The sequence below is a fragment of the Oryctolagus cuniculus genome, chromosome 17, assembly GCF_964237555.1.
Source record: "Oryctolagus cuniculus chromosome 17, mOryCun1.1, whole genome shotgun sequence".
NCBI classification, from domain to species: Eukaryota; Metazoa; Chordata; class Mammalia; order Lagomorpha; family Leporidae; genus Oryctolagus; species Oryctolagus cuniculus.
This window is the reverse complement of record NC_091448.1, coordinates 32,467,292-32,528,239: the sequence shown is the minus strand read 5'-3', so window position 1 is coordinate 32,528,239 and position 60,948 is coordinate 32,467,292. Positions and strand designations below refer to the sequence as shown.

Here is a 60,948-nt window from a genome sequence, read left to right as displayed (position 1 = left end):
GAAGGCTGCAAGCTTTTCTTCCAAGGTCAAGAATAAGACAGGGATGTTTGCTGTTGCCATTTACATTCGGCATTGTGCTGGATTTTTTGAGAGATCAATTGCATTTGTGTACAACAGAAATGAAAAATTGTTAATCTTTTAAAAAATTTATTTAGGGGGCACTTTTGTGGTGCAGTGGGTTAATGTGCTGCCTGTGCTGCTGGCATCCCGAATGAGTGCTGGATTGTGTCCTGGCTGCTCCGCTTCCTATCCAGTTCTCTACTAACGTGCCTGGGAAAGCAGCAACAGATGACCCAAGTTCTTGGGTCCCTGCCACCCATGTGGGAGAATAGACCAGAATGGAGTTCCTGGCTCCTGGCTTTGACCTGGCCCAGCCATTTCAGTTTGAAAGGCAGGTTGCAGAGAGAAATTTTCCATCTGCTAGTTCACTACCCAAATAGCCACAGTGGCCTGAAGCTAGGCCAGGCAGAAGTCAGGAGCCTGGAATTCCATATGGATCCCTCACATGGGTGGCAGGGGCCTAAGCACTTGTGCCATCTTCCGCTGCTTTCCCAGGCTGTTAGCAAGGAGCTGGATCAGACATGGAGCAGCTGGGACTTGAAATGGAACTCATTGGATACCAGTGTTGCAGGTGTTGGCTTAACCTGCTAGTCACAATTTTAGCCCCTTGAAATGAAAGATCTAAAAAAGAAGAAACAATTCCATTATAACAGCACCAAAAAGAATGTAATTCTTAGGAAAAAGCCAACAAAATAAATGTAAGAAATATATGTTGTAAATTTTTAAAAATTGTAATACTGTTAAAATGAAAATATTCCTGAAATTGACCCATATATTCAACATCATCCCTATCAAAATCTGAGCTAGAATTTTTGGAGAAATTGATGAGTTGATGCTAAAATTCATATGGAAATACAGGGACTCAGAATAAATAGTTAAAATATATAATTAAAATATAATTAAGTTAAAATAATTTTGAAAAAAGTTGGGAGGCTCACACTTTATGATTCGCAAAAAAAAAAAAAAAAATAAGATTTATTTATTTGAAAGAGTTACACAGAGAAAGAGAGGTCTTCCATCCACTGGTTCACTCTCCAATTGGCCGCAACAGCTGGAGCTGTGCCGATCTGAAGACAGGACCTGGAGGGGTCCAGGTCTCCCACATGGTGCAGGAGCCCAAGGACTTGGGCCATCTTCCACTGCTTTCCCAGGCCATAGCAGAGAGAGCTGGATCGGAAGTGGAGCAGCCAGGACTCAAACTGGTGCCCATATGTGATGCCGGCACTGCAGGCAGCGGCTTTACCCACTATGCCACAGCGCCAGCCCCCACTTTGGGATTTTAAAACATCATATAGATATGGTAAGAAAGACTGGTACTGGCATAAGGATATAGATAAATGGAATAGAGATGAGAGTCCAGGGGCTGGCACTGTGGCGTGGTGGGTAAAGCCACCACCTGTGATGCCAGCATCCCATATGGGCACCGGTTTGAGTCCCAGCTGCTCTACTTTTGATCCAGTTCCCTGCTGGTAGCCTGGGAAAGCGATGGAAGATGGCCCAAATTCTAAGGCCTCTTCGCCCATGAAGGAGATCAAAAGAAGCTCCTGGCTCCTGGTTTTGGACCAGCCCACCTCCGGCAGTTGCAGCCATTTGAATGAACCAGTGGTTGAAAGATCTTTCTTCTGTCCCTCTCTGTAACACTGCCTTTCTTTTTCCTTTTTAAATATTTATTTATTTATTTGAAAGAGTTACACAGAGAGAGGAGAGGCAGAGAGAGAGAGAAGTCTTCCATCTGATGGTTTACTCCCCAGTTGGCTGCAACAGCCAGAACTGCACTGATCCAAAGCCAGGAGCCAGGATCTTCCTCTGGGTCTCCCACGTGGGTGCAGGGGCCCAAGCACTTGGGCCATGTATGCACTGCTTTCCCAGGGCATAGCAGAGAGCTGGATCAGAAGTGGAGCAGCTGGGTCTCAAACCGGCACCTATATGGGATGCCGACACTTCAGGCCAGGGCATTAATCCGTTGAGCCACAGTGCCAGCCCCAAACACTGCCTTTCAAATGAGGAAATAAATCTTTTTAAAAAGAAAAATAAATAACAAAACTATGAGCAGTAATAATGTTCTCCATTACAAAAAAAAAAAGTTACAACGTGGAGGAACCTTGGAAACATGCTCAGCAAAGTAAGCCAGAGGCAGATGAACATATTGACAGAGGTGGTTTACTCATTTCCAGGGGCTGGGACCCAGGGGGAATGGGGAGTGGTTGCCTGTAGGTAGTTTCTTTGGGGTGATGTAAATGTTCTGGACTTAGTGATGATGGTTGTACAACCTTCTGAATATACTGAAACATGCTGAGTTGTCCACTCTCCCTAAGGGGTGAGTTTATGGGATATGAATTACTTTTCAACTTAAAAAATTAAAAAGGGCAACTGATAATGTGGTCTGATTTACAAACACCTTTCTGGCAATAAACTCACTAATTTAGAGGAAATGGGACAAATTCCTTGAAAAACACAACTTACCAAAAACTGACACAAGAAGGCATAAAAATTCTGAATATTTCTTTAAGAGTTAAAGAAATTGAGTTAATAATTTTAAACCTCCACATGAAAAAACTCCTGTCATCAGTTTTTTAACAGTGCATTTTATCAAACATTTAAGGAGGAAATAGGATCAAAATTCACACACGCCCTGAGACAATAAATGAAAGAACAGTTCCCAAATGATTTCTCTGAAGGCTGCATGACCTTGATGGCAAAACCTGAGAAAGGCAAGAAAACGAGAGACCCCTGCCCCTCATGAGCAGCTGAAACCGCCCTTAACTAAAGAGCAGCAGATGAAATCCAGCAGTGCGGGAAATGGTGACACACCGGGACCAGGGGTTATTCCAGGAATGCACGGTTGGTTTGATGTTCTACCTGCTTATTCATCACATTATCCAAATATAGAAGAAACAGGATCACTTGCTAGAAAGAAACATGATTAAATAATCAAGAGTACCTCAATAAAATATCATAGCAGTTATGGAGAAAGTAAGAACTCTTAGACTCTACACTTAGGGTTAAGAGTAGCCTCATGGTGTGGGAGGTGGACACCATGGTCTTTCCCACACTGGAGCATCTGAGGTCAGGAGGCCTCCATCCCGGGCCCTTCCCCATCTCTGGACAGTGGACGTCCTCTGTCACTTAGACTTCCCAGGCCGTCCTTCAAACAGGAGCGAGAACCGATGACCTTCCCACGGGGCTGAGGACTCGAAGCTGGATGCTAGAGCCATGGCCACAGTCTGAATTTCAATTCCATGAGGGTGGCACTGGTGGGAATAAAAGGCAGATTGTATCTGCAGGCAAAGGAAGTTTATCACTGCTCTCCCAAGCTCCAACACAGTGGGAATCTGCCTAACACTGCCAGCCATGGGCTAGTCTGGGCCACATACTCCCTTGTGACCAACGGGGTCACCTTTGGCTTGAGGACATTGTTCTACTGGGTTCCTGATCATCGCACAGCTTCCAGCCCAGGGGCAGTCCCTGGCCCTCTGGAAGCCCGTGGCAAGGGCTAACATGCGTGGTGCCCATTCCTGCCGACGTCAGCGTGCTTTGCGTGTGCTTTATTCATGCCCACAGTGCCCCCACCCAAAAGGTATTCCTGGTACGGCATGAGAAGGCAGGCCTGTGGCCGACTCCCATGCCCTCCTTCAGCACTGGTCTGCTGCATGGTAGGTGTCCATAAACACTGCATGGATGCATGAGCGCAAGGTGTGGCCCTCTGGTCATCTTCATTTTCTAAGCAGCCCTTCTAGCCCTCTCCCCCGGGAAAGTGCATTCCACATTCCGGCCACCTCCCTCATGATAACTAGTTAAAGGGCTTTGCATGGCTTTCTTTTCCTGGACCCTCTCCATTCTTCCCTTCCTGCCTCCCCCCTCCTTCTGTCTTTCTCCTTTGCATTCAAACAACAACAAAACAGAAAAGAGAACAAAGGGGGGATTTCGGGGAAGCCAGGGGTTGGAATGCTGAGTTCAGCAGTCCTGAGCTGGAGTCCCAGGCCTGGGATGGTCATGGGGTCCTCATCTGTAGGCTGGACATACTGACACTGACCTGGAGGGTTGGTCTGGATTATAAGATGGTAAAGCAAGACTGGTGTAGCTCATGGCAGGAACCCCCTAAGTAGCAGTCATGATGGCGATGACAGCTCCAACCTGGCTCCAGGGCAAACTCCGGCTATCTCCTCCCCCTGTCCTATCCCCTCTAGAACACTTCCGGGTTCCTGTGCACCCACATTTCCTGCGCCCAGTCCAGGGAGGTAGGAAACAGAGCTAAAATAAGGAAAGAAGTCTAACAAAGCGATTTTCAGGAAGAAAGAGCTTAGGTTCCGATGTTCTGTGTGTGTGAGACAAAACACTTGTTAAGTTTGGGTTTCCCCAAGCCCCAGGCATGTAGGAATGGGAATTCCAAATAAAGCATGCTGTATTCTACACTAGAGGGAAGTCATCCCGTTCCAGTCTGAAGCTGTGACCACTGGCACCAGCCTCCAGGGACTGCATGTTCATAGGGGGAGAGTTGGGTGAGGGTAACAGGTGGAATAATAGGGAAGAAAATAAGGCAGTCTCATTTAAACAGTTCTACTGTTGTTCTTACTTGCGCTTTCTAACTCTTGTTTGCACAGAGAAAAGAGCTCCCTTGTGCTGATTAACTGCTGAATGACCCACAGGGGCTGGAACCAGGAGCTGGGAACCCCAGCCAGGTCTTCCACGTGGGTGGCAGGGACCATCACTCGCTGCCTACCAGGGCCTGCACTGGCAGGAAGCTGGAGTCAGGAGCCAGAGCCAGAGCCAGGAGCGGAGCCCAGGGTCGCCAACGTGGGACACGGTTGTCTTCACCACTCGGCTAAACGGCCCCTATCTCTCAGAAGGAAAAGAAGGAAAGGGGGCAAGAAAGCTGAAGACAGGAGAGAAAGGAGGTGAGAGACAGAAAGGGAGACAGACACAGGCAGGAAAAAACAGTGAGACCCCACCCTGATGGTGGAGGCAAGGCTGTGCGGGAGGCCGACGGGCCCTGCTGGGAGTGCACGGCACGAGGATCCCCAGCCTGCGTGCACTCACCGTAGAGTGACCCAGAGGTGGGCGTAAGGGCGCGCGGGAAGTCCCAGTGCTGGGCGCCTGACCCCACCCCACGCCTTCGCGCCGCTCTCCGACCCTCCCGCTAGGGGGCGACTGGGACTTCGGCGAGCTCGGGCTTCCCGGGGCCGCTACGGCCCGCCCCGTGCACGCCCCCAAGCGACTTCCTGGTAGGCGCGGGTACCGCCTTCCCCGGCTAGGTTTCGTTTCCCCGGGAGCCTCTGGGCAGTCGCTCGCCGCTCTGGGTCCCGTGCCATCCCCAGGACCGCCATGGCGGAGCTGCTGCCCTTAACCGAAGAGCTGTCGTGCTCCATCTGCCTGGAGCCCTTCAAGGAGCCGGTCACCACCCCGTGCGGCCACAACTTCTGCCGCTCGTGCCTGGACGAGACATGGGCCGTCCAGGGCCCGCCGTTCCGCTGTCCTCAGTGCCGCACCAGCTACCAGGTGCGCCCGCAGCTGCACAAGAACACGGTGCTGTGCTCCGTGGTCGAGCGGCTCGCGATAGTGGAGCAGGCCCGGGCGCCCGGCGACGGCTGGACGCCGCCCGTGCGCGCCGCGGCCCCCAGCACGGTCGCCCAGGTGGCCTGCGACCACTGCCTGAAGGAGCCCGCCGTGAAGACGTGCTTCGTGTGCACGGCCTCCTTCTGCCAGGAGCACCTGCGGCCGCACCTCGACAGCCCCGCCTTCCGGGACCACCCGCTGCAGCCGCCCGTGCGCGATCTGCAGCGCCGCAAGTGTCCCCAGCACAACCGCCTGCGGGACTTTTTCTGCCCGGAGCACGGCGAGTGCATCTGTCACGTCTGCGTGATAGAACACAAGACCTGCTCGCCCATGTCCCTGAGTCAGGCCAGCGCTGACCTGGAGGTAGGCTGTGGGGGGGCTGGGCGTGGGTAGCGTGGGCCCGCTGGGCGCTGCAGAGAGGCCGCCCTGCCCCAGATCCCCTGGGGAGGGAGGCCTCGCTGGGCCTGAGTTGGAGTAGGGGCATCCCCAGCGACAGAGCAGGAAAGAGCTGCGAGGTTGTGCAGCCCTCCCCGCTCATGGCCCATGCCCCAGCCATAAACCCATTTAACAGAGGGAGTACTTGGGGGGAGAGCTGGCTTGCTTGAAACCTGCTTAGGTCTTTGGGAGAGGGTTTTGAGCTGTCATATAGGAACCCTGGAGCTCACCTCTCTGCCCTCATGGATTTCTGGCGGCACCTGGGAGGTGATTATTCTCAGTTCCGTTTCCTAGTTGAGTGAACCGAGGTCCGTGGATGTTAATTTAGCTGGGGCGTAGGCATTGTGGCCCAGCAGGTGTAGGTCTGACACAGTTTGCAGTTTCTCCCCATGGACCAGTTTCCTATCCAAGTCTGTGGAGTCCAGAGCGGGGGACATCCTCAAGTAGCCCAAGCCTCCATCTAGTGACCTGGGAGGGTGGGCAGAGTCCCTGGAGATGACCCACGCTGTGCTGGTGTGACTGAGGCGGGCTTTGGCCCTGCTCCTGGGTCCCCCTGGGTGGTAGGAGGAGGGACTAGGTGAGTCACTCAGGGCCTCCTAGACCTGTGCTGGTTTTGGTTTCGGTAGTTTGGGGAAACCATACCTGCCCCCTGTGGACTCACAGCAGAGCGGGGGGGGGGGGGGGGGGGGGGAGGGTAAGGTATCACCCGCCCACTTTGCTTATGCAGTCCCAGCTCCCCGGCGGGGTCTGACTGCATTTTGTATCCAGGAGGACAAAGAACAAGGCCTGGCCTCACACTGCCAAAGGAGACCTGAGCCTGGAGGGTGGGATGGCAAGGCTGCCGGGCCCAGGGTAAAGGCCTGGCTCCCATCTGGCCACAGCCCTTCTTTGCTTCCCTGGGTCTGAGCTGGGCTCCTCTGGTCTTTTCCCCTGAGTTTAGAAGCTGGCTTTGAGGCATGTGATCTGGCTGGGTGTGGCCTGTGGCCCTCACGTTATCTCAGCCTCTGTTCCGAGCCAGGAGGAGGGCCGGTGTCACAGAGGTTGAGTCTGACACGTCATCGGTCCTAGATTTAAGATGAGGGTGGGTCCCAAATATCTCAGGTAGAGTGGGAGAGGGAGGCAGCAAGGAGGGAGGGAGGGCCAGGGAATGTTGATACAGCTTGCGAAGGGAAGGAAATGTGTTTTTCCTAGAAATTTCTGGCATGCTCAGATTGGGTTGTGTGTGTTCATTTTAATCCCAGGGTTTGAGCTGTGCCAGTTAATAGCAGTGTGGCCTCTGGCAAGTCGCTTAATTGCCCCGTGGCTCAGTGCCTGCCTCTGTGGAGGCTGGGTTGTTCCAACCGCATGGCGTTGTTCTGAGCTGTAAATACATGAACGTGTGGAAAGCGGTGCGGAAGTCGCAGCAGGTGGGAAACGCCGTGACTTCCCTCCCCACGTCTGTGCCGCAGACGTCTGAGCAGAGGTGTGACAGTCTGGGAGACTGGTGATGCATAACGTGCCTTTGTTTCCGGAGGCAGCTGGGGCCAGGCAGTTCTGAATGAGCTTAACTGAGTTTCGGGGGCTGCACTGTTGACGCCTGGACTTCAGCCTCTGTGGGCTGTGTCGGCCTTATTCCTAACATTGGTGGTCCCAGCCCGCAGGGGGGCCAGGTGAGCCTTGGAATGTTGTCCTCTGTCGCCCTGAAGCTGACAAAGGCTCGCCCAGCTCTGCTCCAGGATTGTGGTTCCACAATCTCTTCTCCTTTAGCAGTGCCCCCCCCCCCCCCACCTCCCTCTTCGGTTTTCTGTCTGCTTTTCTGGTTGTTGGCTGTGGGAGGATTGAGCTAAACTACCTCTGCCATCACCCTGACAGCAGCTGGTCCCGGGTGGCTCTGTCTCCATGCCGGCGTGGCCACCTTTTTATTCTCCTCTCCTTGATGTTGTCAGCTGTAAAATGGGTAGGCCTGAAGATGCTAGCAGTAATGAGTGGAATAAAAGTTTGTACAAGAAAGAGTTTAGACGTGAGACAGAGTAGTGGTGAGTAAGGTAGTAGCAAGGTAGGGCATTTGTCAGAGCGGATGGGCCCCTCTCCAGATGGAATCCGAGAATGTCCAGTTTACATGAAGACTGGGGTTTGTAAGGGAGTGGGGTCCAGTTCTTCCCATCTGTCTCCTTCCGCTCGTCCATCTTCTCCTGGAAAGAGTTTTCTGGGTGAAATAGGTACAGTTCCTCCCAGGGTTTTATTCCCCAGTGTCATCAGGCAGGGCGGCCCACTTGGCGCTGGCAGGAGGGCAGGCGGGGATCACGTGCAGAGTTCTCAGGGCTATGGACAGGACTTTGCAGTGTGGAGACCCACGCTGCTGGAGGCTGCCCCCTTCCCTCCTCTGGTGCTTTGTTGACTTTAGGCTCCACACACACACACACACACACACACACACGGGCTGATCTCTAACTTCCTACCTGGCGAAGTCCCAGGTATGGGCAGGTGTGTTGTTCCAGGTAATCCTCCTTGATAGCCCTATGGGGTGGGAGCAGTTGTTTCTCTTTTATGGCCAATGAAACTGAGGTGGTGGGAGCTGTACAGCTGCAAACTGGGACTTGAGCTGGGTCCGTCTGACCCCACATCTGGTTCTCTGAACTTCCTTACTGTGCAGCCCCCCTAAAGGATGATGGACTGCTTCAGAAAGCTCTACACAGGCGAGACACGGGGTGGCCGAGCCCCTGTGGGATGGACTCAGGGGATGGCCCCTGGTGTTGGGGGTGAGGCTGACGAGGAGCTGTCTCACCCTTGTTTGTTTTCTCTGCAGAACAAGCTGAGGTACAAACTCACCATCATGTACAGTCAGATCAATGGGGCGTCGAAAGCGCTAGAGGATGTGCAAGCCAGGCAGCAGGGTGTGCAGGTGAGTGGCCAGGCCCTTGTCCACCACCAGGCGGGATGGGGGCAGCCCTGACCTTGACAAGGCTGGTGTTGGGTGCACTCACAAGCATCAGAATTCAGCACCAGCCTTGCAGAGCAAGCAAAAGCACTGTGTGCTCAGGAGAGACCCTTTGCAAACCCAAGTTGAAAACCACCCACAGGCCCAACCGTGGGGGAACCTTCAGAACTTGAGCTGGGGGTGGCTGCTGTGGTACAGTGGTTAAACCACTGCTTGGGATACCCGCGTCCCATGTCAGAGTGCTGGTTCGAGTCCCGGCTCCCCTGCTTCTGATCCAGTTTCTGCTAGTGTGCACCCTGGGAGGCAGCAGGTATTGGCTGAAGTGCTTGGGTCCCTGCTGTCCTCATGGAAGACCCAGAGTTCTGGGCTCCTGGTGTCAGCCTGGCCCAGCCTTGGCTGTTGCAGGCACTTGGGGAGTAAACCAGTGGATGGAAGCTTGCTTGCTCTCTTTCTCTTTCCCTCTCTGTGTGTTATTATGCCTTTCAAATAAATAAGCATAAAAAAAAAGAACTAAAATGTAGGAATATAAAGAAATGATTATGATCTGAAATGGGAGAAAAACAGGAAGCCAATATCCACTAGAGTTGCATCTTCCCTAAAAAGAGTGTTGTTTCCTGGGGCGCTGTAACAAATTGCCACAACCTTGGCGACTGAAACAAATGAAACTCATTCTTTCCCGGTTTTGGAGGCTGGAAGTCCAAAATCACAACGTGGGCGGGATCAGTTGCAGCATGGGTGGGGTCACACTGCTCTGACAGCTGTGACCGAGAGGCCATTTTTGCCTCTCCCAGCTCCAGCCCCTCAGGCTGATGGCTTTGTGGCTGTGTGGCTCCAGTCTCCCCCTCCTTCCCCTCTGTGTTTCCAAACACCTGTCAAATAAAAACAAAACACCTGTCTTTAGATTTAGGGCCCACCAGCATAATACAGGGTGATCTCATGTTGAGATCCTCAATTTAATTACATCTGCAAATACCCTTTACTGGGAGGCAGGTGTCGGGGGATAGGGAGGGAAGGCAGCATTGGATCCATTGCAGGGAGTATAGGAGAAAAGATAGGAAGGGAGAATTTTTTTAAAAAAGATTTTTTATTTATTTGAGAGGTAGAGTTACAGACAGAGAGAGGGAGAGACAGAGAGGTCTGTCATCTGCTGGTTCACTCCCCAAATAGCTACAGTGGCCAGGGCTGGGCCAGGCTGGAGCCAGGAGCTGAGAAATTCATCACAGTCTCCCACAGGCCCAGGTGCCTAAGCACTCAGGCCATCTTCCGCTGCCTTCCCAGGTGCATTAGCAGGGAGCTGGGACTCGAACCGGCGCCCACATGGATGTCTGTGTCTCAGGCTGCAGGTTGACCTGCTGCACCACAACGCTGGCCTCTGCTAACACATCTTGATTTGGACTAGCCACGTCTCAAGGGCTGGGAATGGAGCACAGGCACTCTGGTGTGGGATGCGGGCATCTTGACTGGCACTTCAGCTGCGAGGCTCAGTACTCAGCCGCTCCATGCATTTCTTTACGTGCTATCTCATACACGTATGCATTCTGTAGCAATCGATTCTGCCCTTCTGTTTGTTTCTCAGCTTTACATAAACAGCTGCTTCTCCAAGTCTGTGTCTTCTTCAAGTTGTTTTTCTCTCTTGGAGCTTTATCCCTGCATGGCTCCAGTTTATTAATCCTCATAACCATTTGGCTTTCCGTCCTGTGAACAGCTCTGTCTCAAGTCTTCTGCTGACAGATTTCCGGGTTGTTCCCAGGTTCTCGCTGTTTCAAAGCGTGTCACTTATGAACATTCTTGTGTGTGTCGCTGAGGCAGGTGTCAGGGCATTTTCCCAGAGTGCTTTCCTAGGATCGCAGCCACCGAGTCATTGGGCACAAATGCCTCCGAATTTCCTAGACTGCCTGGTTGCTGCCCAGGGTGGCTGTGCTGGCTCCTACTGCTACAGGGCACAAGTCAGAGTTTCTGGTGCTCTGCCTCTCACCCACCTTGGGATGGCAGCTGTAGCAATTTTTTTTTTTTTTTTTTTGCCCATCTCACGGTTCTTCTCTTGCCTCGGCCCTCTTAGGAGGCTACAAACAGGAAGATAGAGCAGCTGCGACAAGAATACCTGGAAATCAAGGCTCTCATCGATGCCTCGGAGGCCAGCTCGACTCGAAAGATAAAGGAAGAGGAGAAGAGAGTGCACAGCAAGTTGGACACCATTCACCAGGTGCTCCTCAAGAAGAAGAGCGAGATCCAGGCCCTGAAGGAGAAGATCGAGGACGGCCTCAAGGAGGGGGACGAGTTTGAGTTTCTGGAGGTGGGTGGCAGGGCCCGGGACTGCCGGGTCTCTTAGCGATACGGTGGGGCCTGGTGCCGTCGGGCTGCAAGAGGTCAACAGAAGTATCTCTGAGTTTGCTGGGTTGCGACAGGACTTCAAGAACGTACCGCAGCCCCAGGGCTTAGAGCTGCTCAGCGGCTCCCTGGCCCTGGAGTATGGGCATGGCTCCGTCTGCGCAGGAGCTCACGACGCCAGCATCTGGGGGCTGGCTGGGCTGCGTTCCTTTTGGAGCGCACATGGCGTGGCCGTTGTTGGTAGAATTCATTTCCTTAGGGTTGAAGGAATGAGGTCGCCCCCTCCTTGCTGGCTGTCAGCCAAGGCCTCTCCCAGCTTGGTAGCTTCCTTCCTCAAAGCTAGCAGGAGAGCTGCTCCCTCGAGGAAGGCCTGGTCCTCCTTTTACCTGATTGTCTGGCTCACCCGAAAAAATCCCCCTCTGGATGAACTCCAGGTCAACTGATTCGGGGTCTTCTTGTTGTTTGTTTCTTTTTTTTTTTTTACTTTTTAATTTTTATTTTATTTATTTATTTTTACTTTTTTTATTTTTTTGACAGGCAGAGTGGACAGTGAGAGAGAGAGACAGAGAGAAAGGTCTTCTTTTTGCCGTTGGTTCACCCTCCAATGGCCACCGCGGCTGGCGCACTGCGGCCGGCGCACCGTGCTGATCTGATGGCAGGAGCCAGGAGCCAGGTACTTATCCTGGTCTCCCATGGGGTGCAGGGCCCAAGCACCTGGGCCATCCTCCACTGCACTCCCTGGCCACAGCAGAGAGCTGGCCTGGAAGAAGGGCAACTGGGACAGAATCCGGTGCCCCGACCGGGACTAGAACCCGGTGTGCCAGCGCCACAAGGTGGAGGATTAGCCTATTGAGCCACAGCGCCAGCCCTGTTTGTTTCTTTTTAAAGATTTATTTATTTGAAAGGCAGAGTGATAGAGAGAGAAGAAGACACACATACACACACACATACACAGAGAAAGAGAGAGAGAGAGAGAACTTCCATCTGTTGTTTCTCTCCCCAAATGGCCACAACAGCCAGGTGTAGGCCGGGTCAAAGGCAGGAGCCAGGAACTCCCTCCAGGCCTCCCGCATGGGTAGCAGGGGCGCACACACTCGGGCCAGCCTCTGTTGCCCAGGTAACCCCTCTGAAAGCTGGATGGAAGCAGAAGACCCAGGACTTGAACCAGCACTCCATTATGGGAGGCTGGCCTCACAATCAGTGATTAACCCACTTTGCCACAATGCTGGCCCCTGAGTGGGGGTCTCAATTACACCTGTAACATTCCTGCCTCTGCTTGTAACCCAATCATGGGAGTGATATCCTGCCGCATCCCCCACGCCTCCCCCTCAAAGACCAAGGATTATATGGGGTGTGCTCCCCAGAGGGAATGGGGATCTTGGGGGCTGTCTCAGAATCCTGCCTTCTTCACACCCCATCCTCTTCCTCTTTCCTGCCTTTCTTTTCACTGCCCCCAGACCCCTGCCCTTCATGGCTCCATCCCTCTTCATGTGGCCCACAAGGTTCTTGGCGACCAGATCTTGCCTCGTGTCTTGCCACCTGCTCTCCCAGCCCATGTCCTGTGCCATGACCATGGTGGGGAATCACCATTCCCAGATGGAGTGGGCACTGGGCGAAAGGCCACACTTGACCTCCTCGTCCCTGGACGCCGCGCCCTCCTTCCAAGGCCAGCTCCGGTTTCCCCGTCTTCTTGGGATCCGTTTTTCTTACCTTGATGGATATTGCGGAGCACGTCCCCCTGCCTCTCCTGGAGCACTGGTGGCATTGTAGCATGTCTGTTGCCATGGTAACCCATCCTGTTCCCTCGCTCCTTGCGTCTCTAATGTCCAGCACAGTGGGCCTGGTGGGGCATCTGGGTTCCCTGCCACCGCCCTTGAAAGGCGTAGGTCCTGGGAGAGTACAGGAGCGGTGGGAGCTTCTCCCTGTGCATGAAGCCCAGGCTGGCGGGCGTTCGATTTCATCCCAAGTGCTCACACCTGTAGTCGAGGACGCTGCCTCGACCTCTGAGACGGTTTCTGAGTTGACAGCCAGGGCTCTTGATGCTGCGTGGCTGTGTTTGGTCTAAAAGTTTGTGACCTTCCATCAGACGCTGCCTTCCCCCAGGACATGTCCTGTCCCAACTCTGCACCTGCTGGATGATGGCGCTGTCCATTCTCAGAGGTTGCAGGATAGACCTGGCCCTGGCCGCCACTGCCTCTTCTCCATACCCAGCAGGAGGAGTGGGAAGAGCTTTGTCCTGAGGCCCAGGCAGCCTCACTCCCAGTCGTGTCAGTGCCGGGAAATGGTGGATTTCCCAGGAGACCGCTTATCGTGCCTAGAGCTCAGCTTCCCCACCTGTAAGATGAGAAACCTCTGAGGTTCCTGGATCTTAAAGTGGCGCCTCAGCTCTGGGTGACTTCCGGCCTGTGCTGGAGTAGGCTGCCTGAAGTTAGCACCGTAGGCCCAGGGGAGCTCCTCCCGAGGCACTGGCCTCCCTGGAGCTGCCTGCACTAATCCCCTGGCTTCTTCCAGAAAGCCTCAAAACTGCAAGGAATCGTGACGAAGCCAGTGTACGTCCCCAAGGTGGAGCTGGATCATGAGCTGATACATTGCGTCTACCAGGGCACCTTGGACTTAAAAAATGAGCTGAAGCGGGCTACCAGGCAGCTCCAGGAGAGGAAGCCCAAGGAGGCCCCAGGCCCAGGTAACCCCTAGCAGCCCTGATGCTGTCCCCTGCTGAACTCTGAGCCCGGGGTGAGCTGCTCGGTGTTTTGGCAGGGGCGGGGGTAGGGGTGGGGGCACGTGATCCAGAGCTTTGGGGTTGGCATTCCAGGGGTCGCCTTCCATTTGCCAGGTGAAGTCCCTGCTTTATCTTGACATTGATGTTGCCGTGAAACATGGTATGAGGCTTGATGTTATAATAGGACTTCCAGGACAGGCTCTGTCTGTGACCCCGAAGCCAACTTGCACGGGTTCTGAATAGACTCAGGGTTGTCAGTGCGTTTGGTGAGGGAATGATGAGTTTGAGAACCCATAAAACCTGGACTTCCTCCCCAGCAGCCCCCCTCATTCTGTCCCCCATGTCCACCCATTGCAGGCTTCACCTCTAATGTTTCCCAAGTTAGTCCACTGGTCCCAGTGCCCCTCTCACTTGCCTGCTCTCTGCTGCCGTCACCTGCACCCCATGGCTGTGGCAGCTTCCTTAATGGTCTCTGTGCGTCTACTGCTATAGCCAGAGGGAGCTTGTTGGGATTCAGGTCTCACCTCCTGGGACCTATCTCTTCCCCTTTCAAAGGCTTTCCATTCCTGTTGGTTGTCAGACCCTTGACCTTGGCCCACAAGCCAGGTCAGGCCTTGTCTGTCTCTCCAATGCTACGGTGCCCCGATCCTCTCCCCATGCATTGCTCTGCATTCAGTTCTTCCACTATGTGGAGCTTCCTGCCATAGGGCCTTGGTACGTGCTCTCTTCCCACTTCTCAGAAGCCTGACACGCTGCCACCCTCACCGTTAACTCCTCACCCTTTGAAGCGTGGCTCAGACATCACATTTCTCAGCTGACGTCCCTTCCACCGCTGCCACGCCTTACGCTTGGTCCTGCAGTCTTACCATGCTTTCCGGCACACGCGTCCTTTTACTCTTCCTTGGATTGCTGTCTATCTGCCCTGCCAGCTTGCAGTCTCTGAGGGCAGGGGCTATGTCTGTTTCTCATTCAACACTGTCCCACGGCGCCTCACACAGAACCTCATGTGTCATCCAGGGCCTAGGCTTGAACTTCAACTTGGCCACTTGAGTGTCCCTGCAGAAGGGCTTCTGAGACAAGTGGTGGTGCAGCTCTACTGGGGGAGTGACTTGTAGGGGTTCCAGCTGCTGTGGGGGGAACCAGAAGTGACCCTACCTCCCTGCCACCCCAGGCACCTTCATCTCACGTGGGTGTCATCCCCAAAGTTAGAGAGGTCTCGAGGTCACAGAGCTGGATGCTGGCGGCAGTAATACTTGACCCCAGCTGCACCTTAAGCCAGAGAAAAGAAGGAACACGCTGATCTGGTCATGCTGTTCCTTTGTTTCTGTTCCTTGTTGGTGACTGGATGGGGAAAGTCAGTGGAAGCAGCTGCCTGCAAACCCTCTGCCTGCCTGCCCTGGCACACCAGGCTGCGAGGGCGGGTGGGGAAGAGCCGTGTGTACTGAGCCTTCTTCTCTGGCACAGGTGACTCTACAGACCATACAAAAAAGGAAAGGAGCAAACCCTCACACCCTGGGAAGAAGGTGTCATGTAAGTAGCCCTGCTGTGTCCCCATAGCTACAGCAAGGCCGTGGCTGGCCTGTGCCCTGGCTCAGACACTCACGGGGTCTGCTGCTTCCAGATGGGCACAGTTCCTTCCATCACCACGGGGAGCCCAACCTTGACTGGAGAAAGCTTTGGCTTTAGAGTGGAGGGGCATCCACTTCTGCCCCCCACCGGCAGGGCAGGCGCTGGGGTGGGAAGATGGTCCTCAGGCTCTGTCTGTCAAACTTGGGCAACAATGATCTGGAGCCCCCTGGCTTACTGGAAGTGCAGCTTCCATGAACCTGTGAGCATGGCGGGGGGGGGGTGGTTTTTTTTTTTTTTTAAGATTCATCTTTTTTGAAAGGCACAGTGCCAAAGAGGGAGGGAGAGAGAGTGAGATGTTCTATCTGCTGGTTCACCCCAAATGGCCATGGCAGCCAGTGCTGGGCCAGGCTGAAGCCAGGAGCCAGGAAATCCATCCATATCTCCTATGCGGGTACAGGAGCCCAAGCACTTGGGCCATCATCTTGCGCTGCTTTCCCAGGCGCATTAGTGGGGGGCTGGTTTGGAAGTGGAGCAGCCGGGACTTGAACCTGTGCCCATATGGGATGCTGGTGCCACATGCTGTGGCTTAACCTGCTGCGCCACAGCTCTGGCCCCACCTAGCTTTATTAATATGAGTCAAATTCATGCAAAGGAATGTTATTATGATTTTTTGAAAGTGTCATTGGGTTGTACTTAAACTTCTTAATTCTAAAACTTTCTTTTTCAGATGACAAGAAACCCAAGAACCCTTGTAAGTTGTGCATGTCTGCATCTTTTTCTTTCTTTTTTAATATTGATTTATTTATTTGAGACACAGAATGAGAGAGGGAAACACAGACAGACAGAGATCTTCCATTCACTGGTTCACTCCCCAAATGCTGCAATAGCCAGGCCGGGCCGGGCCAGGAACTCCATCTGGTTCTACCACATGGGTAGCAGGAACTCAAGTATTTAAGCTATCATCCACTGCCTTCCCAGACGCATTAGTAGGAAGCTGGATTAGAAGCAGAGCAGCTTGGACTTGAACTGGCACTCTGATATGGGATGCCGGTGTCGCAAGCGGTGGCTTAACCCGCCAGCCCCTTTGTCTTTTCTGTCTTACCTTAAGAGGATTTGGGTTTTATGATTCTGTTCTGTAACACAGGCAGGCCTGAGGTTGGAGGTGAGGACAAGCAAAACTGAGTAAGGACAATCAGATGACTGTAGTCCTGCGTGGCCCTGGCCGTGCAGGTGTGTGTGTGGCAGGGCTCACGATAGTTGGCTTGGAAGGGAGTCGAGGCCACCTGGCTGCTGTGCGGCACATCCCCCACTCATGAGTCTCCTCCCTCTCCCTCAGCAGCTGACACTGTCCCTCCGTCTCCTGCCCCTTGCCCACCTGCCAAGATTCCCATCTTCGGAGCCCTGGGACACGTTGTGAGTTTGAACCCAGCTGACGCAGAGGGTGAGTGACTGGGGGCCAGGGGCGAGGGGCCAGGAGCCAGGGGTATCCCTTTGGACTTTGTCTTGAACGCAGCCCTCTGTGTCCTCTGCAGCTACAGCCAAAGTTGCCCTCTCAGCAGCGAGCTCAGCAGCTGTCAAGGCCACCGAGCTGAAGGCCTTCTTGGACAAGTCCAGACCCGAGCTCCTGGAGTGTGAGTGGTGTGGGGGAGGGGCGTGGCTCCTTGCCCTTGGCTCTGTCCCAGTCCCAGTGGCCTGCGTGGTCAGTGACTGCCCTCCCCAATCCCCTGCCTCTCTATGTGCCTCCCTCCTTCCCCCCTCCCTCCCTAGGCAGCTGTGAGTCCGTGGTCAGTCCTTGTGGTCTCCCTCTTGCTGCCCAGCCTGGCTGAACCCTGCCGGCCCCTCTTTGAGTCCGAGACATGCACTGCCGAGCAGGAGCAGGAGGGCAATTCGTGGTCCCAGGGCCAGCAGCCCTGCCCTGGGAGTCCCGTTGCCTCCCGCATCACCCACCCCAGCCTCCATTCCAAAGCCTTTCAGCCGCCGTGTCCCCTCCCCCCCCCCCCCCCCCCCGCACAGTGCTGCACGCTCAGATGCCCAGAGGGCACCCTTCACCACTCACTGTCCTCCCACTGCCCTCCTCGCCTCATCCCAAGGCCCCCACCCTGGAGCTCCGCTCTTGTTCTCTGCACAGTCACACTCTCCGTGGGGCCCCTCCCTCTGTCCTCCCCTCCCCCAGCGGAGCCTGCCTATGCATGGCACATTTCCATCTCCCTCTCTTCGCAGAAACACACCCCACAAACCTTTCTTGGCTGTATCTCTGTATTTCACCCGAATACTCATTACAAATACAGATCCCATCAGGCCGGTCCTCCGAGGCCAGGGGCCCGGGGCCAGCGCAGAAGGCTGGGTGTTCGGCTCATTGCCCCGGAGCCCCTTCTTGCGAGGGAAGTTGGGGCACTTGCGGCTCACTCCCATGCCTGTTTGCACCCCCACCCCCACCCCTGGGAGCTTTTCCGAATCCCTGCCCCGGGCCGCAGCCCGGCTCTAACTCAGCCTCAAGTGCTCTTCAGGGCTGCCCAAGGGTGGCTGAGGTGACAGCCCCAAGTCACGTCCTCGTCCTGCTGCAGGCTTTGTCCCTGCCGCTTCATCAATGGTCTCTGTGCCCCGATCCCAAACTTTGGTCTCCCTTGACCTCCCAGTGGCATTCCTCCTGCTTGTCACAGTCTCTCCCCGGAGCCCCCGAGCCACCACACTCCCTCAGGGTTCCAATGACCCCTCCAGTCGCCGCCTCCTGGGGCTCCTTTGCACACTCGTCTTCCTGTCCCATTTGGAAGTGGTTGGAGTTCCTTCTTCAGGGCCAGGATGAGCTCCCTTCCCATGGGAGGCCAGAGCCGGTGCTAGGCTGGAACTGCCACCGCATCAGTGGTTCAGAGCCTCAGGTGCTCCGTGGCAGGGCCACGTAAACAGGGAAAGTAGAAGTCTAGCAGCTTAGGACCTCAGCAAACATTTGCCCAGCCCATTCACTTCTCCCCTGGGGAAACTCGGGCCCCATCGAAAAGTACTGCGTCCAGCCAGCCAGCCAGCAGCAGGGGCTCCTAGTTCCCAGGTTCCTGAGATTGACCCTGTCTGCCTTGCCCTGCAGCCTGGCTCCCCTGGGTTCTGTACTGCCTGTGAGAGGAGGGGCTGAGACAGGGAGTCCCAGGAGGCAGCAGAGTGTGGGGACGACACTGGAACTTGTTGAAAGTGGCAGGAAGGGTAGGGGGGGCAGGCTCGTGTCCCAGCCAAGGACATGTTTAGGCCATTTGTGTGCTTTCAAATCGTGGTTGGCTCCTTGCTCCCACCGGTTAAGTCCAGGCCTCTCTCCCTTCCCCGTTTCTCTTCCCCTACCCCTGTGTCTGTGTTTCCCACTGCACAACCCTCCCTGACCCAGCAGCAGGTGCCCACCATCCTCTGACTCTGTGGCTCTACGCTCCCTGTACCATAGGTTGCAATAGCTTTTCTCCCTCCTCTACCTGGTTCTTCTCACTTTCTTTGGCGTGGTTCAGATCCCAGCCTGCCTGTCCCCATACTCTCCCACCCTTCAAGTGGAATCAGTTGTGAATGGGTCTCTGTGACCCTACTGCTGTGTGCCCACCATTCAGCACAGATGGATCTTACGGTGCTGCTGTTATTGATGGATTTGCCTTGCTTGTTGGAATGTCCACTCCGTGAGGCCAGGCATCTTGTCTCTGGTTCCTGGTTGTGCATGTTATGTGGAATCAGGTGCTCAGTCAATAGATTTGGGTAGAACGATGGGCGGGTGACTGGCTGGTTGGACAGAATGGGTGAGTGGGAGGGATGGATGAATGGATGGGTAGACAGGCAGGTGAAATGGATGGATGGTTTGTTGGATGGATGGATGGTGGGTAGGTGGACATGTGGATGAACGGACAGATAGATGGATGAGTGGGTGAAACGAATGGATGATTGATTGGTTGGATGGATGGTAGGTAGGTGGACATGTGGATGAACAGACAGATAGATGGATGAATGGGTGAAATGGATGGATGGTTGGTTGGATGGATGGATGGTAGGTAGGTAGACATGTGGATGAACAGACAGATAGATGGATGAATGGGTGAAATGAATGGATGGATGGTTGGTTGGATGGATGGATGGTAGGTAGGTGGACATGTGGATGAATAGACAGATAGATGGATGAATGGGTGAAATGAATGGATGGATGGTTGGTTGGATGGATGGATGGTAGGTAGGTGGACATGTGGATGAACAGATAGATGGATGAATGGGTGAAATGAATGGGCTGATAAAAATGAACGAATAAATCGTAGGAGTCAGGGAAAGGTCTAAAGTTGAGCACCTTGGGCCCCTTGTGACTGACTCCTTGGGGCGCTGTTTCCTCAGATTCTACGAAAGTCATCCTGGACTACAACACTGCCCACAACAAGGTGGCTCTGTCAGAGAAGTATACCGTGGCTTCCGTGGCTGAGGAGTCTCAGAATTACCGGCCACATCCCCAGAGGTTCACTTACTGCTCTCAGGTGCTGGGCCTGCACTGCTACAAGAAAGGGGTGCACTACTGGGAGGTGAAGCTGCAGAAGAACAACTTCTGCGGGGTAGGCATCTGCTACGGCAGCATGGGACGGCAGGGCCCCCAGAGCCGGCTTGGTCGCAACAGTGCCTCCTGGTGTGTGGAGTGGTTCAACACCAAGATCTCAGCCTGGCATGACAACGTGGAGAAAACTCTGCCCTCCACCAAGGCCACGCAGGTCGGCGTGCTTCTCAACTGTGACCACGGCTTTGTCATCTTCTTTGCCATTGCCGAGAAGGTCCACCTGTTGTATAAGTTCAAGGTGGACTTTACCGAAGCCGTGTACCCAGCCTTCTGGGTGTTCTCTGCTGGTGCCACGCTCTCTCTCTGCTTCTAGTGGGCAGCCCGGGGACATTCGGGCGTCCAGGACTCAGATGAACATGCTGCATGGGGGATGCTCCTCAGAGAACTTTCCAGAGTCCCCAAGGCTGGAAGGACCGGAGGAGCTGGAGGGTGGGAGGGGAGATGGGATGTGGAGGGATTTGGCCAGGGAAGGAGGTGGGGGTCCCTGTGTTGTGAAGAGAGATTTCTTCCTCCTATGCCCCCTGGGGCACGGTGACCTCTTTCCTACTGCTCCTACTGTTCTCCAGGCTCTGGGCTGAGCTCTGGGGAGGAGTCATAGTGCCCCTGTCTTCTTAGAAGTCTGTGTCCGTTGCAGGCTCTTTCTCAGGCTCCTTGGTCTGTGGCTCTTGGATCTCTGGGGCAGGGTTCAGATCTTGGTGTTCTGATGACTGTTCAGAGTTTCAGTTCCAGACTCGTTGATTCCCGATGTGCTGTACCCCCTGCAGCTCCTGTTGGTGCCCGGTCTCCTGGTTATTGTCTGTGTTCTAGGGACACCGTCCACAGCAGGTCTCCTCCCAGACCAGAGTTGCCCAGAGAAGTGTAGCCTCTTCCTTCACTGGAAAATGGCCCTGCTTCTGTCCTCACCCTGTTGCCCCCAGGACCCCACTGACGGTTTTGAGATGTCCAGTTGAACCAACAGCTTTTTAATGAAGACTTCAAACTAAGATCTGAGTCAGGCCTGTCTGGAATTCATGGTTCAAGGTCAAGATGACCCACTCCTAAATGTTACAAGAGGCGTCTTGCTGCTGCCCTGCAACCTTCACTGAGCCTTGCTTCTTGTAACCTAGGGCGAGGCGCTCTGCCCAGTAAGAGTGGCCCTGGCCTGGGTCAGCACAGGACAGGCAGCCTTGCTCTTGGCACGGTGTCTCCCCTTCTCACTGATGCCTCTCCCAAGCAGCAGAACCCCCGACCCCTGACCGTGAGATACTGGACTGACTGGTGTCGATCCCACTTTGGCTAGTACCCAGCTGCCACAGATAACTGAAGCCTGCTGTTGTGCAGGCTGGCTGTGGGTGGCTGCCACAGGGACCGTACTAGGACAGCCACTGCGGTGACTTGCCTGTGGTGGCCCAAAGGGCCTCGCTGCAGGCGCCGTGGGAAACAGCAACATTCCTGCTCCTCCCTGGTGACAGACTGCAAACCCAGCGCTGGCCTTTGCGTGAGTCAGAGGCCTGTTGCGGCCCTGGCCCCTTCTGTCTTCCTCCTTTGAGCAGGCTAGAGGTCTGGAAGACACGGGCCAGGGAGGGAATGAGCCGAATAGGGTCGAACTGATGGCTGTGTTCCCTGCAGAGTTTCTGTGCGGTGAAAATGACCCAGTCTGTCAAGGGATAGGAGTGAATGGACTGCTGCAATTTTCTCAAGCTCCTTAAGCCTGCCATTGTCAGGATGCAAGTTCCCATCCTGACAAGTGTGAGAAACTGAATCTCTGGGGACGTGAGTCCAGTTCTGGGCTTTCCTAAGAGGAGAGCACTGGTCGGGCTTCTTAGGATATGCAAATAGGTCACCACTGGGGAAGAAGATACCCCAGACCTTTTCTTGAGGATATTTGAAAATGTGACACATCTCTGGCCTCTTGTTGGAATCCCAGGGCTCAGAGCACGTGGTATTCCTGACAGATGTCTGGTCTGTGTCATCTCCCCGACAAGGACTTTGAGTTCCTTGGAAGAGAGAATCTTTGTAGGGAACACATCCCTACAATGGCTGAAAGTTTTTTTCTTCTGTTGCTTCTTAGAAGAAAAGATCTTTGCTGATCCTTGTCTGCATTTGAAAAGGGTCCATCCTTATGGATGGCCTGAAACAAAAGCCCTGCCTGATGCCCATTCATGCTTGGGTAGCAGCCCGGCTTCGAGGAGTAGAAAGCCAGAGCTCTCATCCACGGCTGCTGCTGTGGCTGTCTCGTGGAGAAACGGAGGCAACAGGGCCGACTCTCCCCTGGCCAGCGTGCAGCTCAGATTAGGAAAGCCGGGGTCCTTCTGCAGACCAAAGCTGAGCCCAGGGCACAATGCTTTGGAGCTGTAAGTTCTGCCTGCAACGGGGAGACCTTACCTCGGCCAGCCTTGCGGGGCCCCTGCATGGCCCTCAGCTCCTAGAGCTGGAGGACCGAATCCACCCGGGTCCTCATCTCACAGAGTAAGACACGCGAGAGTCACTGTTCCACTCTCGCCATTTCGACAGGGAGCGGACGCTTTCTAGCACAAGGCAAAACCCTGGTACCAGAAGTATCTAGAAACACAAGATACTGTCCTGGGACTGGGGACTGATCCAGTAAAGCAGGTCCAATTCGAGACTGATTGGTCGATTATTCCTGCCGTAATTACTCTGAAGTTGATCTGTGATCTGTGACTATAATGCTAATATATTCTCTTTTGCCTCATTTCCCTTCTCACTATGGATTTTAATGAAGCAGGAGTATTTGAGCTATAATTTCTAGAACTTATTTTATTTAGAGTTGATTTTCTTAAGGAAATAATCACAGTTAGAGACAGGGCCGAGGTTGGCTGATGGGCCTTAGAAGACCTGAGTGCAACCAAGCAGTGTGTGACACCCGTTCTGGCATCACAGTGCAGGTGGAAAGTGGTACCTGTCCATCATGCTGGAGACAACAGGTGAGCATCAGAAGGCCCAGGGCCCCACCCAGCCACTCCCTGGGCTGCAGATTGGTCCACGTGAGGCAGGCCATGGATGCAGCACCCCTAGGGAGCTTTCCATGAAGCTTTCTCAGACTGGTAGGCGAGGCACATGCGGGGGATGTGATGGGAAGGAAAGGTTCATTGTGTTTTTTCTCTTTTTTATTTGACAGGCAGAGTTAGACAGTGAGAGAGAGACAGAGACAGAAAGGTCTTCCTTCCGTTGGTTCACCCCCTAAATGGCCGCTACAGCCGGCGCTGATCCGAAGCCAGGAGCCAGGTGCTTCCTCCTGGTCTCCCATGTGGGTGCAGGGGCCCAAGGACTTGGGCCATTCTCCACTGCCTTCCCGGGCCACAGCAGAGAGCTGGCCTGGAAGAGGAGCAACTGGGACTAGAACCCGGCGCCCATATGGGATGCCGGTGCCGCAGGTGGAGGATTAACCAAGTGAGCCAGCCCCTCATTGTGTTTTTTCTACTCTTGCGTAATGTTTGAAAATTTCTGGAATGAAAATTGGGAAGAAAAACAACCCGGGCCCCGTTTAGTGGATTTTATACCTGTCTGAACAAGGGTAGGAGTTGGAGGAGGTGTGGCTTTGAGGTCTGTTAAAGAACGGGGCTGATCTTTGTCCCTGGTTCCTGAGGGAGACTAAGTCCTTGGAATTTCCTGGGCTCTAAGAGTTCCTTTGTTAAACATGAGCCCCTTGGATCATACCCTGGGTTTGTGAAACACCAGCCACCTGTGATGAGAGGCTGGGGCTTCGAGCCTCTCCCACCTCCAAGGAGGGATTCTGGGAGGGGGCTAGGGGATTGAGTTCAGTCACATAGGCAACAATGCAATCAATCCTGCCTACACAGTGAAATCCCAATGAAATCTCAGGACGTGGGGGCTCTGTGGTGCTTCCTGTTGTGAACGCGTGGAGATGCTAGGAGGGTGGTGGGCCCCGATTCCGCGAGGGTCTACAGAAGCTCTTGTGTTCCAGACCTTTGTGTCCTGTGGAATAAAACTGGCCTCACGAGTACGGTGCTGTCCTGTGTTCTGTGACTCCTAGGAGATGACGACCTGAGGGAGGGCGCAGTGCCTCTGGGATTTGTAGTGGAGGCATCTGGCCTGGGCCCCAGAGGGGCTGTCTGAAGTAAGAGCCGTCTCGTTGGGGACCTTCCTTTGGCCAGTGGCATCTGACCTATCTCTGCAGGGTGAGTGGCACAGCACTGGTGTCACAACAGGTGGTGGTGGGGCCCGAGCCTGCTGCTCTGAACAGGAGCCCTGCGAATGCACACACACAGAGGTGTTCCCTCCCGAGGGAAATCCCTAGCGTTCAGCTTCGGGGTTTTATTCTCTGGGCCCCACCTCCTGCTGCAGCAGTTTCCTTCTCACAGTCATTGTGTCAGGCAGATAATTAGACCTGAGTGATGGGGAGGTCGGGGGAGGGCACAAGACTTCCCTCCAGGGCTGAAACCAAGGACCTACCCTTGTCCGGGACCCACCTGACATTCCCCACTTTGCATTTTAATGTGTGGTTAAAGCACCCTGATGAAATGGGAGCCCAGCTGGACCAGAAAAGCCCAGTTGGTAGCCACCTGTACAGAGAGCCCAAGGAGAGGCAGCTTCTGGATGTTGATCACCGATGCCAGTCAAAAGCATCCCCGCCACATCACCGGCTGACGCCCCTCATACGTTAGAAATAAAAGCCCCTGACTGGGAAGAAAAGGTGTCGCTTGCTCTCTCCACTACTCTGTTTCTTGGGACATACTTTAATAAGACTTGCTTTTGCTATCCCTACTTTTGATCTCTGAACTAAATTCAGTGAAAAAGGATGGGGGAAGCTGGTTGTCTGTGGCAGACAGTCCAGCCGTTCAGAGACACCCCGTTAGTGTCGTGGGACACGCTTTTACCAAATGTTCAGGATGGTCCCTTGTGACTTCTTAGGAAAGCCAAGCTGAGTGTGTGTGTGTGTGCACATGCAGGGGGCGGGGGGGGGGGGGCTGATTTCTAAGTCCCCTGGGGTCTGTGGGAGGGAGGCACTGACTAGTACTGCCCTTCCAGGCATTTTTGCACCTGTTCCCAGGAGATCTTGAAATGCTCTAGCATCATGAATGATGGATGGAACTGTTATATATTAATGTTAGCCGTCGCAAAACACACCGGACACCGGAGTAAGGGAAAGGGTTTCACAGACTGGAGTGAAGGGGCGGCGAAGGAAAAAGAGAGAAGGAGACTGTAAGAGAGAGAGACAGAGGAGGGAGAAGAGAGAGGAGAGAAACCAAGAGAGCGCAGGAGAGAAAGACTGAGAGAGCACGTGTGCAGGAACAGGCCCTTTTAAAACTTCGCCTGAGGGTGGGCAGGGAAGCAGGAGCAGCGAATCCCATTAGCATGGGGGTGGAGCCTGGCTCGGGTAGCAGGGCCATGCTGCCACCTGGCTACAACTGCGCCAGTTTCCTAACAGGAACCCCAACTGCTGTTAACCTGGGCGTGACCGCCTACCTGCACTGTAGTGTGTAGGGGCAATCCCCTATGTAAAATATAGAAAGGCTCTAAAGAAACAGGTCTGAGAGTGATGGCAGGGATCCCATGAAAGAAGCTCTTAGAGGGGGAATTTGGAATTGTCACCAAAAGCTGGTGCCACAGCAAGAAAATGAAGAGTGGATTTGGGGGTAAAGAGAAGAGAACATTTTACCTCGGCAGAAGAGAGGGTTGCAGACCTCTGGGTCTTGAGAGCTGCTGTGTTGAAGGGGGGTGTTTGGGATTTACAAAGGGGTACAAGGAAACAGGAGTGGGGCGCTTGAAATTGAGCTCTGGTGTTGGGTGCCAAGACTTGTACATTCCTTCGGTTTCATGCTCTGGTTGTCAGCAGAAGCAGTTTTTTTTTTTTTTTTTTTTTTTTTGACAGGCAGAGTGGACAGTGAGAGAGAGAGACAGAGAGAAAGGTCTGTCTTCCTTTGCCGTTGGTTCACCCTCCAATGGCCGCCGCAGCCGGCGAGCTGCGGCTGGCGCACTATGCTGATCCGATGGCAGGAACCAGGTACTTATCCTGGTCTCCCATGGGGTGCAGGGCCCAAGCACTTGGGCCATCCTCCACTGCACTCCCTGGCCACAGCAGAGAGCTGGCCTGGAAGAGGGGCAACCGAGACAGAATCCGGCGCCCCGACCGGGACTAGAACCCGGTGTGCTGGCGTCGCAAGGTGGAGGATTAGCCTAGTGAGCCGCGGCGCCAGCTTAGCAGAAGCAGTTTCTACAAGAAGCAGGGCGATACGTGCCTTTGGACATAGGACATGCAGCCGGGAGCTACACACAGATGGTAGTTATTTTCTGCTCCGGATCTGGAATTCCCCTGAGCGAACCCCCCAAGGACAATACTGTTATTTACTGGAGAAGTGAATGAGTTTACTGGAGAAGTGAATGAGCTGGGGATTCTGGTGACTATAATCTTTCAGGGCTGGCTGTACCACTCCCTCGATGCAGGGAGTTCAGCCAGGGAGGATGGCTAGAGAGCGCTGGGGCCTGATGGGAGCTAGCATCTGCATTTGAGGCACTGTTCTGGGGCTTGGTTCCAGAATGAATGAAGAATGAAATGGGGTCCCTGTGCTGATGCGTGTGTGCTGGCCTTGAACCCTGGGATGGTGTTGAGCTCTGCATAGGATGGAACAGCATCCTTAATGCTCAGTTTCCGCTCCCCCATCCAGCTAGGTCTGTGCCTCTCCATTGGAGCCACTGCCTCGAGCCAGGACTTCCCACCAGGCCCTCCAGTGTGGAATACAAGCATCCCAAGGAGTGTCTTAATCACTGTGGCAAATGCCTGCCCCCAGGGAAATTCAAGTGGAACTACCCTGGAGGCTGGGGCAAAGCATGGTAGCTACAAGGCCATTTTCTATTCTCAACTAAGGCATATGGGTGTTGCCACCATTCCCTTCCTAGACTCACCCCACACAGAGTCCCTGCACCTGAGCTCTCCTGACCTTCTGGGAGTCCCGCCTGCTCCCTCTCTGCGCCTATGCACTCAAACTTCGCCTTCTCTTCCTCCTGACTGCATTCCCCGCCCCTCCAGCTCCCATCCCTGACTTGCTGAGTTTGTGCTGGGAGCCACAGATAAGACATTTTCATCCCCAGGCTGTGCTGATCCCTGTTTGCTTTCCACGACCTTTGTCCCAGATAAGGGGTCGCCAAGGAGACGGTTGTCCTCCCCTGGTGGCTTTAAAGCCACGAGAGGCCTCTCCCTGCTCTCCCCAACCACCGCTTCTGCTCCTTCTCCTCTAGGGGCCTTCATCAATGCAGTCATCGCATAAATGTGAATACAGCCAGGAAGTGTCCTAAGGTGGATCAGACCACCTTTCCCCCTGCAGTCACGTCAATGCTTTTCTAAGATTTTGCTTACTCATGATGTAGAATTAAAGAAGGATGGGGCCGGTGCTGTGCCATAGCGGGTAAAGCTGCTGCTTGCCGTGCCAGCTCCCATATCGGAGCTCCACCTGCGATCAGCTCTCATCAGTGTTTGCGCTGGATGGAGTTCCTGGCCCCTGGCTTTGGCCTGACCCAGTCCCAGACATTGTGGCCATTTGGGAAGTAAACCAGTGGATAGAAGACCTCTCGCTCCATCTCTGTCTCTGCTTCTCTCCGTCACTCTGCCTTTCAAATAATAAATAAGTATTTTTTTAAAATTGGGGGAAGTTGTTTGGTCTAGCTTTAAGATGTTGGGCCTGCATCCCAATTGAAGTGCCTGGGTTCAAGTCCTAGTTCCACTATCAATTCCAATTTTCTGCTAACGCACAGCCTGGAGATAGTGGGTGATGGCTCAAGTTAATGAGCCCTTGCCACCCATGTGGGACATGGATTGAGTTCTGAGAGTGTCTGAGGAGGGAACCAATGGATGGGAGCTCTGGGCCTCTCTTCCTCCTTCCCTCTCCCTCTCTCTCTCTCTGCCTGTTTCTCTCTCCTCCACTCTCTCTCTCTGCCTCTCAAAAAAAAAAAAAAAAAAAAACTATCAATGAAATGTAAACAGAAAAGGTTCTGCATGTATTACCCAATATATGGTGCTGCACAGTTTTGGACTTTGTCCTGTGGACAGGAGCTCCACCTTCAAGGTGGAGCAGTTTCTATTTTGATTTTTCTTGCCTGTTCCCCATGACTCATCATGAGACATTTCTCTCTGTGCCTAACTGTTCAGTAGGCCTCAAGTCAGAGGTATTTAAAAGACGCCCTGACAATGACACATGACCTTTTATCTATCACCAGCTGGGGAGGTAGCCAACAACCAGAAACTAAGGTTGGCAGGGTAGGTGCTGCTGTCCACGGATGGAAGCAGCAGTGTTTGCGCTGTGCTGGGGGGAGAGAAGACTTAGAAGTGATCATTCCAGCCTTATGGCAAGGTAGAGACCAAAAGGAGAGAGAAAGTAAGCATGGGGGGTGGTGGCTGGCATCGTGGCTCAGCGTGGGCCCCTGCCACCCATGTGGGAGACCTGGATGGAGTTCCTGGCTCCTGGCTTTGGCCTGGCCCAGCCCTGGCTGTTTTGGGCATTTGGGGAGTGAGCCAGTGGATGGAGGATCTCTTCCTCTTCTTCTCTATTGCTCTGCCTTTCAAACAAACACATAAATCTTAAAAAAAAAAAAAAAAGATAGGCAAGGCTGGAATTCTAGTCTGCAGCATTCTCGTTGTATTTTCAGCATCTCCTTCTCCTGTGTGGCTGATAATGCCCCTGCATTCCCTAGCAGATGCCACGCCGTCGGTTTGCTGCACCTGGTGGGGTGTGAGTGACCTCCCGGGGGCACGGTCATTTTCGGCTGTGTTGTTAGGTTGGCTGTCCCTGGTGCGACTTTTCCTTCCCCTTGCCCCAGGTATGCCTCTGTGGTTCCCTGCCTGGAACTCGGACCACTGACTGGCCCCTCCCTGGAGGCGTGAAGAATTTTTTTTTTTTTTTAAGGTTTATTTATTTGAAAGGCACAGAGACAGAGGAACAGAGACAGAGGAACAGAGACAGAGCCACAGGTGACCTGGTGAAGCCAGCAGCTTCCTGCCCCAGCCTCAGAACAGAGCTGCAGAACATCACGTGGTCACTTGGTCTGCTGGTTCATTCCTCAAATGACTGCAATAAAGCCAAGAGCCAGGAGTGTTATCTGGGTCTCCCATGTGGGTGCAGGGCCCAAGGATTTGGGCCATCTTCTGCTGCTTTCCCAGGTGCATTAGCAGAGAGCTGGATAGGAAGAGGAGCAGCTGGGACATGAACTGGCACCCATATGGGACAGGCACTGCAGGTGGCGGCTTAACCCCCTGTGCTATGATGCTGGCCCAGGGGGAATACTTCTTGAGTACCTACTATGTGTTGGGCATTGTTCCCATGCTGCAGACACAGCACTGAACAAGAAACCCACAGCCCTGCCTTCCTGGGGTTTCTACTGCAGAAAACCGCTCCTTGAGTGTTGATGTTCTCATTTTCTTGTCTGCTTCAAGTCTCACTTCTGCTTTCTTTTCTTTTCTTCTTCTTTTTTTTTTTTTTTTTTTGGACAGGCAGAGTGGACAGTGAGAGAGAGAGACAGAGAGAAAGGTCTTCCTTTTGCCGTTGGTTCACCCTCCAATGGCTGCCCGGCCGGTGCGCTGCAGCCAGCACATCGCGCTGATCTGATGGCAGGAGCCAGGTGCTTCTCCTGGTCTCCCATGCGGGTGCAGGGCTCAAGCACCTGGGCCATCCTCCACTGCACTCCCTGGCCACAGCAGAGAGCTGACCTGGAAGAGGGGCAACCGGGACAGAACCCGGTGTGCCAGCGCCACAAGACGGAGGATTAGCCTAGTGAGCCGCGGCGCCGGCCTCACTTTTGTTTTCTTTTCCTGGTTATTTGTCATTTCCTCTTCTTTGACTCCGCCTGTCTGCTCTGCTGACAGCGAGTGCCCGCCCAGGCCCAGGCTCTCAGCTCTTTCCACCTTAGCATTCTGCTCTCCAAGAATCTATCTCCTTGTTTTAATTAACATTTTGTTTAAAAAATTATATATTTAAGAGGGAGCGAAGGAGAGAGAGAGAGACACAGAGAGAGAGAGAGAATGAATCTCATCCACTGATTCACTCCCCTGATACCCAAAAGGCTGGGCCAGGGCTGGAGCCAGGAGCTGTGAACACGAAAGTGGCTGGGATCCAACTATGTGAGCTGTCACCAGTGCCGCCCATGGTCCGTTACCAGGAAGCTGGCATCAGGAGCCAGAGCTGGGTGTTGAACCCCGGCACTCGGATGTAGGACATGAGCGTCTTAACCTCTAGGCTAAATGCCTGCCCCATAAATGTTATTCTAAGCCACTAAGTTTCCAGGTAATTTGTCACACAGCCATGGTAACCAAAAGATACACTTCGTAAGTAGTGGAGCCAGGATTGGAACCTAGGACTATAGCACTGTAAAACTGTCACTCAACACCTCTAGGCAAACAACACAGAACCACACAGGAACCTACACCTTCCAATCAGAGCAGCCTTGATCCATTCTCCATGTTCTGATGTCCCAGTGTAAAGAGCACGGCTGACTGCTGTGCTGGGGAACAGCACCTCCCCATGGCCTTGTGGGGAACTTGCACGTATCCAGGCATGCAAAGACGGACTGCGGCTCCTCTGGGTCTTGGCAGAAGGCTGTGAGCTTCCTGGACATGGGAAGCGGGGAGGCCTGTCAGGTGCTCCTACGAGGCCATCTTCCATTTGCCCCCTCTCCCGTGGGAAGCGGTCCTGGGACAGTTTGTCATCTCTCTTGGGTGACCTGGTGAAGCCAGCAGCTTCCTGCCCCAGCCTCAGAACAGAGCTGCAGAACATCACGTGGTCACTTGGACTTCGCTCCTTAGCATCGGGGTCCCACGTCTCCTTTTATCTGCCTGTGGGACTTTCTGGTGTGGGAGACAGAAGCTACGGGGATGGGGCTGGCACTGTGGCACAGCAGGTTAACACCCTGGCCTGAAGTGCCGGCATCCCATATGGGCGCCGGTTCAAGTCCTGGCTGCTCCACTTTCGATCCAGCTCTCTGCTACGGCCTGGGAAAGCAGTGGAGGATGGCCCAAGTCCTCGGACCCCTGCACCCACGTGGGAGACCCGGAGGAAACTCCTGACTCCTGGCTTTGGATTGGTGCAGCTCTGGCCATTGTGGCCATCTAGGGAGTGAACCAGCGGATGGAAGACCTCTCTGTCTCTACCTCTCTCTGTAACTCTGTCTTTCAAATAAATAAAATAAATCTTAAAAAAAAAAAAAAAAAAAAGAAGAAGAAGCCATGGGGAGCTGGCACCTTTGGCGTCTTTTTGCTGCCTGTTCAGCAGTGGCTGCCAGAGGCCCCTTGTGACTTTCTTGCTTGTCTCCGTCAGACGTGGCCTCAGTCTTGCATGTGTAAACTTGACACTCTGGGTGCTACCCTATTTTTTGTCACCACATGGAGTGTGCACAGTCAATATTTATTGAATATTTATTGAATATTATTTTGTCACCACATGGAGTGTGCACAGTCAATATTTATTGAACAAATTCATTCTTCCAAGGCTCCAAATCTCATAACTCTTTCTTCTAGGTCTGTATCTCTGTCAATTCTTTAATTCTTCCTTCACGAATATTCTTTTTTTTTTTTTTTTTTTTTTTTTGACAGGCAGAGTTAGACAGTGAGAGAGAGACAGAGAAAAAGATCTTCCTTCCGTTGGTTCACCCCCCAAATGGCCATTATGGCCGATGCGCTGCGCTGATCCGAAGCCAGGAGCCAGGTGCTTCTCCTGGTCTCCCATGTGGGTGTAGGGCCCAAGCACTTGGGCCATCCTCCACTGCCTTTCTGGGCCACAGCAGAGACTGGACTGGAAGAGGAGCAACCGGGACAGAATCCAGCGCCCCGACCGGGACTAGAACCTGGGGTGCTGGCGCCGCGAGGCAGAGGATTAGCCTTGTGAGCCACGGCGCTGGCCGAATAAATTATTTAGAATATTCTCATTCCTGCCTCTCTTCCTGCTTCGAAGCTTTCCCCTTACAAATCATTCCCAGAGTGCTCCTGGAGCATTCTTCTTAGAAGGTCGTGGTTGTATATGTCACCCTGCAGGTCAGAGACTAAGGCTGACCTGCGTTAGCTTCTTATTCAAAATCCTATCACTTGGTTGGTTGCTGTTTATCCAAATTCACCATCTTTAATTCCTTGCATTTTCTATTTTTCAAATCTTATCCTTTTTACCACCTTGCCCAACATAGCATTCTTTCAATATTCCAGCACCAGCAGCTCTTTTTTTTTTTTTTTTAAAGATTTATTTATTTGAAAGTCAGAGTTACACAGAGAGAAGAGAGGCAGAGAAAGAGAGAGGTATTCCATCTGCTGGTTCACTATGAAATTGGCTGCAATGGTCGGAGCTGTGCCGATCCAAAGCCAGGAGCCAGGAGCCTCTTTTGGGTCTCCCATGTGGGTACAGGGGCCCGAGGACTTGGGCCATCCTCCACTGCTTTCCCAGGCCATAGCAAAGAGCTGGATCGAAAGTGGAGCAGCCAGGACTTGAACTAGCACCCATATGAGATGCTGGCACTGCAGGTGGCAGCTTTACCAGCTACGCCACAGCGCCAGCCCCATAGCAGCTCTTTTGATAAACAGCCTTAAGTCCCACTCTCTCTCTGAAAATGTTCCTCCACCACTGGTCTTTCTGAACCTGCAGACTGTTGAGTTCTCTGTGGGCTTGTGGATAGGCCAGCATAGAGAATAACCGGACATAGCAAAAGATAACCAGGCAGAACAGGCTCATGGCCAGTTTGTACTCAATATATGTGAGGTACCCCAGTTAGGATGGGTGTTCTTGGTTCAGAGGTTCTTTACTGGAGTCTGGGAGGCTGCTGAAATTGACTGAAAATTCTGCAGGTGTAAGCAAGGGAAGAGTTACCTCTGTAGCCGGTTTCCTGCACAGGTCTGCTTTTGATCCAGCAAAGGCTAGGACCCCCTGACCTGGACGGAAGATGGTAAACCTAGTGAAAAAAGACAAAAACAACTCCCACTAGATTTTGTTTAAATTTTCTTTTAATTTTAATTAACTGATTGTATTTGTGTTGAAAGAGAGAAAGAGAGATCTTTCATCTACAGTTTTACTCCCCCCAAGTGCCTGCGACAGCCAGGGCTGGGCCAGGCCAAACCCAGGAGCCTGGGACTCAATGTGGGTCTCTCAAGTGGGTGGCAGGGACCCAGGCATTTGATCCAACATCTGGTGTCTCTCAGGGAGCGCAAGAACAGGAAGCTGGAGTGGGAGCATAGCAGGGAAACTAACCCGGGCCCTCCCGAGCGGTGTCTTTTTTGTTGTTGTACATAAATAGTTTATTGCTAGGTGGGTTTGCAAATATTTCCTCCCTGTCTGTGGCCAAGCAATGTCTTAATCACTACACCAAATGCGTGCCCTCTACCCAGACTTCAGAGCCACGGGACTGGACTGGTACCCTAGCTCTGTACAACACTGGCATGTCATTAGCCCTTTGGAATTATAATGTACTCTTTTGGAAAACAGAAATCATATCTGCTTTGCCTACTCACTGGATTTTTGAGAGAAATATGTAAAATACTTTATATAAAATGGCTTTGCGAATGATCAAATGCCCTATAAATATTACCATGAAATTTAACTTCACACCACACCGTTCTCACTTCCCATGTTCCAGTTTACATGGTATCTCTCTTATTGTGAAATAATAGGTTCTTTTTAGTCCCTTCTCTTCTTCTCCTGGGCCTCTGGGTGTGCACTGGTCCAAGTTGATTGCCATGACCTGAGTCACGGTTACAAGACAAGCTTTGGTATCAGACACTGAAGGTCACTTTTCCTCTTACCAAAGCAAAGCAAGTCTCCCGTGATGTTCTGGGTGGAGTTGATCTGTCTATAAGGACTAGAAACTCCTGCAGCTGGGCCGCCACTCCTTGCAGGAAGTGAGCAGATTACTTACAAATGGTGCCTCTCCAACCAGCTGTTAAGGGACCAGGTGGTTTTTATTTTTTGTTTTACTTTCTGAAACATCACATTTAAAATGCCATGAAAATTTGGGGCTGGCGCTGTGGCGTAGCAGGTAAAGCCACTGCCTGCAGTGCCGGCGTCTCATATGGGTGCTGGTTCAAGTCCCAGCTGCTCCACTTCCAATCCAGCTCTCTGCTATGGCCTGGGAAAGCCTGCACCCGTGTGGAAGAACCAGAAAAGGCTCCTGGCTCCTAGCTTCAGACCAGCACAGCTCTGGCCATTGTGGCCAACTGGGGAGTGAGCCAGCAGATGGAAGATTCTCTCTCTCTCTCTCTCTCTGCCTCTCCTCTTTCTGTGTAACTCTGACTTTCAAATAAACAATACACATCTTTTTTTAAAAATGCCATGAAAATTAAGAAAGGTGTGTGTTATGGTACATTGGGTTAGGCCACTGGTTGGGACATTTGCATCCCATGTGAGTGCCTGGATTTGACTGCTTCATGCTTCCGATCCAGCTTCCTGCTAATGTGCCTGAGAGGCAGTGGATGAGGGCTACACCCACACGAAAGTCATGGATGGAGTTATGGGCTCCTGGTTTCAGCCTGGTACAGCCCTAGATGTGGTTGGCATTTCTCTCTCACCCTCTCTGCTGCTCTGCCTTTCAAACAAATAAATACATTTTTTTTTTTAATATTAAGAGGCATGTACAATCTGTGCTACAGTTTTAAATGATTAGACTCAACAGCCAAAATAACTATCAAAAATCTCTAAGCACATACTCTCAATTTCTGGACTTATTTCCTGGTTGATTAGAAGCCTAGCATCCATGCCACACCTTGAGTCATACAGATTTAAAGGATAAAAAAGCATTTCATGAAATGAAGCCTCATGGATTATCTGATTGATTGCAGTTCAATAGATGAGTTCCCCTGGTCCAATCAGCTACAAGGTAGGCGTGGTCACACGGTATAAAAAGAGCCTGCTAGCAGTCTTTAGTTGGGGGCACTTCCCAGAGAACATGGCAGTAGACCCAGGCACGCAACCTTGCTGTTTGAATGCAGTGCACAGCACCTTCAGTGATGCAAACATTGCTGAATTCCTCCCAGCTCTGGCGACTGGAGGCCTAGTTTAATGTCCTGCGGAGTGCATGTTGCACAACACAGAGAAGTCATCGATTTTAATGCAAAGGTGCCCAAAGTGAATTCTCTGCCCTCCAGAAGCTCTGGGTCTGCATATTTCTCACGAATTCACGTTTTTCTGTCTAGTCAAAGGTGAGAAAAATGTTTTTATTTCCTAGTCTCAAAACTCTACAGAAGAGTTTGGTGATGTGGTGTAGCAGGTTAAGTCACTGCCTGCAGTGCCGGCAACCCATATGGGCACTGGTTCAAGACCTGGTTGCTCCACTTCTGATCCAGCTCTCTGCTAGGGCCTGGGAAAGCAGTAAAAGATGGCCCAAGCCCTTGGGCCCCTGCACCCACATGAGAGACCCAGAAGAAACTTCTGGCTCCTGGCTTCAGATGGGCACAGCTCCAGCCATTGCAGCCAGTTGGGGAGTGAACCAATTCCAGCAGATGGAAGACCTCTCTCTCTCTCTTTGCCTCTCCTCTCTTTGTGTAACTCTGACTTTCAAATAAATAAATAAATCTTTTTTAAAAAAAACTCTACAGAAAAAAATGGTTATTTATAGGTAATGTTTCACTTTCAGCTCACCAAAATCTCCAAATTCCTTCTGTGCATAGCATCTGTTTCCCTGTACAGGGTTGTGTCCTCAACCGCAGCAACCCTAGTGCCCAGGACAAAGATGTGGTTCCCAATACATAACAGTTCTTTTATGTTGCTGATGAAAAGCCTATAAAATGGAATTAAGAATGCCTACCTCACAGAATCCTAAACCATTACCTGATAGAAGTGACAGCATCTAGCACAACACCTAGGGCCCAATACGTGTGTGTGGATGCTGTTTAGGAATGGGATTGTCCCGCAGTTGTTTAGTTAATATGAGAGACCTCCTGGTGAAGTTCATTTAGTGGCCATCATGGCCATGTATCACTCATGTTTAAAATCACGGATCAGGAAAAGGGATGTCGTGCTTGTCAGTGTTTTAAAAAAGCAGGCAAGTGATTGTGAACTTAGTTATTTCAACCAATTTTGTAAAAACAGATTTCTGGGTAAAGATTACAGAATAACCTGGAATCACAGAATCGCCTCCCTCTGATACCAACTGAAATGAATAAATAAAGTTACATGCCACATAGTGTTATGTGAAACCCGAGCCCTATCTGATAAACCATAAAGTTTTATGAAAATCCAAATGGAAGAAAACACATTAATATGCATTCACCACTCCCCACCTCCCCACTATCAGCATATAACCCCATGGAAGGCTAGAAGTAGTCAATAAGTTGCCAACCAATATTTTAAAACTAGATGTCCCAGAAAAAGTCTGACTTTCTATCTTTTCTAGGAAAATCAGCTGTGTCCCATGGGGCCTGTTCCTGTGGTCAGATGCTTGTTAGTGTACACAGACCCTACACCTCCACCATCGTCGCTGGCCTAGATTCCACAAGCCTTGGCGGCTGCAGCCCCTGGTGGTTGATTCCTGCTTTGATAAGACTGAGGGTCAGGCATTAACTTGCCTGATGTCAAACAGTGCTGGTGGCTGGGTTTCCAACATAGACATTTCACATAAATTCTATTCTCTTCCGCACCCAACCAGTCAAAAAATAAGGTGAATGGGAAACCAAGCCCCCTCTCTTCAGTGCCTTTGATGCCGACTTAGCTTCCCTCCTATAGCTTCCAGTTCCTTTGTTCCTACTTTGAGGATTGCAAGTCCACTCCTCACAGCTTCACTCGCTAGAGTGAGGGAGTGGTGTGTGGGTCAGGCTGGCCTCCCAAGGCCCCAGGTCACCAGACTCAGAACGCAGCGCTCGCCTCTGCAGAGAACTTCCTAAGGTTGGATTTTCAGATGCCTCACAGGAACCCAACATTCCGATCAAACCAAGTGAGACCCCAGACGGACCATCAGAGCGTCTCAGCACGCACTCACTTCCTGTTCCTGGCCCGTCAAAGAGGGGGTCACAAGCTCAGTGGAGCAACCAGAGACCTGCACACAAGCTGATCACGCACTGCTCTATCCCAGCTTAGATCCGCGAGCTTCACACCCTGAGCCCCTCGGGGAGTCCAGGAATTGAGTGAGAGCTCCTGACTTCAAACTTGCGCATGCTTCTCATTTAATCCTCGCAGTTACTCTCGGAGGGAGGGGAAAGGAGCTCACGCTAGAGAGAAGACTGAGGCTTAGAGAAGCTAAATAACTTCCCAGAGACAATGGATACTGGCACCCGGCCTGATTCTAAGAACCAAATGTTTCTCAATATAAAATGCTGCCTCCCGAGGGAGGAGTGGAGCAGTGTCCAGGAAATAAACACTATGAAATGTCCTCTAACCTAGTTATCGTGGGGGAGGTGGCCAGTGACTCAGGCTAGAAGGTGGAATTCTCTTCCCATATTCCCTTGTAAACAGAGTCCCGAGGGTTAGAAGGGCTGGAAAGACACTGAAGATGACCAAAGGGCCACACTTAGGCTCATCAGATCACATGCAGTGTTTTTTTTTTTTTTTTAAAGATTTATTTATTTGAAAGGCAGAGGCAGAGAGAAAGAGAGAGAGAGAGAGAGAGAGAGAGAGAGAGAGTGAGTTCCATCCACTGGTTCATTCCCCAATTGGCTGCAATAGCTGGAGCTGAGCCGATCTGAAGCCAGGAGCTTTTTCCGGGTCTCCCACATGGGTGCAGGAGCCCAAGCACTTGGACCATCTTCTACTGCTTTCCCAGGCCATGGCAGAGGCCTGGAAGTGGAGTAGCCAGGACTTGAACCATATGGGATGCTGGCACTGCAGGTGACAGCTTTACCCACTATGCCACAGCAATGGCCCCATATGCAGTGTTTATGGACACTTGCCATAAAACAGACCAAGTGCTGAAGGAGGGCATGGGAGTCGGCCACAGGCCTGCCTTACGCAGGGGTGACGTGGTGAGAGGCCAGTTCCTGCCAGAAGTGTGGCGCCTTCACAGATGAAACTCAGAGCCCAGGAATACCTTTGTAGCAGAGATACCATGGGCACAAATGAAGCACACGCAAAACACACTGACGTCGGCAGGAATGGGCACCACGCATATTAGCCCTTGCCACGGGCTTCCAGAGGGCCAGGGACTGCCCCTGGGCTGGAGGCTGTGCGATGATCAGGAACCCAGTAGAACAATGTCCTCAAGCCAAAAGTGACCCCGTTGGTCACAAAGGAGTATGTGGCCCAGACTAGCCCATGGCTGGCAGTGTTAGGCAGATTCCCACTGTGTTGGAGCTTGGGAGAGCAGTGATAAACTTCCTTTGCCTGCAGATACAATCTGCCTTTTATTCCCACCAGTGCCACCCTCATGGAATTGAAATTCAGACTGTGGCTGTGGCTCTAGCATCCAGCTTCGAGTTCCCAGCCCCGTGGGAAGGTCATCGGTTCTCGCTCCTGTTTGAAGGACGGCCTGGGAAGTCTAAGTGACAGAGGACGTCCACTGTCCAGAGATGGGGAAGGGCCCGGGATGGAGGCCTCCTGACCTCAGATGCTCCAGTGTGGGAAAGACCATGGTGTCCACCTCCCACACCATGAGCCTACTCTTAACCCTAAGTGTGAAGAGTCCTGACAGAGTTGTTACTCTTCCCTAACTGCTATGATCATTTTTCACTTGGGGTACTCTTGCGTATTTAATCAAGCCATTTTCTAAGCAACAATGACCCTGTTTCTCTTTCCATATTTGGATAATGTGATGAATAAGCAGGTAGAACATCAAACCAACCGTGCATTCCTGGAATAACCCCTGGTCCCGGTGTGTCACCATTCCTGCACTGCTGGATTGGATTTGCTGCTCTTTGGTTAAGGGCGGCTTCAGCTGCTCATGAGGGGTGGGGGGGTCTCTCGTTTTCTTGCCTTTCTCAGGTTTTGCCATCATAGTCACGTTGTCTTCATAAAGATAAATTGGAAACTGTTCTTTCCTCCTTTATTTTCTGCAAAAACTTGTATAAAACTGGTATTATATCTTTCTCAAATGTTTGATAGCATTCACTGATAAAACTATACTCACCTGGAATTATTTTCATGAGGAAGGTTAAAATTACTGATAGAGGGGCTGGCGTTGCAGAGTAGAGGGTAAAGCTGCCGCCTGCAGTGCCGGCCTCCCATAAGGCTGCCAGTTTGAGTCCCACATCAGCGCACCACTGATTCCAAAATATACATGAAATAGAATTTTATTTCATATTACAAATGCAAGTTAATCTTCCTTTGACATGCTGGTAGTATTCACTTTTATAGCACAAAAACATCTTTACAACTTCTGAGTCACAGTAGGGTTTACAACTCTAAGGAGGCAAATGTATTTCAAAAAGCAGACACTACACATTTTTATATACACTAAAAAAATAAAAATAAATAATTTTGACTATAAAACTTTTATGAACATTAGCTACATTAAGGGATCACAGCTAGTTGTTGCAGAAAACCTAGAACACACTTATATCATGTACTCTTACCACTAGGCAACTCGTATTTTAATACACAAGTCGATTTTATTTCTATCACTGAAAATTATCCTCATCTATTATAGGATCTATGAGAGCTGCCAGGTATTCAGTATTTAAGCCACTAAGTTTACGAGGCATTAGGAATGTGTTAGCAAAGTACAAGATGAGAGAAAGCTGGACACATATATGGCATTATTATAGTTATCTTTTTCTTCCTGAGAATGTAGTTTTTTTAGTAGAACAAATTTAAATGAAAGAGGAGAAAAATTTTATGGTAAATTATTTTCTCAAGTGTAGAATCCCTGGTAATATAAACAATTATGATCTTAATACCTAACTTGCAAACACGAAGTCTCTCACAAATTGTATTTATTTAAACAAGGCACAAGCCTATACATTTATTTGAAATGCTGGGTAGACGTGCCTTAAAAAGTAAGTGAATTTTGCTAAGACAAGATAATGACATGTTTTATGATACGGTATTCTGAAACAACTTTCCTAAGTAAAAATTAATTCTGCATGTGTGAAAAAGGCAGCAAAAAACACGTCATGAAGGGTAAAGATTTGTTTAAATAAATGAGGGCACTGTACATAAACCTGTCCTAAATCCAGTGTAACATTATGGTCATTTTTAGCAACTAAAAAACTTCGACATTGTTATTTTAAACTCTGACATCCCAAATTCACTAGGTACTTTGCTTCTACTATAGTTAGCACTACAAATTATATGTAAAATATAACCTGCAGCAAAGTGAGCTTAACAGTGTATTTATAAAACACGGGATCTGTAACAATTCTGATCATGAATGAAAGAATAAACTTCACTACACTCAGAACATGATCAGCCCCTAAAGGACAATCTACAAAACGCTGCCATCGCCACACCACGGCGAGCTCCTGAAAGTGCGAGAAAAAGCTGGAAACACAGCAGTGCGCACGGCCTTTCAAGGTGAGTGTCTGGCATCACCCGTGGAGATTTGAAGCTGCTAATTTAGCCAGATAAAAGCATGTTATGGAATGAACTGATCATCCCTTACCGACTAAGTCGTTGCTTCAAAACACGGTCCGAACCAGAAGTGACTCAGGTGCGAGTTTGTGGCCACTCACAGACAATGACTGCGAACAGGCCCCGGAAGGAAGACAACGGCGTGTGGGAGGACATGTTCTAATCCTGCAGAGATTAAAGCCACGGAGGACCACCAAGCCCACAACGGGCCACCTGTCTCAGAACACCGGGCTCGGAGCCCACTGAGCCTGCTTAGCCACGGGGCGTTAAGGGCAGGCTGGATAAAAACAGAAGAGCGCCCTCTATGGGTAATCATGAAACCAGCCTTTCAACAGCTTTTGGCAAAAAGCATGCAGCAAAATCTTTGAGTTTTCCACAGAATTTACCAGTGCTTTCACGACTCCCCCACCTCCCCAGACACTAAAGACTATTTCTGAAGAATCAGAATAACAAGGTAATACATCTGCCAGGCGAATTCACTTAGGATTTTAATTAGTCAGTAGGCTGAATTTCTATCGATTGTGTCTAGCAGAACCAATGTGATCAACTGAACTCATTAAATAAAGATCCACAGTGTAAACACTAAACACAGGTGTCAGAAGATAAATAATAAATAAGTTAAAAATATAGATCTCATTTTAAAATAAATATGATACAAACACTTTAGCAGAGGTCTGTACACTTGCCTTCCCAGAGGGAGGCTCGGTGGAGTGCTTCAGATAGCAAAGACGGCTGTATTTCAAGGCACTGCACGAACACTGAATCTTTAAGCTGTTGGTCAGCCTTGGACATTCTTTGAGCAATGCATCAGGTCAGTTCCTTTTCAGTACATATAAAAACACATGTTGACACGGTCTCTTCGTCAAAAGAGAAGCTGGTGAACCTCCCGGCTCAGAAGCCGTGTCTTTCAATCCCAAGTGCTCTGGACCTTACTTTTACCAATCCATCTGTCTTGTTCTCTCTTGGACATACTGGGCCTAGAAAACAGACCCTGAATTGCAGTTCAGCCTGGTCATTAACAGAGTTAATTAAGCAACATCTGGGGGCTCTGAAAATAATCCTACAATTTGAATTATGACTTAAAAGTACTGTTTTTTTCTCCTCTTGGGGTTTCCTGAAAATCAGTATGTACCAATCATTTGGTTTGGGCTGCAGGCAAGCATTAACCAAGCCAGTGTGACAATGACCAGGTCCATTCACAAAAGCAAGGGGAGTGTACAACGTTGTGGCGTCCATTTGTTAACATGAAGAGGAGACGAGGTTTCCACGCACATCCTGTGTCTAGCAAGCGTGCGGCTCAAGAGTAAGGACTGAGACCCGGAACCCTTTTGAGCCAGGCTCACTCTCCAGACACACAGCCATGAACAACAGACCACCTCTGTGCCACTTTCTGTGACTTTTAAAAGTCAGTGCTATATGATTTAAGTATTTCACTGGAAAAGAAGAACAGGCGTTTGTAAATAACAGGAAGTCTGGCCGTTTCCGGGGTGCTAGCCACACAAATGTACACCTGTTCCACTCCTAGTGCCATCGAGACTGCAAGACCGACAGAGCGCATCCGTCTGCTCCTGGATGAGCCTGCAGCTGCTTGTCTGGGAGGGGGTGAGGCGAGGTTTGCATTTCCGCTTCCGTCTAGTCGGTTTCCTTCATGTCCTCTTGGTCAGAAGTACTGGAGATGTCGTCGTCCGTCTGCTCTCCAGAGAAATACAACATCAGGGCGTGGGTCTTGTGAGTTATGGTAACGGTGCAGGGCCCCTGGGCCCACGGCTCCCCGTCTACTTGCATCGGCATCATGGAGCACTTCAAGATCAGCTGATGTTAGGGAACAAACAGTCAGACAAGCGTCAGTCCCAACAGCGTTCAGGAAGGCGCTTCTCCCAAGGACCACCCGCAGCCCCTTCACCCTCCTGTATCTCATTTTTAGAAAATTAACGTGAATATATCTTTATTGGCAGATGGTGTAAGGGATTCTTTTTCAGGGGCCATGTGATTTTTTTCAGCTGCATTGAGGGTCAGGTGTCTTGTCTCTTCTTCCCCATCCTACTCGAGCCCCTGATGTAGGGTGACCAACAGTATGGGCTGTGAGCCGCTATCCAGAGCCGTTACGGCGTGAACACCTGCTTCCACGGACCGGTGGCCCCGCCCTGTGTCACTCACCCTCACTGTGTGTGCTTGTCCTATTCGGAACGGGTTCGCCAGTTTCACTTGAATCTGGGCACAGTGGAAAGACCCGTATACTCCAACCACTTCCAGTAAACCATCATCATGCCTAAAATTGGGAGAAGGAATTAGAAGTCTCTGATGCACAGCAGGAAAATCAGCCAGGTTGGGGCAGTTACTTTTTAACCAGGTGGGCTGTCAACTTAGTATTAATGAGGTACACATAAAAAAGGAAAATTTGAGGGAAGAATATTACTTTGAGAACAACACAGTGCTTCGTGCAATCAGTGACAGAGGGGACAGACAGCGACGCACGCACCTGGCTAGCGGGTAGGTCTCATCGCCCATGCCTTCCCACAGCCTGCAGCCACCGCCCCAGTAGCCGATGTTCAGAACTATGATGCCCTCCAAATCTGGCAGCTCTACTCGCTCACCATCCAGCTCTAGCTTTAAAGAAAGGCAAGCAGTTAGTTACTACAAGGCACGCCACTCCCCACAGCGCCCCTGGAGTTTCCGACCGTGCGTGCAGATACGAGGCCACAGAGCCTGCTGAGGGGGAGACCTCCCGCACGTGAGGGCCTGGCGGCTCCCGCTTTTCAGGGCCAATGTACTTGTCCAGGTCACTGAGGACAAGACATCCTTTCTGCTAAAGTCCAAGATTTCTTCGGGCCCTCTCCAGCTCACTGTCCCAGTGCACCTGACTCAGCCCGGCCCTCGGCTCTCCGGGGGCCACCGACCCTGCGTCTTGGGACATCACTGCTCAGTCACTGCTGCCAGCCCTGCTTCCTGCCTTGTGCCCACAGCTTCCTCCCAGCTACGTATCCAGCTCCTCCTCTGCTGCAGACCCTGGAGGGCAACCCTAGCCACTTCCGCACCATTAACTGCTAAATCCGCAGACGGAAGCTGGGCCAGGCCCAGGTGTCCAACAGCCTACACGACGCTTGCACTGAGGGCGCCATGTGCCACAACTGTGCCAGTCTGTCCCGCCCTCCCTGCCTGCTTCCCTGGAAACCTGGGCGTTGTCTCGCTTTGTTGCCGTCATCCTCCTTATCCAATTAATTTGCTAAAAGCAATTGATCCTTTAGCTCTCTTTTTCCATCATTCCTCTCGAGTTGGCTTGTCTGCCCCCGGTGTCACTCTTCCCTCGAGGCCCTTCAGTGGCGTGGCTCTGTGCTCACGATGGGATCCAAGTGCCACAACAGGCCAACAGGTCCTGCTGGGACTTAGGCCCTGTGCATTTCCCCAGCCTCAGGACTTGCCTCTTTCCTTCCTGTTCCTGGGCTCCAGCTCGGACTCAAACATGCCCCATTCCACCACACACCTCTGGGCCCTCGGCATGTGCTGATCTCAGCCTGGGACACTCTTCACTGAGTTCACTCTGAATTTTCAGGTTTCAGCTTGTCACTTTCCCTAGACGGTCCCTGTCGTCCTTGGGTCATGCCTGGCCCTTGCTGATTCCCAGAAGACCTGAGCATGTCCCTTCCCATGTTGTCTTACTGCAAGGTAAGTACCTTTCTTCTCCTGAGACTGGAACCTTGGAGCAGGGGTGAGGAAGCTTTCCTCTGCCAAAGACCATTTGGATATTTATAACATCATTTGTAGGCCATACAAAATTATTACCCAGGGGCCAGCATTGTGGTACAGTGGGTTAAGCAGCCACCAGAGATGTCGGCATCCCATATGGGAGCCAGTTTGAGTCCCAGTTGCTCCACTTTTGATCCAGCTCCCTGCTAATGTGCCTGGGAAAGCAGCAGAACACACTTGGGCTTCCACCACCCATGTGAGAGACCCGGATGAAGCTCCTGGCTTCAGCCTGGCTGTTGCGGCCATTTGGGGGAATGAATGAGTGGATGGAAGATCTGTCTCTGTCTCTCCCACTCTCTTGCTGTAACTCTGCCTTCCAAATAAACAAATCTTTCAAAACTTTGATGTACTGGATTTCGAGTCCTGCCCATGGCTGCCTTGGCAGGGCCAGACCACGTGACTTTGTGGCCTTCCTCAGCCCACAGACCGGATGTTCCCTGCCCCTGCCTTAGGACAGGGATCTGTCACTGGATCTCCAGGACCTATGCCAGTGCCCTGCACTTTGTGGGTGACCTCAAAGGAATTAAAAATCAGACAATAAAATAAGGTGCTGCCTTATGTGCTTCACTCTACCAATACTATCCAAGCCAAGGAAAAGGAAATATGATAAAGCAGCAATGACGCTTTTTAAATGCAAACTCTTGCTATTCCTGTTGGCAGCAGCTTTCCTTGGCTAATGGATAATCAGCTCCTTGGGCCATGCTCATTTTCTTTTCCCACTCTTTTCTCCCAAGCTATGCATCATCTCTTGTCTTTTGACTATATTGTACTAGCTCTAGGTTTCTCTGTATTAAAATATTTTTTAAAAAAAGTGTTTGTTTATTTAGGGCAGACACCGGCACAGTGGTTTAATCCATTGCTTGTGATGCTGGCATCCCATATCAGAGTGCCGGATCAAGTCTTGGCTGCTCCACTTCTGATCCAGCTCCCTGCTAATGCACCTGGGAAGGCAGTGGAAGATAGGCCAAGTAGGTGGGCCCCTGTAACCCATGTGGGAGACCCAGCTGGAGTTCCAGGCTCCTGACTTCAGCCTGGCCCAGCCCTGACTATTGCAGCCATTTAGGGAGTGAATCAGCTGATGGATGATCTTTCTCTCTGTCTCTCCTTTGCTCTCTGTTGCTCTGCCTTTCAAATAAATAAATAAGTCAATCAATCTTTTAAAAACATAAATATAAAAATACACTTTTCATCCACCTGAAAGGCAGAGTGACACATAGAGAGAAGCAGAGAGCAAGACAGAGAGCAAATGTATACAAATGAACTTCCACTTGCTGGTTCGCTCCTCAATGCCCACAACAGCCAGGCCTGGGCCAGGCCAAAGCCTGAAACTGAAACTCTATCCAGGCCTCCCATGTGGGTGGCAGGAGCCCATCTCCCAGGATGCATTTGCAGGAAGCTGGTTGGAAGTGCAAGTGCTGAGACTCAAACAGGCAGTCCAACATAGGATGCTGGCATTCCAAGCTTTAACACGACATCCACTTCTCTATTACTATCTGTGGTTGCTATTAACCTTTACAGATTTTTCTGGAAGTAAGGAATATATACATACAAAGACATTGCCATATAATGATGTTAGGGATACTGTAGCAACATCAATCATCAGTATTCTATCTTACTGATTTAGTATGTACGAGAAAGATCTCACAAAAGTAAACTGAATTAAACTTGCATGTAAACTGCCTCTGCGCATTTATGATGTATCAGGCACTGAATCTGAGAACTCCACAAGTGTGTTATCGTTCAGCATAGCACATAGACTCTGGAGTGTCTAAGACTCGGCCCCAATCCTGATTATGCAGGTACTGCGTGAATGTGTGCAGTTCTTCCGTCTCTGTACTGGAAACGTAATACTCCCTGCCTTAGAAGGTCATGGTGAGGACTGAGGTTACTGTGTACAGCAAAGCGCCTGGCATACAAATACCTCACATACGTTACCAAAAGACACTAATAGGAAGCTGAGAATTTCTGTTAAACAAAAGAGTCTTATGATTAAGCAAGATACCATCTTAAACTTTAGAGAAGGCATTAGTAGCTTACCTCAACTTTTTTGTTCAAATCTTTACATTCTTGCACTAAACAATCTTTGGTCCCATAGAATAAGTAAACAGCCTATGAAAAATGGGCAAAAATCATGTTAGAACAACCTAACAAACCCTGCAGACATGAAGAAAAACACAGTGGGCCCAAGCTGTCTGATCTGACGGTTGGATCGCGCTTTCTTAGCCTGGACTGGATTCTGAGGCCTCCGGAGAAAGGGCCCCAAAGGGATGCTTCGGGAATGGGACCTCTTGCTCCACCCAACACCTCTTAAGCTGGAACTCACGTGGGACAGCAGGGAAGGGGCCCGGGTAAAATACAGTGTAAAATGTCTCTCACATATCGCAGGCAACTCGGGCACTGTTAAAATGTGATGCTTTATTCTATTGTGCTCTTAAGGGTTGAACAGTTCTAGCTGACCTGTGGTACAACAAGTGACATTAACCATCCCTCTCTTCTAGCAGGGGACCGTAGAAGCCACTGCTTTACACTGAGACGCTGAGTTGTATAAATAGTAACATTAACATTACTAATAGCCTTAGTAACTATATTAACAAAGGGAACTACTTTTAAGAATTTTTTTTTTTTTTTTTTTTTTGACAGGCAGAGTTAGACAGTGAGAGAGAGACAGAGAGAAAGGTCTTCCTTCCGTTGGTTCACCCCCAAAATGGCTGCTGATCCAAAGCCAGGAGCCAGGCGCCCCTTCCTGGTCTCCCATGTGGGTGCAGGGCCCAAGCACTTGGGCCATCCTCCACTGCCTTCCTCAGGCCACAGCAGAGAGCTGGACTGGAAGAGGAGCAACCGGGACAGAATCCGGCGCCCCAACCAGGACTAGAACCTGGGGTGCTGGGTGGGGCGCCACAGGTGGATGATTAACAAAGTGAGCTGCAGTGCCGGCTGAAAAAATTTTTTAAAGACACAGAACTTCTATCCACTGGTTCACTCTCCAAATGCCTGCAAGTGCTGGGGCTGGGCTGGGCCAGGCAGAACCTGGAAGCTGGGAGCTCAATCCAGGTCTTCCCGGTGGGTGGGAAGAACCCAATTACTTGAGCCTCCCAGGGTTTGCATAGAAGGAAGCCAGTTTGAAGGAATCAGGAGATAGAGACAGGCATCAAATCCAGGGACGCCAATGTGGGATGAGGAGGTCTTAATTGCTAGGCAATTTTAAAATTTGAGATATTTGTAAACAGAAACAGGAATACTGTTTTATATTACGTTTCACATTCTACTGCTCAGTCGCCAAAAGTCATTTAAAAAACTATAGAACAAAACTTCCATCAGCCCTGGAGATGGCTGTGGCTAAAAGCTGTAGAAATGAATTGCTCCTCTCCGTGCCTTGACTGCCTCCTGGGGCTTTCCCAGGCCAGTGGAATCTAATTTTTCATTAACAACTTTACCAACAATTTTTTCTGTCTAACATTTCTTTCCCACTTTCACCACCATTTAAGATAAGCTATCACATACCGTAAAATTTGGACAGCTCTAAGATTTAAAAATCCAATTTGACAGTCTTACACAAACAGAGCAGGTAAGTGAGTCCATAAGCTAGTTCAACCCGCATCTAAGAGTGTTAAATATAGTGAACTATTGATTTTACTGTACCTTCAGTGATAAGCAGCAAATGTTATTTTATCCAACACACCTTATTAAGAATTCTGCTAGAAAACAGGGATGGTGCCTTCTCACGGTGAGCATGAAAATTGAGGGCCATGAGGGCGTCAGGTCCGATAGAAAAATAGTTGTTCATTGTGAACTCCTGCGCAAAACAGGGAGGATGAGCAACAGATGAGCTTTTGTCCACGCTGTCCCACCCTGAACCACACAAATCTGACCCTTTCTGCTCTTTCTGGAAACTGAACACTTTTCTCCTGTACTTTGACAGTGTTCAGAGAAGCCAGCAGGAAGAAGCGTGAGTTCAAGGCTGCCCATTAGGGACAGGACCCGCCCTGGCCACGCCTGTCTGGCCTGCGGAGTCCCAGACCTGCCCCTCCGCAGCGGCCCCGCTCTGGGTGTGAGGCTGCTCCCCTGGATCGTATCCACTGGGTTCTCTGCTCCTGTTGGCCCTCCAATCCAGCCTGGACACCTTGTCTCTGGCCTTCTCCTCGCCCGTATCAGCCTGAACTGTTCATCTGCTCCACGTGCCCTTTTTTGGCTGTTTCCAGGCTGCTGGGCACTGCTGGTGAGAGCCTTGCAGTTACAATTCTCTCTGTTACAGCTTGCTATTTCCAATCCATCATGGGGCGATTCCTTTCAATAACCCACAGGAGCTTATCTGGAAAAGTACAACTCTGAAGTCTCTCATCATCAGCCCCTTGCCTTTGCTACACTCATGTGATTTTGCTTTGCTGGAACAAGCGATATCATCAGGTATGAATTCTCACGTGTTTTCCTGCCATCTAAAAATTCTGCCTTTACTCAGTGTATCTTTTGTTCTCCATGTCAAAGATGCTCTTAGTCCCTTTTATGGCGAAGTTGAAATTCAGTTGCTTATTTTCTTCCTCCTTTCTGCATTTGTCTCTCATGGATCTATGAGTCACTAAATCTGTCCCTTCACTGCCAAAATATAATTAAAATCTCAATTCTTAAAAAAAAAACACTTTAAACATCTTAACTAAAAAGTACATTAATTTAACTGAAAACCTTTACATCAATTTGACTTTATTTTTTACTAAAATTCCTCTTGTCTATTTCCTAGAAATTCTGGAACTAAAGGTGAGTAACACGAGCTCTATGAGGGCAAGACCTGCACCGCCGAAGCTCCCACACCCAGGACGGCGTCTGGCACAGAATAAGCATCTCAACGTACCAGGGGTCACTTGGATACTTATAACACCATACAAAATTATCAACTTAAAAACTGGCCTGCTACAGATTTATTGAATTTTGCGTCCTGCCTGCAGGTGCTTTGGGCAGGGACACATCAAATGATTCTGAGGGCTTTATATGGCCTTTGGACCACATGTTCCCACCCCTGGAAAGAATGAGGTTCTCTCTTGCTGTGTATGTTTGAAATTTCTTCCACAGAGATGAGTACACCCTATTAATGGTGGCATAACTTTCTTTTAACAATATTTATTCATTTGAAAGGCAGACTTATAGAGAGAAGGAAAGAAAAAGAAAGAGAAAGAGAGAGAGAGAGAAGGAGAGAGAGAGATCTTCCATTCACTAGTTCACTCCCCAAATGGCCACAGTGGCTGGGGCTGGACTGGGCCAAAGCCAGGAGCCAGGAGCTTCCTCCAGGTTTCCCATGTGAGTGCAGGGGCCCAAGGACTTTGGACATCCTCTGCTGCATTCTCAGGATTGGAAGTGGGGCAAGTGGGACTCAAACTGGCACCCATATGGGATGCTGGTATTGCAGGGGCCAACTTTACCCATTATGCCACAACACTGGCCCCAGCATAACTTTTCTTAGTGGCCTATCTTGTTTCTGATAGCAAATGGGTGGAGAGAGTATGCCTTCTTATTTGAATCACCTAACTGGCACAAAATTTTGCCCAAGTCCTTCTTTGGAAGAGTGACCTCTGATAAGTATTTTAAAAGTTATCTCCTTTTTATTATTGAGCAGTATATTCTGGTATGGATGAGAAAAACATTTTTTTTCATGTCCATCATCCTCAACTCTACCATTTCTTTATGATGAGAACATTTAGAACCCTCTCTTTTAGCAATTTTGAAACATTCTTAACTGTGGTCGCCGTGCTGTGTGACAGAACACCTGAGCTCACTCTCCCGTCTGACTGCTGAGCAATGTCTCTCCTTGTCCATCCACCCTGGTGTCTGCCATTCTACTCTACTTCTGATGAATTCACCTCTTTCAGATGTCACACATTCGTGAGATCACATGCCGCCCGTCTCCCTTTGCCAGGCCTACTTAACATGATGTCCTCTAGGTTCATCCATGTTGTTTCAAATGATAGGATCCCCACCGCCCTTCAAAAAGAAAAGGCTAAACAGGGTTCTATTGGGTATATGTACCAAATTAAAAAAAAAAAAAATCCATTCACCCGTTGATGACCTTAGGCTGATTCTGCATCTTGGTTACTTGCTGTAATGACCTTGGGAGTGCCAGTATCTCTATGACATGCTGATTTCAATTCCTTTGGGTAAATACTCAGAAATGGAATCAGTGGATCACACAGTAAGTTCTAGTTTTAGTTTTTCTGAGGCAGTTCCATCCTGTTTTCCAAAATGGTTGTATTACTTTACACTCCCACCAACAGCATATGAGAGTTCCCCTTTCTCTGCATTCTCACCAACTTATCATCATCAGCCAAGACAAACAGAGTAGAGAGCCCAGAAGTAAACCCACCCATTTATGGTCAACTGACTTTCAAGACAGGAGCCCAGAACACACAACAGGGAAAGGACAGTTTCTTCAATGAATGGTGTTTGGGAGACTGGATGTCACATGCAGAGGAATGGAAACGGCTCCTCATTCCACTCCTTACACGGAATCAACCAACAATTTATGGAAGACTTAAATGTTAAGAACAGACTATAAAACTACTCAAAGAAAACGGGGCAAAAGCTCCATGACACTGGCAAGAGTGATTTCTTGGAAATGCTCCCCAAAGCAAAGGCATTGAAAACAAAAATAGGTAAATGGGATCACATCAAACTAGCAAGCTTCTGCACAGCCAAGAGACAGTTAACAGAGCAAGAAAATCACCCAGTTGGGAGAAAATATTTGCATTACCCAAGAAACAAGGAATCCACACTATTCTCTTGTAAGAAAATAATACTATTAAAAATGAGCAAAGGTCTTGGACACTTCTCAAAACACAAATTGGCAACAGGTATATGAAAGAATGCTCCACATAGCACTAATCACAATGAAGTATCACCTTACACCTGCTAGGCTGGCTATTACCAGAAAGAGAAATGTATCTTTAATGCTGGTATTTCAGGTACTATGATAAATGAATACTTTTACACACAGGATGCATTTTAGAAAATCTCTCAACACCTTCTCTATTTATATGGGGAGGGTGGGGGGAGGGAGAGAGAGCATTCACGTCCACTGGTTCTTTCTCCAAGTGCTCATAATGGCTGGGACTGGGCCAGGCTGAAACCAGAAACTGGGATTTGCATCTGGGTCTCCTACGGGGGCGGCAGGGACTCCAGTTCTCAGTCATCACCTGCTGCCTCTCAGGGCCTGTATTAGCAGGAAGCTGCCCGCAGCTAGGAACCAGATATGAGGTGGGACACTGGCTTCTTAAGACGGGTGTCTCCATGTCTAGGCTAAACACCCACCTCCAACTGTTATTTCATGATCTTCCAATTTTAAGTACTTACTATCTTTAAAAGAAATGTACTTATTTTATTGGAAAGAGTCAGAATGAGATCTTCTACCTGCTGGTTTTACTCCCCCGAGACTCCTAACAGGCAGGGTTGTGCCAGGATGAAGCCAGCCACAAAGGCCTGAGCACCCTGGCTTCACGTCGGCATCATCTGCTGCTTATCGCCCACCTTCTAGAACTGCCTTCTCTGACTCCCTACACGAGTCCCCTCTTTATCAGCGTGTCCCCTAAATATATCTGTTTTTAAGATGTAGTTCTTAGCCTCAATGGCCGGCTCCTGCTCCCACGTGTTCAGCATGTAGACAGCCACACCAGAACCGCAGCTCCGGCTCAGTGGCTGCCAGCTATGCAGGAGCCCCACTTTCCACTTCTGCTCCGCACGCTGTTCTCAATGGCTCGGCTTTACCCTCAGGGCTTCCACTGCTGCGTTCCCAATCTTCTTCTTACACTTTGGCGGCTTCCAGCAGCCCCAGCGCAGGCAACCGTGCCCCCTGGGTTTACCTTCCTTTCCAGCCCTGCCCGGATTCCTCAATCTGCAGCTCTAGGTATCCTTGTTCCTGACAAATAAGCCTCAACTTCCAGAATCTGTGTCAATGTTCCAGGGTTTTCTGGGTTGAGATCCCCCAAATCTAACTCATTTTCTTCCTAGCCAAACCTGAAATCTGTTTTTCTTATCTCCATTTCCATACCCGCGATTGTTATTAACTAGAAACCTAGTAATAACCTGTGTTTCTTCTCTCTTCCCTTTACACCAACAGATTGTCAAGTCTTGATGAGTTCTACCTCTCAAAAGTGCTTGATTACCTGTATCCTAAGATTCCCCTGGTTTCTACCCTAGTGCCAGCTTCTATCCCAAGCTATTTCCACAGTATCTCCAGAGGAGCTTTTAAAGAAACAGGTCTGCTTTCTGTGTGTGTTACTTGCTATTTGCCAACTGTATACTGTCTCTCTTCCGCTTCTCCCCACAAAGTCCTTGGCTCCCTCCCCTGCTATCTACACAGTTTCACCCAGAGACAGACTGGACGCCATGTCCCTGCAGCCTCCCCTCTGTTCTCCAGCCCAGCCCCACAGAGCAGCGCTGGGCCTTGCCTTTTCTGCTCTGTAACCAACCTCAGAGAAGCCCAGAGCTCGGTGTCCCCCACGGAAGGCCACAGCTGTGCACCCCATGTGCTCGCTCCAACTACTCACAATGAAGCACTGGGACATACCTTGGGCTTTCTTAGGTTGTAGTATCCTTTATTTGTTACTTGAACTTTCCACCTAAAAATATAAAAGTTAAAAAAGAGAAAAAGTCAGTACCTTTTACCAAAATAACTGAATTCTGGCTGTCTACTAGATAACGTTTTTCTAGTAAAATAGTAGTCGTATCTAAGTGAGCGTGCAAATGTCCTGAGTTCTCAGCATGGCCTATGTATCTGGCCTACATAATAATGAAACAGCAGTACTCATGTATGAGGGTACTTTAAAACTTTTATGGAAAATGGAATCAAAATATAAGTTTGCTTTCATGCAAAAAATATATTTTTTTAAAAAGATTTATTTTGAAAGACAGAGTTACAGAGAGAGGTAGACTCAGAGAGAGAGAGACAGAGGTCCTTCATTCCGCTGGTTCACTCCCCAAATGATTGCAACGGCCAGAGCTGAGCTGATCCAAAGCCAGGAGCCAGGAGCCTCTTCTGGGTCTCCCATGTGGGTACAGAAGGCCAAGGAGTTGGGCCATCTTCTACTGCTTTCCCAGGCCATAGCAGAGAGCTGAATTGGAAGTGGAGCAGCCGGGACTCGAACTAGTACCCATATGGGATGCTGGAACTGTAGGCTGGGGCTTTAACCCGCTGTGCCACAGCACCAGCCCCCCAAAATCTTTAAAATCCATGCATACATGGGATCTTCAAAATTTCATGGGAAATGCATATCATGAAAAACTCTGCATGGATTTCACAATCTTTGTGCCAAAATAAACTTACTCTTAATTCCCATTTTCCATGAACTTTCTGAAGTACCGCGTGTAAGTACGACTAAAATGGCCTTTTACATTTAAATTACATTTAACTACACACGTCTTCATTTATACACCACATGATGTTCCCAAAGCTCAAGATGTCTTCCTTCGGGCTCAGAGTCACTCACCGATCGAGTTTAATGCCATCTGCCTCCATTACGTTTCTTAAGACTTGTGCCACTGGGATTTCGCCAGCATAGCCTGTACCCCAGCCCAGCGTATTGGACAGGTCGTTGCCTGTTCCCAGAGGCAACACCGCAACTTGTGGAATGTATTTTTCTTGTCCCTGGAACATGGAACATACATTTGTTCTAGAGTTTCCTCTTCAGAGCACTTGTAGGGTAATGGTATTTTGTAAAATTTAAAGCCCAAACCAACAAGGATAAAAAAATCGCAGCTATAGGCTGAGTAAAGTGCTTAATGGTAATAATTTATTCCTAGCTGCCTGTAACTGGCAGTGTCTTCTAACAGTCACCTGTGTGGTAACAAACCGCCCGCCGCCCCCAGTGTCACTTATCTCAGCAGTGCTCTGTGACCAGTGCCTCTGTACCTTGATCTTCATTTCATCAACAGTGTCCAGCACCCAGCCCACGGTCCCGTCCCCTCCACAGACAAGCACCCGAGCTGAGTTACAGGGAAGGAGGGTGCAGAGCTGCAGAGCCTTGAGAGGGGGCGTTTTAGTCACATCAAAAACCTAGAAAGGAAAGATCAAGGAGAGAATTATTTTTATCTAACCTGGTTCTCCTTCCGTGAGTAGATGACTAGACATGGCTGAAGAAGGTACCAGTTACCGCGTGAGTATCTTTAACAACAAGCCAGGCGTGTGCCTCCTGCACTTGTCCTCAGTGGGGCTCCTCCTCACACCCACCCTACATGGCGGGAGTGGGCCTCCTTGTGCTGACCAGGAAGGCAAATCACTTGCCAAGTGCCACAATTCAAATCCAGACTCACGGTCTAGCCACTATACCCCACTGTCTCCTCCTCCACAAGGGCTGAATTCACCTCTAACCAGTGTTTCATATTTTATACTTTTTGTTTAAAAAAATCACTAGTTCAAGTTAATACAAATTACACAGCATGTTAGACAACAATTCCGCAATATCCAAGAAATGATACAAAAATGCAAGGAAGCTTGAGGTCACCAATCCTGTAAATGCTCCTAGGAAAATATTTCTTTTTTTTTTTTCTTTTTTTTTTTTAACAGGCAGAGTGGACAGTGAGAGAGAGAAACAGAGAGAAAGGTCTTCCTTTGCCGTTGGTTCACCCTCCAATGGCCGCCGCGGCCGGCGCGCTGCGGCCGGCGCACCGCGCTGATCCGAAAGCAGGAGCCAGGTGCTTCTCCTGGTCTCCCATGGGGTGCAGGGCCCAAGCACTTGGGCCATCCTCCACTGCACTCCCTGGCCACAGCAGAGAGCTGGCCTGGAAGAGGGGCAACCAGGACAGAATCTGGTGCCCTGACCGGGACTAGAACCCAGTGTGCCGGCGCCGCAAGGTGGAGGATTAGCCTAGTGAGCCGTGGCGCCGGCCCTAGTAAAATATTTCAAAATACAAAAATGTCCTGAAGAGAAAGATAGTCACTGTTGCGTTAATTATCATATTACAACCTTGGGGACACTCTCTACCTCCAACAGCAAGTGACTGGATAAATTATGATACATCCATTCAATGAACTCTCCTAGTCATTAAACACGTAATTATGAAGACTATGTTGAAACAGGGAAAATATACCATTAATAAAGCAATGCAAATTTGTATCTAGATTATGACAGCATTATTAGTACATAGATGCAGAGACTGTGCAAGCGACACGAACAAATGAGAACATGCGTTGTGTGGGGAAAATGTAGGTGATCTGCTCTTTTTTTTAATTTTTGTAATTTTCCCTAAGTAATGTAATAATGAAAGTATAAAAACAGAAAGAAAGTATAAAAACTGAAAAGAAGGAAAAAATTTACTACCTGTCTGATGGTTGCACAATGGGTTTAGTTGTCCACAAGTTGCTAGCCTGTACCCTCAATGTTAATGTCAAGGTTCTTTTTTCCCCTTGTTTTAAAACCAGGTATAATTTACATACCATGAAATTCACTCACTTACAGAGAACAAGGCAATGACTGCTAGTTGTGCGACCACCACCACAACCCAGGTCAGAACTCTTAACCGCTTCAGTAAGGTTCCTCCTTGCCCATCTGCAGTCCCCATTCCTAGCCTCAGGCAACCCCAACCTACGGCCCCCGGGGATCTGCCTTTTCTGGGCAGGTTGCATAAATGAGAGAACCCTTGTGTCTGGGTTCTTCACAGCTCACTCACTGTAACGTGTCAGTGGGTCAGTCATTCCTTTTCCTCACTCAGTGGTATCCCATTGTACGGATACATGGTAGTTTTGTTTATCTGCTCACCAAATGATGGGACAGTCCACCTGCTTCTGTTCTTTGGCCATCATGAATCATGCTGCCATGAGGACTTGCAAGCAAGTCTTTGTGGGATGCATGTTTTCACTTCCTTTGTGCAGATTCTTACAAGTGGGATTGCTCGGCAAATTTAACTTTTTAAGAAATTGCCAAGGGGCTGGCATCACGACACAGCAGGTCAAGCTGCCACCTGCCTCCCCTATGAATGCTGGTTGGAGGCCCAGCTGCTCCACTTCTGATCCATCCCCCTTCTGAAGCACCTGAGAAAGCAACAGAAGATGGCCCAAGTGCTTGGGCTCTTGCCACCCATGTGGAAGACCCAGATGGAGTTTCAGGCTCTTGATTTCAAATTTCTTTTTTAAAGATTTTATTTATTTATTTGAGAGGTAGAGTTACAGAAAGAGAGAGGAAAAGATAGAGCGAAAGGCCTCCCATTCTACCAGTGCCTCCCCAAATGGCTGCAATGGCCAGAGCTGGGCTGATCTGAAGCCAGGAGCTTCCTCCAGGTCTCCCATGTGCGTGCAGAGGACTAAGCACTTGGGGCATTTTTTTACTGCTTTCCCAGGCCATGAGCATAGAGCTGAATAAGAGGAACAGCTGGGACTCGACTCAAACCATGGCCATATGGGATTCTGGCAACACAGACAGAGGCTTAGCCTACTGTGGCACAGCGCTGACCATGCGCCCTCCCTCCATTTCAAATTTTTGGAAATGCAGTTACAGAGAAAAAGGGACACACACACACACACACACACACACACACAGAGAGAGAGAGAGAGAGAGAGAGAGAGAGAGAGAGATTCCATCCACTGGTTCACTTCCCAAATGGCTGCAAGGCCAGGGCTAGGCCAGGCTGAAGCCAGGAGTCAGGAGCTTCATCTGGGCAGGAGCCCAGACACTTTGGCTATCTTTTGCTGCTTTTCCCATTAGCAGGGAAGCTGGATAGGAAGTGGAGCAGCCAGGACATGAACTGGCTCCCATATGTGATGCTTGCATTGTAGGGAATGGCTTTACTGGGCATGTTACAACACCAGCCTAACAAATAAATCTTACAGTAACAAAACTGTCAAAGTGGATGTACCACTGTCTATTGCTACTCAAGGACTCCTGTTCCTCCTCATATGTGAGTGGTGTCACTCTTCTGTCATTATTATTCATTCCTATGATCAAAGGCATTATTCACGACATTTTAGGGATAATGCAAGATTAATAAAGGAAAGCTTTCTACTTACCTGGACTGGATTTAACAGGATCCTAAATTCTCCCAACAGTTCTTCTCCCATGTTAGTTCCACTTCGAGAGTTGGCTAGGATTATTAATGGGGTCCACTGCTTTCCAAGCTTAGAAGCTAGCTTAAAAAAAAAAAATGATAACCAGAGTGAAAAGGTTTAACATCTCAAAGATGGCAGGCACCTACTTTTCACACCTTGATAACAATGGTGCTGTAATTTGCTGAAATTCAAACCATACTGGTGCTGTCCAAACAATGTGAAAATGGAAGAAGTCTAAGCCGGGAAGGGGACCACAGAGCTTAGTTGAAGCTTCTGCTTAATCTCTGACCATCTTCTGTTCTATATGTCATCCTGCATATGCTCTGATGCATTAAGAGGGGACTCACTAATAAGGCAGCCTATACTGATTTTGTTTCCCAAGTCAACTAGGAATGGTTGTTCCCTGCTCATCACTGCTGTGCTCAAACCCAGCAAGCTGCATCTTTGACCAGTCTCCTCTGCTTGCCAATACATTCCATGTTCCTCCAGCCTCTCGCGGAATGGACACCGACCGTTCTCCCTCCCTCACCTTGACCTTCTTTCGCTGGACGTACGCTGCCACACTGCCTTCTCCTTGCGGACAGAACCACTGAGGAAGCTATGCCATAGCTTTACTTAGTGATCTCAGAGTGAATTCAGGAAGGGGCTTGTACAGTGAAAAATCACCCATCTGTATCACAATGTGGAGGCTTGATGGTTAAGATATAAAATCTGAGCTTCAACAAGGTAAAGCTGAATTTTAAAACAAAATAAATGTGTTGGAATATTCAAGTAGGACTTAAGTCTGTCCTTTTTTATAGTTAGTACTCAAGAGCAACATAAAGACGGGGAGCTGTATCCATGCTGCTTTTCACACATATACATACACATTGCACTTTAACTTCAACATAACTTGCGGTAGCATCTAACGTGCAATGTGAACTTACTTCAAGGGATCCTATGTAAAGTTCTAAACGGAACAATTGTTTTTAGAACAAGGTCAGAGGAAAATCCATGTTTTCTTTTGACTGACAATGATTAAGAATCCCAAATCTAGCTGTTTGTCAGAATCATCTGAGGACCTTAAAATAATACATATGTATATATGTAGGTTTCCTAAATCTACGACATTCGATGTGGTTTTAGGAGTGGGCTCATGAATCTATTTAAAAAAAAAATTTCTCCAAGGGTTTGGATGCAGTTAGAACCACTGGTGTGACGCTTCCTGCTTTGCTCCAGACATGAAAGAACCCAGGAGTTGAAATCTGTGCCACATCACTGGGAACAGGCAGGATTTATGGCTTACCAGGATGACTTTGTACTTCCCCTGAGCTTGGCCTTGACATTTTTATTACGCTTATTTTATTCTTGGCCCTAACTCTTCCCACATACACAGCCTGAACTGTCTTATGCCCTGACTTAAACAATTGTTTTTAGGAATCAAGCACGTAAGTAAACTGTAGTTACCACTTCATAATCTTTTCTCTTGTCCTTTCGCATCTGACTAATGGCAGCCAAGTAGCTGGGTGGGATGATGAGGTTTCGGAATTCTCCAAAATCACACTCTTCGCTCTTCAAGCTGGTTTTCATGCATTCATCGTGTACTGTTTTCTGACACCAAATGCACCTGAGGAAAGGAAGCAACAGAAGCATTTGCTAATTTTCAAGTGCAATTTTACTGATCCACAAACCAATCATTCTTGTCAGGGAAAAAAAAACAACATAGAGTCATCCCTTGGTATCCTCAGGGGACTGGTTCCAGGACCCCACCCCTCACACACACCAAAAGCTAGGGTCCCTTACACCAAATGGTAGACAGGGTGTACAGAACCTTCTCACTGCATTTTCCTTTATTTGCATATAAATGCATTATTTATATTACCATTACTCTGAAAATGAATACATACTTTAACAATTTCTGTTGAAATCTGTCACATGGTAAGTACCACAGAAACCAAAGCTGACCCAGAACAAAGGGTCAACCAATCAGTCCTGTTTTGGCCAAAACAGGTTCTGGAGGCCTCAACTCCCTGCTGCTTAAACATCCCCACTGCCCTGGCCCTTGGAGAGTTTCGGGGGCCCAGCATCAAGTCTCCTGGTTTGTATAAAGTGAAATAGCCCATTGGGGGTGGGGGAGAGACAGGTAACAAAAAATAATGTATATGTTTGCTTTGCTCCAAGTTTGGATCTAAAGTGTCAAACAGGCTGGCAAGGGCCTGGGGCTCTGCCACTAATCTGCTAAGCATTTAATCCACTCACCGACAAGGCTGATCTGAGGGGACAAAGGCAGGGCAGCAGAAAAGAATGGCTGTAATTAGATGAAGAAAGGGGACAAACTCTCCTTCACCTGGCAGTCACCTCAGGACCCTTCTATTTTAAGAGGTTTTCCCCCCACCTCTGGTTGTTCAGATTTGTTGAGCAATTTCTGCTGCTTACTCAGGAGTCCTACTTACCCTTAAAAAGAATTACTGGTTAAAAAGAAAACTGTAAAGTAACTCGCACAATAACAGGTGACGCTTGCTTGCAAACTAAGCTTGAGAAACTGGCTATGCAGCCCGTGTCTAATTCCCCCACCCACTGGCCCATCATTAACTTCAAAACAACAGCTTATTATTGAAAGTAACCTCAAAGAATGACCACTGAATTATTTCCTAATGGCTTCCTCTGGGAAGACTCGCAGGACCAGGACCGAGGGATAGGAAGAACATTATGCATTAGTGCTTGTACTGTGAGTTCCTAAAAACCAGAATGTATTCACAGACTACTTGCATGTATTTTTTTCAAGATTTATTTATTTATTTGAAAGGCAGAGTTACAGAGAAGCAGAGGCAGAGAAAGAGAAAGAGAGAGGTGCAAGGGCCCAGGGACTTGGGCCGTCTTCTACTACTTTCCTAGGCCATAGCAGGGAGCTGGATCGGAAGCGGAGCAGCTGGGACTCAAATTAGCACCCATATAGGATGCCAGTACTGTAGGTGGCAGCTTTACTTGCTACGCCACAGCACCAACACCTTGCACGTATTTTTAAAACCATACTATTCTGTCCCGGTTGCCCCTCTTCCAGGCCAGCCCTCTGCTGTGGCCAGGGAGTGCAGTGGAGGATGGCCCAGGTGCTTGGGCCCTGCACCCCATGGGAGACCAGGAAAAGCACCTGACTCCTGGCTCCTGCCATCGGATCAGCGCGGTGCGCCGGCCGCAGCGCGCCGGCCGCGGCGGCCATTGGAGGGTGAACCAACGGCAAAGGAAGACCTTTCTCTCTGTCTCTCTCTCTCACTGTCCACTCTGCCTGTCAAAAAAAAAAAAAAAAAAAAAAAAAAAAAAAAAAAAAAAAAAAAAAAAACCATACTAAGAACACGCTAGCCTATGCTTTAGAGTTTAGAAATACTGAAAGGCACAGAGTAAAAACCAGTCAGAGATATTCTTTTTTTTTTAACTTTTATTTAATGAATATAAATTTCCAAAGTAGTCAGAGATATTCTTAACTTTATAATCTAGCTCTTCTCAGTTTTATAGAGCTATGTTTTTCAGGTTAGGAATATGATATATATATATTTAGATACTGCTTTTCTTCCCACATTGTACCATGAATATTTCCATATGCCACTAAATCTTTTTTAAAGCCATGATTTGTAAATGTATAATACTACATCATATGGATATACTAAATTT

At 49.9% G+C, this 60,948-nt stretch overlaps 2 protein-coding genes across 3 annotated transcripts in view; one reads left to right on the top strand and one right to left on the bottom strand.

Annotated features, from left to right (window-relative positions):
• Positions 1-5,291: 5,291 nt before the first annotated feature.
• TRIM25 (tripartite motif containing 25) lies at positions 5,292-24,097 on the top strand. 2 transcript variants are annotated; one of them, XM_070060915.1, is made up of 9 exons: positions 5,292-5,976; positions 8,834-8,929; positions 11,025-11,258; positions 13,805-13,976; positions 15,477-15,542; positions 16,309-16,332; positions 16,921-17,022; positions 17,114-17,212; positions 19,923-24,097. In XM_070060915.1, exons 1-9 carry the CDS (start codon positions 5,383-5,385, stop codon positions 20,444-20,446), a joined length of 1,911 nt encoding a protein of 636 aa, XP_069917016.1. In that variant the 5' UTR covers positions 5,292-5,382; the 3' UTR covers positions 20,447-24,097. The 2 variants fall into 2 exon arrangements, with proteins under 2 accessions (XP_069917016.1, XP_069917015.1); XM_070060914.1 differs by having other exon boundaries at positions 5,293-5,976; positions 16,918-17,022.
• Positions 24,098-39,249: 15,152 nt separating this feature from the next.
• Positions 39,250-60,948, bottom strand: part of DGKE (diacylglycerol kinase epsilon) — a 26,156-nt gene continuing 4,457 nt past the window's right edge. The window contains exons 2-11 of the mRNA XM_002719278.5: positions 58,750-58,909; positions 57,265-57,384; positions 54,175-54,318; positions 53,753-53,910; positions 52,834-52,885; positions 47,968-48,081; positions 46,326-46,397; positions 43,024-43,151; positions 42,702-42,813; positions 39,250-42,356 (exon numbers count right to left, since the gene is read on the bottom strand). Coding sequence (XP_002719324.1) covers positions 42,177-42,356; positions 42,702-42,813; positions 43,024-43,151; positions 46,326-46,397; positions 47,968-48,081; positions 52,834-52,885; positions 53,753-53,910; positions 54,175-54,318; positions 57,265-57,384; positions 58,750-58,909 — 1,240 coding nt within the window. The 3' untranslated portion in view covers positions 39,250-42,176. The remainder of the gene's footprint in view (positions 42,357-42,701; positions 42,814-43,023; positions 43,152-46,325; positions 46,398-47,967; positions 48,082-52,833; positions 52,886-53,752; positions 53,911-54,174; positions 54,319-57,264; positions 57,385-58,749; positions 58,910-60,948) is intronic.

What these genes read in the sequence shown, in the direction of transcription:
- TRIM25 (XM_070060914.1), top strand. Translation starts at nt 5,383, where the DNA reads ATGGCGGAGCTGCTGCCCTTAACCGAAGAGCTGTCGTGCTCCATCTGC. An exon ending in CCAGGCAGCAGGGTGTGCAG is followed by an intron (nt 8,930 to 11,024) that starts GTGAGTGGCCAG and finishes CGGCCCTCTTAG; the next exon opens with GAGGCTACAAACAGGAAGAT. An exon ending in GAACCCAGCTGACGCAGAGG is followed by an intron (nt 17,023 to 17,113) that starts GTGAGTGACTGG and finishes TGTCCTCTGCAG; the next exon opens with CTACAGCCAAAGTTGCCCTC.